We start from the raw sequence: 64,066 nt of genomic DNA, 5'->3' as shown, positions 1-64,066 counted from the left end.
ACACTATATTATTCTGCCTTTCACTATATTATCCCTCACTGTCACTACATTCTCTCTCACTATCACTATATTATCCCTCACTGTCACTATATTATCTCTCACTGTCATTTAATTCTCTCTCACTGCCACTATATTCTCCCTCACTGTCACTATTTTATCCTGCCTGTCACTACATTCTCCCTCACTGTCACTTAATTCTCCCTCACTGTCACTACATTCTCCTTCACTGTCACTATATTCTCCCTCACTGTCACGTCATTCTCCCTCACTGTCACTACATTCTCTCTCACTGTCACTACATTCTCTCTCACTGCCACTATATTATCCCTCCCTGTCACTATATTCTCCCTCACTGTCACTTAATTCTCCCTCACTGTCACTACATTCTCCTTCACTGTCACTATATTCTCCCTCACTGTCACTATATTCTCCCTCACTGTCACTATTTTATCCTGCCTGTCACTACATTCTCCCTCAGTGTCACTTAATTCTCCCTCACTGTCACTACATTCTCCTTCACGGTCACTATATTCTCCCTCACTGTCACTATATTCTCCCTCACTGTCACGTCATTCTCCCTCACTGTCACTACATTCTCTCTCACTGTCACTACATTCTCTCTCACTGCCACTATATTATCCCTCCCTGTCACTATATTCTCCCTCACTGTCACTACATTCTCTCTCACTGTCACTACATTCTCCCTCACTGTCACTACATTCTCTCTCACTGTCACTTCATTCTCCCTCACTGTCACTACATTCTCCGTCACTGTCACTATATTCTCCCTCACTGTCACTTTATTCTCCCTCACTGTCACTACATTCTCTCTCACTGTCACTAAATTCTCCCTCACTGTCACTACATTCTCCCTCCCTGTCACTATATTATCCTGCCTGTCACTACATTCTCCCTCACTGTCACTACATTCTCTGTCACTGTCACTACATTCTTCCTCACTGTCACTACATTCTCTCTCACTGTCACTTCATTCTCCCTCACTGTCACTATATTCTCCCTCACTGTCCCTATATTCTCCCTCACTGTCACTTCATTCTCCCTCACTGTCACTACATTCTCTCTCACTGTCACTACATTCTCCCTCACTGTCACTACATTCTCTCTCACTGTCACTACTATCCCTCACTGTCACTACATTCTCTCTCACTGTCACTATATTATCCCTCACTGTCACTACATTCTCTCTCAATGTCACTACATTCTCCCTCACTGTCACTATATTATCCATCACTGTCACTACATTCTCTCTCACTGTCACTACTATCCCTCACTGTCACTACATTCTCCCTCACTGTCACTACATTCTCTCTCACTGTCACTACATTCTCCCTCACTGTCACTACATTCTCTCTCACTGTCACTACATTCTCCCTCACTGTCACTACATTCTCTCTCACTGTCACTTCATTCTCACTCACTGTCACTACATCCTCCCTCACTGTCACTATATTCTCCCTCACTGTCACTTCATTCTCCCTCACTGTCACTACATTCTCCCTCACTGTCACTACATTCTCTCTCACTGTCACTACTATCCCTCACTGTCACTACATTCTCTCTCACTGTCACTATATTATCCCTCACTGTCACTACATTCTCTCTCAATGTCACTACATTCTCCCTCACTGTCACTATATTATCCCTCACTGTCACTATATTATCCTGAAGTACTAAACGTGGGTAGAAAACCCTCACTGACACTATATTATTCTGCCTTTCACTATATTATCCCTCACTGTCACTACATTCTCTCTCACTGTCACTACATTCTCTCTCACTATCACTATATTATCCCTCACTGTCACTATATTATCTCTCACTGTCATTTAATTCTCTCTCACTGCCACTATATTCTCCCTCACTGTCACTATTTTATCCTGCCTGTCACTACATTCTCACTCACTGTCACTACATTCTCTCTCACTGCCACTATATTATCCCTCACTGTCACTATATTCTCCCTCACTGTCACTTAATTCTCCCTCACTGTCACTACATTCTCCTTCACTGTCACTACATTATCTCTCACTGTCACTATATTATCCTGAAGTACTAAACGTGGGTAGAAAACTCTAGCCCTAGTGAGTGGAGAAAATGGTAAGGGTAAATATTGTAAAATAGACAGATAGAAGATCTCAACTAGTAAAATAAGCCCCCTATAAAGGCTTGAAAAAGTAAATACATGGATTTAGGTGCTAAGCCTTAAGCGTACCAGGAGATCTGCTAACAAATCTAAGGTGGAAAGCAGTAAAACAGCACAAAGAATAATGAGTGCAGAGAGAAAAAATATATAAATATAACAAAAGAGGAATATTAGAAGGTGGAGGAGTGAACAATCTATGTGAGGGAAATATAAAAATAAATCAATAGGTATAAAATGGTAAAAGAATGTAGAAATGTGACTATGGAATGCAGATGAAGTAAAAATATGTACTAAAAAACAAGTGAATCAAATGAGTCTAGTATTAAGGCAGAAAAAGAGTTAAAATTGATAAAACGACAAAGGGAGATAGAAAAAAAAAAGTGCAGCCATAAATAAATAAAGAGGGGATGTTATACTTAATGGTGAATAAATATGCACTAGCAGCAGTATCAGGAACATTGAAACAGATGTCCTGACCTTTAATATGCAGTAAAAGTCGGTAGAATACACAAGAAAAAAGTAACGTTCTTTGCAGTGGAACACTATAAATATTGATAGGTCCAATATGTAATTAGCATCAAAAATATAAAACAAAGTCCAGTTTAAAAATGATATATTCAAAGTTCAGAATAAAACAGCAGCAAATGTGGATCAGTCCAAATAGATAGGAATCCTTGTGTTCAGGAATAAGATAAGATCTATGCATACAATGTAACAGCTGATACAGATTGCTAGTAACAGAAAAAAAATTATGCACCAGCCACACAGTATCAATAGCTGTAAAAATGTAACCGTAATGGTAAATAGCAAGTACAGTCCTTCGTCATGCAGCAGAAGCTAGAAACCACTAACTAGATCACTGGCATAGAGCTAGAGTGTTTAAATTATCCCCTCAGGGATCTGTTAGATATAGAAAACAAGTAAAAACAGAAAGTTTAGGCGCTCACTAAAAAAACAAAAGGTGTATAAGGCAGCAGTGAACCAGCATGACTTCCCAATGCCTGCTATATGGTGAACAGAAATGTGAAAATAGGAAAAGTGGTAAACTGCGCCATCTCTATCTCTTTTGAGGTTTTTACATGCTGTACCACCCGAGATCTGTATGTATGTATGATATGATCATTTTAAGTTTTTTGGCGCGGTTTACCACTTTTCCTATTTTCAGATAACACCCATCGTGTAAATAAAAATTCAAAATGTATTACGTAACGACTAAAATACACTCACAAAATACGTGAAGTATGGACAAAAATACTGAGTCCTTAGGGATGAGCAGAATCAGGTTAAGCTGGTAGAGGATAGACATTCTTGTTACATTCTGTTCATTATTAGTAAGCTGTAGTGCTAGTAATGCTACCAGGATCCTTATCAATAACTTACTGTACTTGAGAAAAATGTTGTTTTTATACCACCATTTCAGACCAAGTCTGAAATATTGCAAAAATCTGCCTTATGTTAAAATATTCCTCTGTGACATGGACAGTAATAAAGCCATTTTGAAGGGCCTTGGAATCAATGAAGGCAGTATAGATGATGGACTGTATACAACTAACGTTTGCGCAAACCCCCTTTCCCCGCCACTAGCTCCTCCTAGCAATAAATTCCTTGTCTTATCTTTGTTTCTGTTCTTTAGGCCTCTGTCTTCAAACCCAGATAACAAAACATACAGAGAAACTTCATTTCTACCTTTTCCTGCAACTTAAAGGTACTGACTGAAGCTTGGAAGAAACTCCACCAGATGTATTCTACCTTTGTTACCATATTATACATTTTTGCTATAACAAACATACCATTTTTACCTGTAGTTTACCACTGTACGTTTCTGCACATGCAGTTTTTCATTGTTATTTTCATTGAATGTATTTCACCAATATTTAATGCAATATAGTCATTAATATGTTTGCTGGTTGGCAAGTACAATTAAGATGCTCCCATCCCTTGCCCCTCCTAGCAGGCAATGTGTTCTCTTAACTGTGTCTTATCTCCATTTACGTTCCTTAAAGGAATTTTATAGTTTTAGAAATCTAAACAATTCCCAACACTTTAGAGCCATATGCCCTCCCCAAACAGTATGGCGACCCCCTCTGGTATATAAAGAGTTAAACTCTGCTCTGGGAAGGAGCCCCACCTTCTCCATTGTAATCCGATGGGGGGAACCTCATGAGCTTGCGCAGCTAGCACCACATGCACATTAGGCACTACCCATAGGAAAGCATTGCCTCAAGCATTGCTGGATGTCCTGACAGTGTCAGTTAGGAGACATAGAGTCCGCTAAACTTCCAGAAGCACCTCCAGGGCTGTCTGATAGCCAACCACAAGAGGCTGTCTTAAAGGGACTCTATAGTCACCATATAAAAGCAAGAAAGACAGGTCCCCCAGCCTTCCTTCTTGCTTTTATATGAACTTTCATTCATTAAAAAAAAAAAAATCGGTGGTTTTATATTAAAAACTTACCTCCGTTCCAGCGCCGAGCTCCCCGCTAGGCCGCGCCCCCTTTTTCGTCAAAATGACGAAATCGCGGGGCCCAATGGGACGGCTTCGCGCTGGACCAATCGCGTTCTTCATAGAGCGGCATTGAATGCCGCCCTATGAAGAACCTGAGCGCTTTACCGCGCATGTGCGCGGAATGCGCGTTCGCGAGCTGAGCTGTCTGACTGACAGCTCAGCTCGCTTTCTAAAATTATCAATAATAATTTAGGGCCCCCACCCGCCCTGTGCGGCGGGTGGGGGCCCTAAAATTATCAATGAGGGGGGGACCTACTGTCCCCCCCCGGCCCCCACCCCTGTGCGGCGGGTGGGGGCCCTAAAATTATCAATGAGGGGGGGGACCTACTGTCCCCCCCCGGCCCCCACCCCTGTGCGGCGGGTGGGGGCCCTAAAATTATCAATGAGGGGGGGGACCTACTGCCCCCCCCCGGCCCCCACCCCTGAGCGGCGGGTGGGGGCCCTAAAATGATCAGTAAGGGGGGGGGACCTACTGTCCCCCCCCGGCCCCCACCCCTGTGCGGCGGGTGGGGGCCCTAAAATGATCAATAAGGGGGGGGACCTACTGTCCCCCCCCCCCGGCCCCCACCCCTGAGCGGCGGGTGGGGGCCCTAAAATGATCAATAAGGGGGGGACCTACTGTCCCCCCCCCCGGCCCCCACCCCTGAGCGGCGGGTGGGGGCCCTAAAATTATCAATAAGGGGGGGGACCTATTGTCCCCCCCCGCCCCCACCCCTGAGCGGTGGGTGGGGGCCCTAAATACAAAGGGGGGGGGGACCCTAGTTAACCCTCCCCCCCCCCAAAAAAAATATCTCCCTACCTACCCCCCTCACCCTAAAAATAATGAGGGGGGACCATTAACTAAAAACCTGTAAAAAAATGAGATAAAATCAACTTACCATTCGATGTTTTCTTTCTTCTAAAATCTTCTTTCTTCAGCCCCAAAAAAGGCCAAATAAAAATCCATAATAACCGACGCAATTAAAAAAAAAAAAAAAAAAAAACGAGCGCAAAAAAAAATAATCCATCTTCACCCATGGAGGGCTCCGCGCAGACTGAGCTCCGCAGGGCGGGGGAAGGCTTATAAAGCCTTGCCCCGCCCTGCAATTAGGCTAAGAACACTCTGATTGGTGGGTTTAAGCCAATCAGAGTGCTCTTTGTCATTTTACAAGCGTGGGAAAGTTCTTTGGAATTTTCCCACGCTTGTAAAATGACAAAGAGCACTGTGATTGGATGGATTTCAAGCCATCCAATCACAGTGCTCTTTGTCATTTTACAAGCGTGGGAAAGTTCTTTGGAATTTTCCCACGCTTGTAAAATGACACAGAGCAATGTGATTGGATGGCTTGAAATCCATCCAATCACAGTGCTCTGTGTCATTTTACAAGCGTGGGAAAATTCCAAAGAACTTTCCCACGCTTGTAAAATGACAAAGAGCACTGTGATTGGATGGATTTCAAGCCATCCAATCACATTGCTCTGTGTCATTTTACAAGCGTGGGAAAATTCCAAAGAACTTTCCCACGCTTGTAAAATGACAAAGAGCACTCTGATTGGCTTAAACCCACCAATCAGAGTGTTCTTAGCCTAATTGCAGGGCGGGGCAAGGCTTTATAAGCCTTCCCCCGCCCTGCGGAGCTCAGTCTGCGCGGAGCCCTCCATGGGTGAAGATGGATTATTTTTTTTGCGCTCGGGTTTTTTTTTTTTTTTTTTTATTGCGTCGGTTATTATGGATTTTTATTTGGCCTTTTTTGGGGCTGAAGAAAGAAGATTTTAGAAGAAAGAAAACATCGAATGGTAAGTTGTTTTTATCTTATTTTTTTTTTCTTTACAGGTTTTTAGTTAAAGGGTCCCCCCTCATTATTTTTAGGGTGAGGGGGGTAGGTAGGGAGATAAGTTTTTTTTTTTTGGGGGGGGGGGGGGGGAGAGGGTTAACTAGGGTCCCCACCCCCTTTGTATTTAGGGCCCCCACCCACCGCTCAGGGGTGGGGGCTGGGGGGGGACAATAGGTCCCCCCCTATTGATAATTTTAGGGCCCCCACCCACCGCTCAGGGGTGGGGGCCGGGGGGGGCAGTAGGTCCCCCCCCTTATTGTGAATTTTAGGGCCCCCACCCGCCGCACAGGGGTGGGGGCCGGGGGGGGACAGTAGGTCCCCCCCCTATTGTGAATTATAGGGCCCCCACCCACCGCTCAGGGGTGGGGGCCGGGGGGGGCAGTAGGTCCCCCCCCTATTGTGAATTTTAGGGCCCCCACCCACCGCTCAGGGGTGGGGGCCGGGGGGGGGGGGGCAGTAGGCCCCCCCCCCCTTATTGTGAATTTTAGGGCCCCCACCCGCCGCACAGGGGTGGGGGCCGGGTGGGGGGCAGTATGTCCCCCCCTTATTTTTTATTTTAAGGCCCCCACCCACCGCACAGGGGTGGGGGCCGGGGGGGGACAATAGGTCCCCCCTTATTGATAATTTTAGTGCCCCCACCCGCCGCACAGGGGTGGGGGCCGGGGGGGCAGTATGTGCCACCCTTATTTTTAGGGCCCCCACTCACCGCTCAGGGGTGGGGGCCGGGGGGGGGGGGGGGAGGAGAGTAGGTCCGTCCCCCCCCCCCCCCCTTCAACCACTATTGTGGCCGGACAGCATCCCTGTGGGTTCGGGCTTCAGCTGTCAGCTGAAGCCACGCCCACAGCAGTGCTGACAGGCTGTCAGCACACAAAGCGCGTTCACAGTGCTTTGTGTGCTGATAGCCCGTCTGATGCATTCACCCAGAATGCATCGGACGAGAGGCCTTTTTAGGGCCTCTGAACTCGGAAGTCCCTCTGGTGGCCGTCTGATTGACTGCAACAAGAGGTGTTCCAAGCTTCCAATGTAAACACTGCATTTTCTCAGAAAATACAGTGCTTACAAGAAAAAGGCTCCGGGTAGCTGTAGCACTCACCTAAACAACCTCATTAAGCTGAAGTTGTTCAGGTGACTATAGTGTCCCTTTAATACTGCCCATAGTTTCCCTTTAAGTCTCTTGCCACAAACTCAGCTAACAGAAAGTGCAGGACTACCCTCATGCCTACGCTGATTATTTCTACATTCTAGCATGCATTCCAGGTGCTTACTTTCTCATTCATTTTACTTGTTACCAGTAAGTGCAATTATCATTGACTGACTTATCTTACCATTAACTATAAATCCCTCTTATTATTATTATTATTATTATTGGTATTTATATAGCACCAGCTTATTCTGCAGCGCTTTACAATAAGTGGGGGATTTACCAAATGAGACAATAACAAAATGTAACAGGAACAACAGGTAGTTGAAGACCCTGCTCAAATGAGCTTACAGTCTGGCTACCTCTTGTCAAAAATCCCCTATTTTTGAAGCTGAAGGGTTAACTTTAAAGTAGCTAAGTACTTTGTATAAAAGAGCTTCCATGGCTATATCTCAGCTCATGGGCAACCTCCTCTTTACCTTTTTTACTTGTATATTACACTGACTTCTTCATTAAATGTGCAGCGCTGCAGAATATGTTGGCACCTTATAAAACATGCTAGTCATAATAATAATAATATTATTATTTTAAAATCAATTATGTATTTTACTTGTCTGCTCTGATTGATTATCTCGAAGTGGACTACTGGAAATGTCCAAGCCTGTGCTGGGGTGTGTGGAAGCAACAACATTCACATACCTCCCAAGTTTTCCTGTTTAGGATGGGCAGTCTCTATTTTGTGTCCAAATCCCTCTATCCCTCTTTTCTGTCCTAAAGTCCCTTTTCTGCTCTTCTCTGGTCCTTCCGCCCCACCACCTGTTCCCTTGATCCTATTCCCTTGTATTTCAATCTCTCCCTCTCTTACATGTTTCCTCTACCCTTCAAACATGCAATCATAACACAGATTCTAAAAAAGCCCAACCTTGACCTCGTCCAACTACCGCCCTGTCTTGCAACTATCATTTGCCTCCAAGATCCTTGAGAGTTGTGTATGTGAGATTGACAGACTTCTTAAAATCAAACTCTCTGCTTGACCCGCTTCAATCTGGATTCTGCTCTTTTGAAGCAGCTGTGACCAAAGTATCTAATGATCTTATCAATGCAAAATCCCATGGCCACGACTCTATCCTAATTCTCCTTGACCTTTCTGCTGCTTTTGACGCTGTTGATCATCAACAGCTTCCTCCCATCCTCCGTAATCTTGGTCTATGAGATACCATTCTCCTGGTGCTCTTTCAGCACTCTTTCAGTGCTCTTCCTACCTCTCACAGTTCTCTTTCAGTGTTTCTTTCAGACTCTGCTTCTTCTCACCAAGAGTCTGTCCTTGGTCCCCTATTGTTCTCAATCTATACTGCCTCCCTTCGTAAACTCATCATCTCCTTTGGCTTCCAGTATAATTTCTATGCAGATGACATGCAAATTTACCTGTTCTCCCATGATTGATGTTCTCTTTGACTCCGACCTCGCCTTCACCCCTTATGTTCAATCAATCGCCAAATCCTGCCGCTTCCATCTCAAAAACATAGCACACATCCGTGCCTGTCCATGCCGCTGTCATCTCTTGCCTTGATTACTGTAATCCGCTTCTCAGTGGTCTTACGTGTTTCCAACTTGCCCCGTTACAGTCTATATTAAATGCGGCGAGGCTCGTCTTCCTGTCCGCCCGCACCTCCCAAGCCCCCCTTTCCCCCTTTGTCAGTCACTACTTTGGCTTCCCTTAAAATATAGGGCTCAATTTAATATTCTGGTACTTGCTTACAAATCTCTACACAATGCTGCTCTGACCTACCTATCCTCAGTAATACACAAATATGTCCCGAAGACCTGCGTCTAACCTCTGTTACTGTGTACTCCTACCTCTGATGCTCACATTAAAGACTTCTCTAGGGCTGCACCATTTCTTTGGAACACCATTCCCCTCTCTATTAGACTTTCACCCAGTCTCCACTCCTTCAGAAAATCTTTGTATACTTACTTCTTCAGGAGAGCACATTAATTAAACTGTCACAAGCTTTCCCTCCCTGCATCCTGAGTCCACTCCTGCAACTGTCATCAAAATAAAACACGAAGCCCTCAGTGACTACTATTCTATCAAACTACTTTTATACCCTACCCTTACCTTTTGTTTCACTTTACCTCACTCCCTCTACTTTACTTTTACTATACAAGCAGTATATTTTCAGTGTTTGATCTGACCATTTACATCAAAACCATTTGTGTGCTTACTGTTTGTGTGCAACAGTACTTTATTGAAATGTGTAAGCATTCTTTCTGCTACTCATTACTGTTTGAAGAATAGGACTAGCTTCAACTCTTACTGGGTTATTCACTAAAGTGAGAATTCAAAGTGAATTTGAAGTGAATTTCACATTTAAGGCCAGAGAACCTGAATGGAAAGCATTGCTGGCTTGAGAGAATTTTTCCAATTTTGACCTTGAATTCACATATTTGACCTTGAATTCACATATTTTACTATTAATGTAAAGTCATTATTTCATTAATGGCATGGAGGCACATATTATGCTATTCTTTTTCTTTAAAAGTGAAGAATGAGAGAAAAACACATGAAAGTGTTAACTAAATCTGCTTAAAGGGACACTATAGTATTAGGAATATAACCTTATTGCAGCGCTGAGATCACTTGGCCCTGGCTCCGTCTCTGCTTACTCCGATGACATCTGGAGGGGTAACCTAAAGCATGTTAGGCTTTCTCCATAAGAAAGCATTGAATCAGTGCTTTTTCTATGGGGATTTAGAAACCGCTGGACGTCCTCATGCAAAGCGTGAGGACTTCCAGCCTTGTTTTGAAGAGTTAAACTCTGTGAAACAGCAGGAAATGCCAATGAGATGAAGTGGTTTTGGTGCCAATAATGCCCCTTTAAAAACACATCAACCAATCACAAACAAGCATGCTCTATACAAAGCACAACACAATCCTAGCAACCACTCTTTATTGCACAACCTGAAGACCATGCAAAGGCATCAAAAAAGTAACCAGCAGAGTTCAGCGAAGATACTGCTCCAACAATTACGAACAAAATCAGATAAAATATAAAAATATGGTAATAGTATAATAATTAATAGTTTTACAAGCAAATATAGTCTACCATCAAACAATGTTAGTCATGTGAGAATAAAGTTATGACACATTAATAGGAAAATTCAGTATTACATCAAAATTAAAATGCTGCAGAAAAACACATATAATGATCAAAAGTATGCCCAAACAGTTAAAGTGAAGTAAACTTACCAGCCCATGAATGCCACAAACCAAACAATTAACCCCTTTACTTCAGAACACTTTTTGATTGAAAAAAATATTAGCATATTATTTTTTAGAAACAATGGTTGCTTATACGTATTTGTAAGAACCTTGACAGTATTGCTAGCAGTACAACTTATTGAAAATGGCAGGAGAATACAAAAAAAAGTCTGCAGGAGGCAGTAATGCCAAAATCTTTAGCAAGCACCACCATTGTCCTTGATCTCATTCCTCCAGGTGATTTATATATCGAACTGCCAACACATTGTTAATTTTGAGTACGATGGAGCAGGAGGCATTTGTTTGGAGATACTGTGAATGGCAAACTCTGCCAATAATTCGAGGAAATTAATGTGGAGGAAAGACTTCTCATCTTACCATCTATCATCTGTAGAAATGGTCCAATTGTGTAAGCTGGCGCCGGCCTGTATTATCACATCTAATGTAGAATCACATATGGCTCTCCTGTTTCACACATCCATTCACACATCCATCATATCAACACTTCCTTGGCTTCTCATACAGTCACATTCAAATGTCAGGACCAGAGGTAAGAAGCTTTATAGCCCCAGGAAAAGCATTTGTATGGACGAGGTCAGATCATGCGAGTAAGATGCCTGAGTGACAGACAGTCTCATAGAAGGTGGCATCTTATTTCTTTCTTGATCGATTTGGCTTTGCAAGGTTTGTTGAAAGGCATCTACCAGAAATTCCAGAAACTCGATGGTCTGTGGTGGTTCCAGAATGGCTTTTTCCCAATGTATAAGGAAACCAAGATTCTGTAGAAGCCATTGCATCCAAGACAGGTTTCTACGTAGTAGGGGCATGGATTGTAAAAGGATCAGGATATCGTCAATATAAATAATAAAAGCGGACCCATGAACTCCTTAGGAACGCAACCACCGATTTCATGACCTTGGTGAATAAAGACCTAAAGGTAGCCAGTGAATCTTTACTTTGTATACTCTGGAGCAAATTTCTTCGATTGTGCACAATGGGAATCATCCAATAAGCATCCATGAGGTCCAGTCTGACCATCCAATCTGACTGTTAAAAAAAGATCCCCTAGGCCATGAATGCCCTCAATCTTGAACTGTTGTTAGTGAAAGAATGAAATCAAAGAGTTCAAATTGCTCTCAGGATGAACTAGGCTGCCTTTTTTCAGAACCATAAAAAGGTTGCTAATGAATTCTGGGTTGTCCCAAGGGATTTCCTGGATGGAAATCCATACCTCGGTAATTTCAGTGAAAATCTACTTCTGATCGTGCTGGGAAACCATGAACTCTTGAGGAGGAGAGACCAGCAATGGGCAGCAAGCTATATTCTCGAACCATCTGCAAAACCCACAGATCTGGTGGGTACTGGTTTCTAGTCTGTGTTTGGGGCACCTGTGGAGAAGGAGCCTCCATTCTGTCAATAGGAAATGCTGGAACCATGGCAGGACAGATGGCTTGTTACTCTTCCTGCCCCTACAAAAACCTTGTCTGTAAACTCCCATTTCATAAAACTGTGACCCTGGTCCAAAGCCGTAAAGGTTGTAACAAAGGCACCCAAATCTGCACAAAGGACTCACTTTGTTTAAGGCCATACTGAACAAATATGTTTCTATTTTAAGCAAAATTTCTTTTTTTTTTTTATGTGGCCAAGGCCGTATTACCATTGCATACATACGATACACTGCATCCAAAATGTGGTGATATTAAAATAACATTTTTGCGCCCCTAATTGAGTTGCCTCAATAAGCTTATACAGTTTAGTTACAGGACCCAGAGAAACCATGAGTTTATCCTGGTAATTCTTGAGGAAAAACTCATTTTCTGCCTGTTTTGCTGAAGAATTGGGTGATTTTGGGTTCCGCCTCTGGCGTCTTGCAAACTTGGTGTGGGACAATAGGCAAGGTACGCTCAGCTCTCAAATTATTTTTTTTTTTTTTGATAACTTGCGAAAATCTAGATAATGCACAGTATGCTCCCGAGGCTACATCCCCGCGGAACATGGATGGAGTAGGTCGTCAGAATTAAAATGGTGTAGCACCCTGTGGGTCCACCAAACCACCACCCACATCACCAGGAGAAACCACCAAAACAGGGTCAGACTTACCAAAAGGATGAGAGACATACTTAGTGGTCGTATCTGACTCCTCAGAATCTGCCACTCCATATGAGTCTAAATAAGACTCTCCAGGCACATTATCCTCACTGATGTCTGACAACTCTCCAAGGGCATGTACTCAATTCCAAGATCTGTTTCGTTTTGGTGGTAGTGCACTATCTTTGACATTATTAGACCTGTTCATCTACACAGAGGTCTGCCTTTCATTATTAGTGAGGCAGAAGTATGCTTAGGTTTAGCTTGCCCTGCAGTCTGAAGGTTCAGATTCAGACACAGTCACAACAAGAGAATGGTAGGGGGTGGAGCCACCTGATAGGCGTGCATGAACACCTGAGCAATTGAGTAGTAGATGGAAAAGGACATAGTCCCCATAAAAGAGACTAAGTCTTAATGATGGTCAATAAAACCTGGAACTCCTCAGATGCCAGAGGAGTAACTTCATCCTCAGACCCAGTTGTAGGGGAACCCACCAAAGCAAAAACAAGTCAGGTGGAAGAGGCCGCCGTCACCACCAGCCTTTATGCACGGATTCCAAATCTCGCAAGGCCCAGAAAATGCACCGAAATGCAGCCACCAAAATTATGACTGCAAGCATACATGTAGGGCAGAACAAAAATAGAAATGTCTGCCACATTCGCACCTGTGTGCTGGCTTGAGCTGACCTCCAGGCATCTGAGAATAGGAGGGAGAGCGGCAGATCCACAAGAGCCTCCACTTCAGCCAATCCGCTGCGGACCCAACTAAATGAAAGGGGAAAAAAGGGAGAAACAAGGCGCAGAGGTATGAAACCTGAAAACAAACACTGCCACAACTAGAATTGTAGAAACCAAGACAAGAGGAGAGAAAACTAAAACATAAGGATATCAATCCAACAATAAAGGTTAAAGAGGAAAAGGAATGATACTTAGCTGGTCTGAGGGAGCACCAGAAGATATAGGGGTTGCTGCAATTGTGTTATGCCTTTTATAGACCATGTTTGTTTGTGATTGGTTGATGTGTTTTTAAGCACATTTAGTTAACACTTGTATGTGTTTTGGTTTCTTTACTGCTGAAGGAAATAATGAAAGAAAATAGCATAATTGGAGCCCTCAGTGTTTTAATAAAATTTGAAATTCACTTTGAATTCACCTAGAATTCTTACTTTAGTGAATAACCCGGTTAGACACTCCTTTAATGTTGACATCTGCAAGGGATAACAGAATTTTCTGTTGTTTTATTTTTCTAATCTGTAAAGCTAACCAATGTCAAGAGAAGACCGGGAAGCACAGGAGGATGAATTGCTAGCTCTCGCTAATATTTTCCCCAAAGATGAATTTAGGAGAGCAGAAACTTCGAAGGGAGGGGAAATCCAAGTGTGCCTCGAGTTACCATCTAACTTTGAAATATCGATAAAAAGTGAGTGAGTGTTTGTCTTGGCGTTTTCTTACTAATGAGCAGAGCAGAGCCTCTTGTAGTTTAAGACATTTGTAGGTCATCCAATTCATATAGACTGGTTAAAGATGAAGATAGTTTAAAGTCACTTGATATACATAGCTTCATGGTAGTTAAAATATATGGTGTGTGTGGCTGGGTATGTGTATATATATATATGTGTGTATATATATATAATATTATTTACTTTACCTGTCAGTTTTAATGTTGTGGCTGATCAGTGTATGTGTGTGTGTATATATATATATATATATAGTATGTATATAGTATGTATTGGGCAGCAAGTGAACAGTCAGTTCTTGAATTATATAAAAAAAATGGGATGGGAGTGCAGGCAAAATGGGCATGCGAGATCTAGGCCAAATAGTGATGGCTAGACCACTAGATTAGAGCATCTCCAAAACGGCAATGTTGCGGGGTGTTCCTGGTATGAAGTGGTTAGTTCTTACCAATGTGCTGAAAGGAAGGAAAACCGGTGAACTGGTATCAGAGTCATGAGTGCTTAAGGCCAGTGCCGGATTAACATAGGGGCTGATGGAGCTGCAGCTCCAGGCCCAGGCCCATGGAATAGGCCCATAAAAAAAAATATTTTTTTTTTACACACTACTCTTAGGTTTAATAGAGAGTTGGCCCTATAATAATAGATAAGACATTAAAGGAACAGCACAGGGGGTAACCCTAAATAGATAAATGCAAAAGGAGAGAAAGGAGGCTGTCCCTAAATAATGTGTAAGAAACTAAATAAGTAAATGAAAAGTATTAGGTAAGACTAAAACCACACACAATTACTGACAAAGTTGCTAGTCACTACTGTCCCAATAATGGATACCTGGGGCAGACACGGTGGCTGCAACTAGACAAACTACATAAAAAATAAATACAAACGGGAAGACAGTAAACAAAACGTAAATAGACAATGACAGGGCAAGAACCACACAAAAGTTTAGTAGATAAGTCCCCACCCCAAGGATGGTACAGTGCACACGATACTATGGCCCCGGATTAGCTAACTGGCAAGATCGTAAGGTATAAGTGCAGTGTAACAAAAGTATCAAACGAAGTTCACAGAATGGCTACAAAGTGCCAAAAGTGCCCCTTCTGAATAAGGGATTTTTGTAATTGACTAGAGGATCGTTGAAAGGTGGAAGGTGGAAGCTTAGATGTGAGTAAGTGCCCTGAAAGACATAAAAGTAGTGACTAGTATCCCCCCAGGGAGAGTCCCGCTTTGAAATGTAAAGTACGCCGGGGTCCCAATTGTATTAGTGGAGGATATAGCCGTAAGTCAGCACCCTATTAGTGACGTTAAGAAATTGATTAAAGTTAAAATAATATCCAGCCTAGGTACTAGAAACCACAATCTAGTCTGTACTAATATCCTGATCTGTGCCTTCATGGGCACCTAGCTTATAATAGAGCTATGATAGTACTAGATATACTGTGCCTTCATGGGCACCTACGTGGTTAACAAAGTTATGCTATTGCTAACGGCTGTTCTAATCTGTGCCTTTGTGGGCACCTATCTATACCCGTAGTGGTTAGCAAACTAGGATGCTGAATCAGATCTAATAGTCTAAGTCCAGCGGTCCTCTGTGTAACAGAGATGGCTGTAAGGCTGTAAAGTTAGCGTGTAAAGTAGCACGAAAATTCAAATGAGGTAAGTAACACCGGACCAGATGTCGAGCCCCGACGCGCGTTTCACCAAGGCTGGTAAGTGAGGGATGGGGGGAAAGGCAGCAGGGACACATGGGGACACTGAGACACTAGGGGACACATGTGGACACTGAGACACTAGGGGACACTGAGAAACTAGGGGACATATGGGGACACTGAGACACTAGGGGACACAGACACTAGGGGATACTGAGACACTAGGACACATGGGGACACAGACACTGGGAGACCTGGAAACACTGAGACACTTTGGGACACTGGAACACATAGGGACACTGGAAAACATAGGGACACTGAGACACTAGGGGACACTGGGACACATGGGGATGCTGAGACACATAGCGACATTAGGAGACAGTTCTGCATGCAGAGATTACTCTGCAATACCAGCACCGGCCAGTAGGGGTCACTGTGTGTGTGGAGAGAGGCAGGGATAGTTACAGCATATCCCTGCCTCTCTCTACTACTCACTGATCAGTGATGGAGCAACAACACAGCACAGAATCCAGACAGCAGCTTTACAGCTGGAGACACTGAATGACAGTGCTGCACACTAGGCAGTACTGCCCCAGGAAGCACCTCTAGCAGCCATCTAAGGAGTGGCCAGTGGAGTTATTTTCTCTGAAAAGACAGTTTTTACTGCAATAGGCCTGAATGGAATGATTCTACTTACTAAAACAAATACAATAAGCTGTAGTTGTACTGGTGACTATAGTGTCCCTTTAAGTTTTGAAGCTTAAGAGGGATGTATGGGAACAAAACTTGTGTGGACTGGCTGACAATAAAATTAGTTTAGGTAATGCAGAAGTTGGTCTCTCTAACACTGTGGCATGTCTCCTTTCTTTTACACTTACTACATACACCTTTTCTCTTTCTCAGACTATATACCAGGAACTTCTGCCTGCTAGTAAGATGGTAAGGAGACAAGTGGACCAGCGAGTGCTAGGGGACAGTCCTTAGAAAGCATGGAGTGAGCGCATCATTAGATGCATTTATGTCAAGCTCAGGGTGCTGCCCTTAGTTGGACAGCCTGCAGGATTGGCGGGCAGCCTGACATGCATTCATGCCAGGCTGTCCTTCAAATTATTTGGACAGACATGCCCCCTTTTTGGGCATGTTCTCCCCTTTTGGCAGGTCTGGTCCCATGATTCGCACCAGTGGCCCACCCTTTTACCCCGCCCATTGACTTCCTGCTTCACTGGACACTGCTGTTAGGGGTTATGGATTTACTTGAAAGATGAAAGCATACAGTAGAGAGATATTAGCATAGAGTATGTGTTTTCTTATAGCTGCATCCTATAAGTTTCCCTCCAGCACCATCTCCATCAGATACATGACGCTTGGGAGGTATGACTGTTTTAGTGTTTTTGGTCGATAAGATTCCGTAATTAGGCCCATCATAATTGTCAGCACCAGGCCCAGTGTGCTCTTAATCCGGCCCTGCCTAAGGCTCATGGATGCCGTCTGGTCCGATTGCACAGAAGAGCTAATATAGCTCAAATTACTGGAAAGCATAATGATGGCCAAGACAGAAAGATGTCAGAACATACAGTGCATTGCAGTTTCCTGCATATGGGGCTGCAGACTAGTCAGAGTGCCCATGATGACCCCTGTCCACCTCTTAACGTGACTATAATGGGGACATGAGCATCAGAACTGGACTATCGACCAATGGAAGAAGGTTGTCTGGTCTGATAAATCACATTTTCTTTTAGTTCAGTTGGATAGATGGGTGTGTGCATTGTTTACTTTGGGAAGAGGTGGCAGCACATTATGCAGCACTAACCCAAGAAGCACCTCTAGTGGCCGCCCGAGTGACTCCCACAAGAGGTGTCCCTAGGCAGCAATGTCTGAAAAGACAGTGTTTACATTAAAATGCCCGGAGGACAGGCTATAGACACCAGAATAACTACATTAAGCTGCAGTTGTTCTGGTGACTATAGTGTCTCTTTAACACCATGAGGCCTTTTTGATGGTCAGACGTGTTTTGAACATATTAATGATCTTACACTGTGAAATCTGATCTATTCACAACTAGTTATATATACACATAGTCGCCATCACTGGGAACATAAGATGGGAACTTCCAGTAGATCCCCGGATTGTCTTTATCCAAGTTTATTTTCTGTCCTTTTTCCAGGTAACACCGCAGAAAATATTTTCATTGAGAACTTTGAGGACACACTTTCTTACCTACCACCAGTTGTGCTGAATTTTGAATTTCCTTCAGATTATCCATCAACCTCGCCTCCCAACTTCACACTTAGCTGCAAGTGGCTCACACCCAAGCAGGTTAGAGATTTACTTGCAATTTGCAGCAGTGTTATAGAATGTAATATTTATTTACTCTCCCCCATAAATTATTATTCAGTGGCACCACAAAAAATGTTTTAATCTGAAGAAGAATCTCAGTAGGTTGTCAGTGTAGATCCATGAAATAAAATTTCAATTCATAACCCTTTTAGAAACATATTTCCATATATGCATCAGAAATACTATTTTTAAGTTGTTTAATAAATCTATATGCTAGCTTGCATCAGACTCTCAGACATTTTCTGTTTGATTGTTTTTTCTTTGTTTCAGCTTGTAAGACTTTGTCAGCACTTAGATGAACTCTGGAAGGAGAATGCAGGATGTGTTGTTCTGTTTGCCTGGACACACTTTCTAAAGAAGGAGACTTTTAAGTACTTAAGTATCCAATCACCTTATGAGATTGAAGTGTGTCCCAATGTGTCACAGAACTGTAATAAAACTCCTGTGGAAACCGATCTCTGCAGCAATGCAGAATCACAAGAGGATGGGGTCTATGACAAGAGGGCCGTACAGGATGTGGTGTCTGTTTCTGCCCTGATAAATTGCATCTTGGAGTTCAATGAGTCTCAGCAAAAGAAATGCTTTGATAGCAAATTGTACATGTGCAATATCTGTTTCTCAGAAAAGCTGGGCAGCGAGTGCACAAATTTTAAACTCTGCAATCATATCTACTGCAACGTTTGCCTCAAGGATTACTTCGAAATTCAAATCAAAGATGGCCAAGTCCACTCTCTTAACTGTCCAGAACCAGAGTGCTCCTCCACAGCAACACCTGCTCAGGTAAACCCAAAGTTTTTTATTTTATTTACCATGCACCAGTTATTTTCCTTTGTGCTGTTTGTGAATTTGCTAGTTGACCTGTGTTATATCATTCTTAGAATGTATTGGATATGTAAACTTCTTCTGTGATAAAAAAAATTTGGGAGACAGAAACAGAATGTTGTTTTGGTATCATGATTATATAAGGCCTCATTTATCATCTCAAAACACAGGTAAATGTGTAACTGTGGATCTCTATGGAGACTCAGTCTTGGTTGAGAGGTCAACTTTAAAAGTAAGATCAGGGACTAATGAAAGTAGTTAGAAAATTGGGCAGACTAGATGGGACGAATGGTTCTTATCTGCCGTCACATTCTATGTTTCTATATTTCAGCATACAGTCTATTTTTACCAAGTAATTTATATTCCATGTGGATTATAATGTAATATAGTGTACTTACCATGCTCATTTTTCTCTGCCTGTAAATGTAGAATTGTAGTCCTAGGGTCTGTGAGCTACAGTTGAATCATGAAAATTAAGCTTTTATCATATTGGTGCCATTTTATACACAGATACTCACACTGGCACATACACACACACATAGATACCCACTGGCAGATAGGCACCATGACACACAGGTACACACACTGGCACATACACACACTGACACAGAGGTACACACACTTAGATACATACACTGTCACTCATATACACACACTGGCACATTCACACAGACACACACACACACTCAGTTACACTGACACATAGATACACACACAGATACACACAGTGGCACATACATACACACACAGATACACACATTGGCACATACAGATATACACATTGTCACAAAAATACGCACACTGACACAAATATACACACACATTTCTCAATGTTTATATTTGCAGCCACCCTCCTGTTAGGTTACCTTTTCTCTGCAGGATGGTGGCTTGCTTGGAGCGCTGCTATCTGGTGTGCTGCTGCTCAGACCTCGCTGCTGCCTCTCTCTGTCCCACAAGGAAACTTCCTCCCAGCATCTGATACCCCTGTTTAGCAATTCTGATTGGGTGGCCCTAAGTACTTGGACTATTCGATGGGCAAATTGAGGTGGAACCTCAATTTTGTTCTCGCAGAACCTTAGTGTTCTGTGGAACACCAATTGGGAAATGCTGGTTTAGACTGTTTGTTTTCTATTAGTGAAGGTTTAGAGTATTTGTTTTCTGTTAGAGTTGGTATTTGTATATCATTTTAGCATTTGAATGCAGAGGTGTGTTTGTATGTTATGCTTGCATTCACATGCAGTGATGTATTTGGATGCAGTTTGTGTTTGTGTCCTTTGTGTTGATAGAATAATGAAAATAATCACCATTGCCTCTTTGCGTGTAGGTTAAGGAACTGGTAGAAGAAGAGCTGTTCAGCCGTTATGATCGTCTCCTCCTGCAGTCCAGCTTGGATCTCATGCCAGATGTTGTGTACTGTCCTCGTACATGTTGTCGGACACCAGTCATGCAGGAGCTGGACGACACTATGGGTATTTGCTCCTGTTGCCATTATGCCTTCTGCACTGTCTGTAAATTGGCCTACCATGGAATTTCACCATGTAGACTAACAACAGGTAAGTTTTTTATGATTATGCATTTTTGCTCTTAGATTTGCACCCCATGTGCTGATGCTGATGGTTACCTGGGTCTCATATACACTCATTGAGGAATTCATCAACTAAACTTTTAAACCGTTTTTGAAATCCTAGACAATGTCAGAGTACCAGGCGAACTTGTAACGTATAATCTTGACTTCACTTATTAGTCAAGACAAATTATGAATCTCCTAAATTTTAACTGATGGCTCACAGCCAATGATTTGTGTTCAAACTTGGTATGATTTGCTGTGATAATGCAGTATTAACTTTCATTTTAGCATATCAGTGCAGACCAGAAGCATTATGGACACCTGTTAAAGCCATTTTAGTGTCAAACCATTTGTAAACAGTTATGACAATTTTCAGGGCCATCTTTAATACGGGGCAAAAGTGGCAGCTGCCCCAGGCCCAGTCAGTCTTCGGGGCCCAAAGCAGCTGCCCCTTTAGGCCTCTGGCCACCGTGGTGCGTGCGGCCCAGGTGGAACTACCACCATGGGCTGCGCGATGTGGAGGCTCATCGGGTGGCAATGCTCTAAGGGCCACCCAATGGCGATGGATTTTCAGGGGCCTGGCTGCTTTGATAGCGTGACTGGGCCCCCTGTGATGATGTCAGGATGCTGGGAGGAAGTGACGCCTGGTCACTTCCTCCTAGCATTCATCGAGCGCCACGTGGGAGTAGGAGAAGAAAAGGAGGGAGTCAGAGTGGGAGCTCTGACTCCCATCAGCCTGAACCAGCCTCATGCACTCCAAAGGTAGGAAACACATACAAAATGTGCATGTATGTATTACATAGTTTCATAGTTACATAGCTGAAAAGAGACTTGCGTCCATCAAGTTCAGCCTTCCTCACAAATGATTATATATATATATATTTTTGCTGTTGATCCTAAAGAAGGCAAAAAACCTAGTCTGAAGCGCTTCCAATTTTGCCACAAACTAGGAAAAAATTCCTTCTTGACCCCAAAATAGCAGTCAGATGTCTCCTTGGATCAAGCAGCTATTACCCCACTAATTATAAATTATATCCCTGTATGTTATGTTTTTGCAAGTATTTATCCAATTGCAGTTTAAACATCTGTATAGACTCTGACAAAATCACCTCTTCAGGCAGAGAATTACATATCCTTAATGCTCTTACTGTAAAAAAAAACTTTTCTTTGCCTTAGATGAAATCTCCTTTCTTCCAGCCTAAATGTGTGACCTTGTGTTCTATGTATAGCCCTGTTTATGAATAGATTTCCAGATAAAGGTTTGTACTGGCCCCGAATATATTTGTATAATGTTATTATATCCTCTCTCAGGCGCCTTTTTTCCAAACTAAACAGATTTACATTTTTTAACCTTTCTTCGTAACTAAAATGCTCCATTCCTTATATCAATTTTGTAGCTCGTCTCTGGACTTTTTTTAGTGCCATGATATCTTTCTTTAGAACAGGTTTGCACAGCATATTCAAGGTGTGGTCTCACCAGCGATTTTTTGTATCTGTTTGTATGTGTATGTCTGTATTTATGTGTCTGTCTGTATGTATCTGTATGTATGTATGTGTCTGTCTGTATGTATGTGTCTGTTTGTATGTATGTATGCGTCTGTATGTATGTATCTGTCTGTATGTATGTGTATGTATGTATGTATGTATGTATGTATCTGTATGTATGTATGTATGTGTCTGTCTGTATGTATGTATGTGTTTGTTTGCATGTATGTATGTGTGTATCTGTTTGTAAGTAAGTGTCTGTATGAATGTGTCTGTATGTATGCATGTGTGTATCTGTTTGTATGTGTGTGTGTGTTTCTGTATCTGCATGTGTCTCTATGTGACCCTGTGTATCAGTATGTGTTTCTGTGTGTCCGTATGTGTGTCTTTGTATATATGTGTATCTGTTTGTATATGTTTGTATGTGTATCTGTGTGTATGTTTCTATGTGTGTCTGCATGTCTTTGTGTCTGCATGTGTGTCAGTGTGCATCTGTATGTGTGTCTGTGTATCTACATGTGTGTCTGTGTTTGTATCTGTGTGAGTGTCATTCTGTGTATTTGAATGTGTATTATTCTGTGTGTATGTGTAGCTGTATGTGTGTCTGTATATGTGTCAGTGTCGGTATCTGTGTATCTGCATGTGGGTCCGTGTATGTATCTGTATGTTATTGTGTGTATGTCAGTGTGTTTGTTTGTGTGTTAGTGTTTCTGTTTCTGTTTATCTGCATGTCAGTGAGTGTATCTGTGCATCAGTGTATGTAGGTGTATCTGTGTGTATCTGAATGTGTGTCTGTGTATCTCTCTATGTATATCTGTACCTGTGTATGTGTGCATCTCTATGTATGTCAGTGTTTGCATCTGTATGTGTGTTAGTGTGTGTATTTTGTCTCAGTAAGAAATGGGAGGGCTAAGTGTGTGTTTTTTTTCCATTTTTGTGTGGGCGTTGTGTGGGCGTTGATGGCATTATTGCATGCTTGGAAGGGGAAGGGCTAGGTCAAGGGGCCCCAATTAAATACCTGCCCAGAGTCCAATCAGTATTAAAGACGGCCCTGACAATTTTCATTGAACAGGGGATTCCTGGCTCCATAACCAGTAGTATGCACTGTAGTAGTTGTGATACTTAGATTGTCTTGTGAATTATTAGACTGTCTAGTACATGTATCTTAAAGCACATTCTGATACATATTGGTACATATCTGCAGCAGTGGTGGCTGAGGACGTTTAACGATGGTGTGATGCTTAAGTCTATTCCTTGAATTTGACTCTGCCCCTGATCTGTTGGTTTCCTACCCACTAAACCACATGTACAGTACCCTTGACCAAGGCTTATGGTAGCACCGCTGAAAACAATATTAATAATTTAATTTATTAATTATATGAGTTTATTCACTATACTCAGAACATAGGCGTGCGCAACCTATTGTATAAGGGTGTGCACCCTAAAGCACAAACACACACGCCGTATATATATATATATTTATATATATATATATATATATATATATATACAGGGAGTGCAGAATTATTAGGCAAATGAGTATTTTGACCACATCATCCTCTTTATGCATGTTGTCTTACTCCAAGCTCTATAGGCTCGAAAGCCTACTACCAATTAAGCATATTAGGTGATGTGCATCTCTGTAATGAGAAGGGGTGTGGTCTAATGACATCAACACCCTATATCAGGTGTGCATAATTATTAGGCAACTTTCTTTCCTTTGGCAAAATGGGTCAAAAGAAGGACTTGACAGGCTCAGAAAAGTCAAAAATAGTGAGATATCTTGCAGAGGGATGCAGCACTCTTAAAATTGCAAAGCTTCTGAAGCGTGATCATCGAACAATCAAGCGTTTCATTCAAAATAGTCAACAGGGTCGCAAGAAGCGTGTGGAAAAACCAAGGCGCAAAATAACTGCCCATGAACTGAGAAAAGTCAAAGATGCCACTTGCCACCAGTTTGGCCATATTTCAGAGCTGCAACATCACTGGAGTGCCCAAAAGCACAAGGTGTGCAATACTCAGAGACATGGCCAAGGTAAGAAAGGCTGAAAGACGACCACCACTGAACAAGACACACAAGCTGAAACGTCAAGACTGGGCCAAGAAATATCTCAAGACTGATTTTTCTAAGGTTTTATGGACTGATGAAATGAGAGTGAGTCTTGATGGGCCAGATGGATGGGCCCGTGGCTGGATTGGTAAAGGGCAGAGAGCTCCAGTCCGACTCAGACGCCAGCAAGGTGGAGGTGGAGTACTGGTTTGGGCTGGTATCATCAAAGATGAGCTTGTGGGGCCTTTTCGGGTTGAGGATGGAGTCAAGCTCAACTCCCAGTCCTACTGCCAGTTTCTGGAAGACACCTTCTTCAAGCAGTGGTACAGGAAGAAGTCTGCATCCTTCAAGAAAAACATGATTTTCATGCAGGACAATGCTCCATCACACGCGTCCAAGTACTCCACAGCGTGGCTGGCAAGAAAGGGTATAAAAGAAGAAAATCTAATGGCCTCCTTGTTCACCTGATCTGAACCCCATTGAGAACCTGTGGTCCATCATCAAATGTGAGATTTACAAGGAGGGAAAACAGTACACCTCTCTGAACAGTGTCTGGGAGGCTGTGGTTGCTTCTGCACGCAATGTTGATGGTGAACAGATCAAAACACTGACAGAATCCATGGATGGCAGGCTTTTGAGTGTCCTTGCAAAGAAAGGTGGCTATATTGGTCACTGATTTGTTTTTGTTTTGTTTTTGAATGTCAGAAATGTATATTTGTGAATGTTGAGATGTTATATTGGTTTCACTGGTAAAAATAAATAATTGAAATGGGTATATATTTGTTTTTTGTTAAGTTGCCTAATAATTATGCACAGTAATAGTCACCTGCACACACAGATATCCCCCTAAAATAGGTAAAACTAAAAACAAACTAAAAACTACTTCCAAAAATATTCAGCTTTGATATTAATGAGTTTTTTGGGTTCATTGAGAACATGGTTGTTGTTCAATAATAAAATTAATCCTCAAAAATACAACTTGCCTAATAATTCTGCACTCCCTGTATATATATATATATATATACACACACACACACATATACCGCTGTGTGTGTGTAAGGGTGCTGTGTGTAGGTGCTGTGTGTGTGTGAGGGCGATGTGTGTGTGTGCGGGCGATGTGTGTGAGTGTGGGTGCTGTGTGTGTGTGAGGGCGCTGTGTGTGTGAGGGCGCTGTGTGTGAGGGCGCTGTTTGTGTAAGGGCGCTGTGTGTGAGGGTGCTGTGTATTTAAGAGTGCTGTGTATGTAAGAGTGCTGTATGTGTGTGTAAGGGTGATGTATGTGTGTATAAGGGTGATGTATGTGTGTGTGTGATGTTAGTGTGTGTGTGTGTATGTGTAAGGGTGCTGTGTGTAAGGGTGCTGTTAGTGTATGTGTAAGGGTGCTGTGTGTGAGGGTGCTGTTAGTGTGTGTGTGAGGGTGCTGTGTGTAAGGATTATGTATGTGTGTGTGTATGTGTGTGTGTGTGTCTGCTGTTAGTGTGTATGTATGTGTAAGGGTGCTGTTAGTGTGTGTGTGAGGGTGCTGTGTGTGTAAGGGTGCTGTTAGTGTGTGTGAGGGTGCGGTTAGTGTGTGTTTGTGAGGGTGCTGTGTGTGTGAGGGTGCTGTGTGTGTGAGGGTGCTGTGTGTGTGAGGGTGCTGTTAGTGTGTGTGAGGGTGCTGTTAGTGTGTGTGAGGGTGCTGTGTGTATGAGGGTGCTGTTAGGTTGTGTGTGTGAGGGTGCTGTTAGGGTGTGTGAGGGTGCTGTGTGTGTAAGGGTGCTGTTAGTGTGTGTGTGAGGGTGCTGTTTGTGTGTGTATGAGGGTGCTGTGTGTGTAGGGTGCTGTTAGTGTGTGTGTGAGGGTGCTGTTAGTGTGAGTGCGATGTATGTGTGTGTGTGAGGGTGATGTTTGTGTGAGGGTGATGTATGTGTGTGTGTGAGGGTGATGTATGTGTGTGTGTGAGGGTGCTGTGTGTGTAAGGGTGCTGTTAGTGTGTGTGTGAGGGTGCTGTTAGTGTGAGTGCTGTGTGTGTGAGGGTTATGTATGTGTGTGTGTGAGGGTGATGTTTGTGTGAGGGTGATGTATGTGTGTGTGTGAGGGTTCTGTGTGTGTAAGGGTGCTGTTAGTGTGTGTGTGAGGGTGATGTATGTGTGTGTGTGAGGGTGATGTATGTGCGTGTGTGAGGGTGCTGTTAGTGTGTGTGTAAGGGTGCTGTTAGTGTGTGTGTGAGGGTGATGTATGTGTGAGTGCTGTGTGTGTAAGGGTGATGTGTGTGTGCTGTATGTTTGTGTGTAATGTGTGGGGTGTGAGGGCCGTTTAGTTAATATCCCCCCTCTATTCTTACCTTATGTAGGTAGGGGGGACCGTGCTGCTGCCTTCCATGGTGGTCCAGTGGTGAGTGAACTCTAGCCCCGCATCCTGCTATAGTTCACTCTTGCGAGATCTGAGCGTTGCTGCGGTAACCGCGGCAACGCTTCGACCTCGCGAGAGGAACCCGGCGGAGCTGCTGGCAAGAGCTCCCCGGGTCCTCTCCTGCCTCCCTCACTTGCTGTGGGTCGGTGAGGGAGATCACAGGCCCATGGAGGGAGGCACATAGCGCGGGCCACGGGGATTAGGGTGTGCCCAGGCACACCTGGCACACCCCGTGCGCACGCCTATGACTCAGAATTGTATTTAATTTAAAGATGCTAAATTGAAACTAAAACTGGAAAGGTCAGTCTTAACTGAAGAATTGCCTCATTATCGGAGATGCCTAGTTGCAGATATCCTGCCCCCGAACCTCGCTAGTAAGCTATAATTTGATGGGACATATTGCCTTCTGAAGTCCCCCAGGGCTCTATCTACTGTCACTAGGGATATCATAGTCTGCTGTTCTCCTTTCCAGGATAAGGGACATATCATATCAGCAATAAAGGGCAAGACATCATATCCCTTTGAGGACTATCACTTTACTTTTACCAAGGCCTCACAAGGTCCACGCTTCAGTGGCACAGGTTGCTCCATTCTGTAACACATCAGCTGAGGGAATCCAGAGTGACCTATAGATTGGGGTGTACTAGATCTCTGGTGACCCAACACAGGACTGCCCACAAGTTCTCCTCTACTACAGAGGCCTCATCATTCCTACAGGCAATGAGACTTCCTTTACCCACCACTGGAATGTCTAGACACCATACTTCCTTTGCTTGGAAATCCAACCTTGTGGTTCCTTTAATTCCAAGATGAAGAGTGGAAACCAACCCTGGAGATGGGAATGGTGTTGTTCGGGGAATCGCATGGTGGTGTATTTGTTGTCTTCCTATTTTTCACACCTTTCTTTTTGCCAATATATACTTACATGACACAGGTTTGCTAGGTCTCAATGCACCATGGTGCAATGTTTCAGTCTGATATCCTTACTGTAACTGATGAGATTGTCTCTCCCGCATCCTGCAGCACTGTCAGTTAGGGGTGCTCCTCATGGTGACTTTTGGATGAGCTATAATAGATAATGTATTTTTTTTTATATACTAGCGATTAAGATCAACATATATTACTTTTATTACTGTTAGCCTCATAAATATTACAGTTAGTTACTCATGTTATGACATAATCTACAAAAGGGATATAAAACTCAGGGCATGTGTAGCCATGTCTAATTGGCGGGTACAACATAAGCCTATCAGTTACCATGTTTATTACATTTATCCTTGTGTCTTATTTCTTTTATTCCATTTATATTTTATTGGGCACGTCTCATAAGATTGTTTTATCTTACATGACTCAAAGTTCTGTATTTTAGTCATATCCATATCACTCAATTGCCTCTTTTCCTATTATAAAACCAAAAAAATAAATATGGTTTATCAGTATGCCAATCAGTTGTTTGCAACAGTTTTATGTCAATTCATGTACTATTCCATCTTCTTGTCATCCCTAAACCTCAATAAAAAAAAAATTATTGAAAAAAACAAATAATTCTGGAAAGGTTTCAGAAACAGCATGAACGTTAACCCTTAGATTTAAATTTCACATTTAGCAATACAGAAAAAACACAGTCAATACAGGTAGTCAAAGGGGAAAAAGAAAAGTACACTATGAATGACAGGCTCTACTCGGACCCCATACTTGCTGCTGTCTAAGGAGATCACAGCCCTCTGCAGCCTGGTCAAGTTGTCCTGGAACACAGTCTGGTCAAGCTGTCTGTGCATGAGACAAGCATGATCGATATATGGATTTGTAGTAATTCATTGTACCAATCCGTTCCAGAGCTAAGATGGATGCTGCTGCTGGGCACCAGGCGAAGTGGAGAACTGTATACAAAACCTCTTGGTGCAATCTGTCTATAGCAGCATGGGCAGACAAGCTAGTACTTGGACCCATTCTCTTTAATATTTTTATTAATGGTATTGCAGAAAGTCTTGATGGTAAGGTGTGTCTTTTTGCTGATGATACTAAGATATGTAACAGGGTTGACAGGGGCGGACTGAGAACCCTCAGGGCCCCCGGGCAAAATAAATCAAGGCCCCCCTTACAGGCCCCACCCATACTCCGCAGCAAGCACCACCCATGTCCCGCCTCCATGCACCGCCTCCAGCCACACCCTACACAATCTTTAGACACAAGGAACAAAAGTGCAATAATCCCTTCGAGGCCCCAGTAGAGACTACAATTGAGGGCTAATGGACCATGGAGGGGGGTCTTTCTAGCAGAGGCTACCTCAGTGTCCTTTAGAGAGTGTGTTAGAAAGAATCCCCTCCAGGCCCTATTAGAGACTACAATGGAGTCTAATAGGCTTGGAAGGGGGTCTTTCTAACAGAGGCCATCTCAGTGTCCCTGCTGGAAACAGTCGCCTCCAGGCCCCAGTAGAGACTACAATTGAGGGCTAATGGACCATGGAGGGGGGGAGCATTCTAGCAGAGGTTATCTTAGTGTCCTTTAGAGAGTGTGTTAGAAAGAATTTCCTCCAGGTCCCATTAGAGACTACAATGGAGTCTAATGGGGCCTGGATGGGGGTCTCTCCAACACTCTGGTTCCTATTCACAATATAGCAACACAACATAGCTCGCTGATACCTAGGCCAAGTTGGCTCCTCTTACCTTAATTACTGTTGCTGGCAGTCTGTGGGCTTGCTGGAAGGCTGTGGGCTTACTGGCTGCGGCTGGCAGGCTGTGGGCTTGCTGGCTACTGCCGGCAGGCTGTGGGCTTGCTGGCTGCGGCTGGCAGGCTGTTGGCTGGCAGGCTGTGGCTTGCTGGCTGCGGTTGGCAGGCTGTGGGCTTGCTGGCTGTAAGCCTAACTGGTGGCCTGTGGGCTGGCTGGCTACTGGCCAGCCTGTGGGCTGGCTGGCCGGCCTGTGGGCTGGCTGGCCGGCCTGTGGGCTGGCTGGCTGGCCGGCCTGTGGGCTGGCTGGCTACTGGGGCACTTGTAGATTATTTAAAGAAATTATCCATGCACAATAACCACTACTGCTCTGTGTAGTCGTTATGGTGCCAGGAGGGCCGCCCCCCCCCCTTTCAGAGTAATTAGTCAAACCGTTTAAGAACAGTTTGACAACTTACCTGGGGTCTGCTGGGATATGATTCTGTAGTAGGGTATAGGAGCAGTGGTGCAATGTGTAAGGGGTGCAGTGTGTGTGAAAGGTTCAGTGTGTGTGAGGGGGTGTAGTGTGTGAATGTGTAGGGTGTGTGGGGCAACGAGTGTATGAGGGGGCTGTGTATGTGTGTGGCAATGTTAGTATGGGGGGCTGTGTGTGTATGGGTGGGCAGTGTATGTGTGTGTGTGTGAGGCAATGTGTGTAAATGTGTATGGTGTGTGTGGGTGTATGGGGGGCAGTGTGTGAATGTGTATGGTGTGTGTGGGCAGTGTGTTTATGGGGCTACAGTTCACTCTCACCACTGCGACCACCAGGAATCCCTGGTGGTCACAGTGTTGAGAGTGAACTCTAGCCCGTAGCTCCAGGGCTAGAGTTTACTCTTGCAAGAGCCGTAACGTTGCCGTGGTAACCGCGGCAACGATCTGTGCTCGCGCAAGAAGGACCCAGAGGAGCTGAAGGCTAAGCTCCCGGGTCCTCTCTTCCTCCCTCCCCTGCCGGCTGCCCGCACGGTGCCTGCGGACAGGGAAGGGGGCAATTGCCCTCCTCTTACTCCCCCCTCCCCCTCTTCTTACCCCCCTTCTTACTCCCCCATCTTCTTACTCCCCCCTCACTCTCTTCTTACTCTCCCCCTCTTCTTACTCCCCCCTCCCCCTCTTCTTACTCCTCCCTCTTCTTACTCCTCCCTCTTCTTACTCCCCCCTCTTCTTACCCCCCTCCCCCTCTTCTTACCCCCCTTCTTACCCCCCCTCCCTCTTTCTTCTTACCCCCTCCCTCTTTCTTCTTACCCCCTCCCTCTTTCTTCTTACCCCCTCCCTCCTTCTTCTTACCCCCTTCCTCCCTCCCTCTTCTTACCCCCTCCCTCCCTCTTTCTTCTTACCCCCTCACTCCCTCTTTCTTCTTACCCCCTCCCTCCCTCTTTCTTCTTACCCCCTCCCTCTTTCTTCTTACCCCCCTCCCTCCTTCTTCTTACCCCCCTCCCTCCCTCCTTCTTACCCCCTTCCTCACTTCCTCTTTCTTCTTACCCCCTCCCTCCCTCTTTCTTCTTACCCCATCCCTCTTTCTTCTTACCCCCTCCCTCCCTCTTTCTTCTTACCCCCTCCCTCCCTCCCTCCCTCTTTCTTCTTACCCCCTCCCTCCCTCTTTCTTCTTACCCCCTCCCTCCCTCTTTCTTCTTACCCCCTCCCTCCCTCTTTCTTCTTACCCCCTCCCTCCCTCCCTCTTTCTTCTTACCCACTCCCTCCCTCCCTCCCTCTTTCTTCTTACCCACTCCCTCCCTCTTTCTTCTTACCCCCTCCCTCCCTCTCTCTTTCTTCTTACCCCCTCCCCTGTAGCGTGGCCGAGCTGCTGTGCGGTCCGCGCGCACGGCCGGAGTGATAGGAAGGTGCACACTGAGTGTGCACCTTCCTGTCAGTCCGGCCGGGTACAGGAAACAGAAACTCCTGTTCCGCGCGGAACAGGAGTTTCTGTTTCCTGTACCCGGTCGGACTGACAGGAAGGTGCACACTGAATGTGCACCTTCCTATCACTCCGGCCGGGCGTGCGGACCGCACAGCAGCTCGGCCACGCTACAGAGGAGGGGAGGTGAGAAGCTGCAGCCGCCTGAGCGCTCTTAAGAGAGCGCTCAGGCGGCTGCAGCATTTAAAGGGGCGGCCGGGCCCCCTGATGGCGGGCCCCCCTCCCGGCCGGGCCCTCGGACCATGTCCGAAGTGCCCGACCGGTCAGTCCGCCCCTGAGAATTGATGTTCCAGGAGGGATAAGCCAGATGGCAAATGGTTTAGGTAAACTAGAAAAATGGTCAGAGTTGTGGCAACTGGCATTTAATGTGGATAAGTGCAAGATAATGCATCTTGGACTTAAAAACCCAAGGGCAGAGTACAGAATATTTGATAGAGTCCATAGGCGTGCGCAGCCTATTGCATTAGGGTGTGCACCCTAAAGTACAAAAACACGCCGCATGTATATGTGTGTGTGTGTATATATATATATTTATACATATATATATATATATACACACACACACACACACATACATACACTGCTGTGTGTGTGCTGTTAGTGTACTGTGTGAGAGTGCTGTGTGTGTGTGCTGTTAGTGTGATGTGTGTGTGAGGGTGCTGTTAGTGTGATGTGTGGGTGAGGGTGTTTGTGTGTGTGTTTGTGAGGGTGCTGTTTGTGTGTGAGGGTGCTGGTAGTGTGCTGTGTGTGAGGGTGTTTGTGTGTGTGTGTTTGTTCTGTGAGGGTGCTGTGTGTGTGAGGGTGCTGTTTGTGTGAGTGTTGTGTATTTGTGAGGGTGCTGTTTGTGTGTGTGTGTTTGTGAGGGTGTTGTTAGTGTGCTGTGTGTGAGGGTTTTGTGGGTTTGTAAAGGTGCTGTGTGTGTTTGTGAGGGTGCGGTTAGTGTACTGTGTGTGTGAGGGTGCTGTATGTGTACTGTATGTGTGAGTGTGCTGTATGTGTGCTGTATGTGTGTAGGTGCTGTGTGTGTGTGGGTGCTGTATGTTTGTGTGTGCTGTATGTTTGGAGAGATTGTGGAGGTGAGGGGAAGATTAGTAAATATCCTTGCTGCCATGTGCCATCCCTGGTGGTCCAGTGGAGAGTGAACTCTAGCCTGCGGGGCTAGAGTTAACTCTCGCGAGATCTGAGCGTTGCGAGAGGAACATGGCGGAGCTGCTGTCTAGAGCTCCCTGGGTACTCTCCTGCCTCCCTCCATGCTGCTGTGGGCCGGTGAGGTAGATCTTTAATATCCCCGCCGGCCCATGGAGGCTTAGAGCAGAGCCGGCACTCAGATAGCGCCGGGTCTGCGTGAGACGACAGGGGAGATCTCCAGTGCCGGCAGGGTACAAGTCCTGTGGAATAATGTGTGGTAACTCTCCCAAGATTCTCACCCCCCAAAATAAATAATACACACTCGTGTGTGTATGTGTGTATATATATATGCGTACACAGACACATTCACAGACACACACTCATACATTCACAGACACACACTCATACATTCACAGACACACACACTGACACCATACACTCACAGACACACACTCATACATTCACAGACACACACTCATACATTCACAGACACACATACACTTACAGACACACACATTCACAGACACACACACACATTCACAGACACACATACAGACACACACACACACATTCACAGACACAAACAGACACACACACACTCACAGACACACACATTCACAGACACACACACACACTCACAGACACACACATACTCAGACACACATACACTCACAAATAATTTTTTTTTAAATAAAAAAATGTCCACCCAGCCTCCCTACCTGGAGTGCTGGCGTAGACTTGTTCCTGGGGTCCAGTGGGTCGGGCGCCTCTCTCCATCTCAGCCGCGGCGAGGTAGCTGTGTCCTCTCTGCTTCCTCTCGCCGCGCGGGCGGTCTACAGTAGCTGGGAGCCGGAATATGACGTATTAGGGTGTGCCCAGGCACACCTGGCACACCCCGTGCGCACGCCTATGATAGAGTCCTAACCTCAACATCTGAGGAAAGAGATTTAGGGGTTATTATTTCTGATGACTTAAAGGTAGGCAGACAATGTAATAGAGCAGCAGGAAATGCTAGCAGAATGCTTGGTTGTAGTTGGAGGTATTAGCAGTAGAAAGAGGGAAGTGCTTATGCCATTGTACAGAACGCTGGTGAGACCTCACTTGGAGTATTGTACGCAGTGCTGGAGACCGTATCTCCAGAAGGATGATGATACTTTAGAGAGAGTTCAGAGAAGGGCTACAAAACTGGTTCATGGATTGCAGGATAAAACTTACAAGGAAAGGTTAAATGAACTTAACATGTATAGCTTGGAGGAAAGACGAGGCAGGGAGTATATGATAGAAACATTTAAATACATAAAGTGAATCAACACAGTAAAGGAGGAGACTATATTTAAAAGATAAAAACTACCACAACAATAGGACATAGTCTTAAATTAGAGGGGCAAAGGTTTAAAAATAATATCAGGAAGTATTACATTACTGAGAGGGTAGTGGATGCATGGAATAGCCTTCCAGCTGAAGTAGTAGAGGTTAACACAGTAAAGGAGTTTAACCCCTTAAGGACCAAACTTCTGGAATAAAAGGGAATCATGACATGTCACACATGTCATGTGTCCTTAAGGGGTTAAGCATGCATGGGATAGGCATAAGGCTATCCTAACTGTAAGGTAAGGCCAGGGAGTAATGAAAGTATTTTAAAAATTGGGCAGCCTAGATGGGCCAAATGGTTCTCATCTGCCATCACATTCTATGTTTCTATGCAGGCCTGTCTTCCCCATGTTGAATAAGGAGCTGGACAATAGGTGGCTTCTGGGGGCTGGTAGGGCTAAGGCATGTTTATTTTAGCTCAGCCAAGCAGCTTGTCACACTGTGGAAGGTGTAATAAAACCAGACTTTCAAAACTCTGGGTGAGGGGCACTGTGCCAACACACCTACTGACGAGCCCCCACTGATCTACAGGCTTAAACATATTTAAATTATTATTTAATGATTTAATTTAGAATTGAATTATTTTTTTATAAGATAATTAACTTGTGTTTTTTTTTAATTCTCTTTACTTTTTTTCAGAAAAACTACTTGAGGTGTGTGAACAATATCGGAAAGCAGATGATGCCACAAAGAATTTTCTAGAAAAGCACTATGGGAAGAAATTGTTGCGGAAAACAGTGGCTGAGTTGGAGAGCAAGGATTGGGTGGTTAAAAATTCTAGGCCTTGTCCTCAGTGTGCATCTCCTATACAGGAAAGTTATACACCTGCTTTTGTCAAAGCACAAATTATTTTTAATTTTTTTATAATTTTTATTTGTTTTTTCAAAAAACATGCAATCGTAGTTATGTAACATTGAGTCCAGTAGTTCAATCTTTTTACATAGTTTTCTGATTAGTATTCAGCAATGTAACAGACAACAAGTTAACATTCAATAAAAGAGGTTGGTTGTGATCGTTGAAGCTGGGTGTAGGTGTTACGTCTTGTCATTGGTGTATTACTACATATTTACAGTAAGGACCGGCATTAGATATAAATAACAATGTTGATTGTGTTATCATAGTAGCGGTTACAGTTTTGCATCTTGTCATGGTAATGTCGTGTACAAAATCTTACAGAGTCAGAACATAAAATGTTAGTGATTACTCCAGTAGGGGGTAGTTAGGGTTACTGAGGTTTAGGTTTATTTATGTTTTTGGTTTCAGTGGATTTACTCTTTGTCCTTTCTCTTTTTTATGTTATTGGTAATTCTTTCATAAAGTTGTTTCAGCTATTCCAAGTGGTTCGAAAAAACTGGTTGTTTTTCAGGAGGGCATGGGAGATTTCCTCCATTTGTTTTATCTGTTCTACTCTATGGATCCATTCCATAATCGAGGGGGGGGGGGGGGGGGGGGGGGTTTGCTTGTTTCCAAGATTTAGGAATCAATTGGTTGGCTGCCGTGAGAAGATGGGTTAAAAGAGTCTGGGTATGTTTATTTGTGTTTGGTACAGGTAGTAGAAAGATTATATACTTTGGAGAGATTGGGACCGTTACCTTTGTGATAAGTTTCAATAGTGTAGTTATTCTATGCCAGAAAGATTGTATTTGTGGGCATTCCCACCATATGTGTGAGGAATGGGCGTTGCCTTGATGACAGGCGTGATGCGTGTTGGGAAAAAATGTGACAATTTTTTTTTTATGTGGCAGCTAGTATACATAAAACTTAGAACATGCATACAGATGTGCCAGCCACTGAGTTAGTATCTTCAAGCTACTCACACATTTAAAATGGATACCAGAAGCACCATATCAACTTATATTGTTTGCAAAAGCATTGATGCAAGAAGTTCACTGCTTATGCCTCCAATTATAATTGTTGCAGCTGTGCACATATTGCTGCTGCTATATACTCATCCTGCACTCTAGAACTGCGTAAGCAAGATTTTGGAAGTGCTGTGCCATAGTAATACTATAAAGTCCATTGGAGTGCCAGCACTTTTTTTTTGCCAAGTTGAAGTGCCAATGTCACTTTGAAGTGTCTTTGCATGTTTAACCAAGTCAGCAAGGTGATGTGTCCGTTTGTATGATGGTGGCCAGAGGTGAGAGTAATACTCACCTGATATTCTCCTTCCTCAGCACTGCTACATTTGTGTCATCATTGTTCTTCAGCTCCTAATGCTGCACCTGTCTGGAGCTATTGGCACTATTGTACTTTCATGCAAAATTGGGTCTACAGATGATCCTTCAAGACACAGGATCTTCCATAGTAATTTAATTTTAGGGGTATGACTGGGCATGTAGCCAGAGGCGGGGCTGTTAAGAGAGGTTTTACATAACTTACAAATCACAATGTATGCAACTAAAATGTAATTCAGTACAGTGTACTTAGATGATGACTGCACAATGATGGAGCCTGTGGTCTCCACCTCTGTGTCTGCTTTAGCTCTTCTCAGTGAGTCAAAGCATTGCCATGGTAACCGCTCAGAAGCATAAAATTGTGTGAAAATGGTCTGCATCAACTGGACGTCACGTGCTGACCACAAGCTCCCTTGCTCAAGCAAGTGGGGAGTTTTATGCCTGCTTGGGAGGTCATCTAATCTCCTCATTGGGCTTATTTGCAGGCCATAACTATATAGAACTTCATTGTATTTAGTTATGTTTGTAGTTTGACAGTTGGTGAGAACTGTTTTGATATTTAAGTGTTTACAATTTTATTACGTTGTTTTTTTTTTGCTTTTAAAGTATAATTTTGTTTTTTTGTTGGAGCTACTGAGTCAGTCCCTTCATACTGCTCACTAGGCATGTGCATGGGGAAAATTTTCGGTTCGGTTCGGCATTCCGAAATTCTAGATTTTCGCAATTCGGGACTTCAGCAGTTCGGCACTTCAACACTTCGGAACTTCGGCAACTTTGGCACTTCAGCACTTCGACACTTCGGAACTTCGGAATTTTGGCACTTCTATTGCAGCCGCTTAGTAGATAACTCCCTAATTCCCACGGTATTAGGGAGTTATCTACCAAAATGCTGAAAGACCTAAATTGGTCTTTCAGCCAAATTTACGAATACTAAGTAAAAATTACTTAGTATTAGTAAATTTTGCCCCTACTCGCTATACCGCGAGTAGGGGCATGTCTAGTAAACAGTGAGCAGTCTGTGGCTGCTCACTGTTAAAAGAAAAAAAAGAAATAGGGTCCCCCCTCTCGAGCCACCACCCGCGATGTGCGAGTGGGGGCTTTTAAACTAAAGGGACCTATTGCCCCCCCCCCCGGCCCCCACCCCGGAGCGGCGGGTGGGGGCTCTAAAGTAAAAAGATGGAGGGGGACCTATTGTCCTCCCCCCGGCCCCCACCCCTGAGCGGTGGGTGGGGGCCCTAAATACTAATAAGGGGGGACCTAATGTCCTCCCCCCTGGCCCCCACCCCTGAGTCGCGGCCCTAAATTGGAATAAGGGTAAAAAGATGGAGGGGGACCTAATGTCCTCCCCCCTGGCTGCCACCCCTGAGCGGCGGGTGGGGGCCCTAAATACTAATAAGGGGGAGGACCTAATTTCCTCCCCCCCAGCCCCTACCCCTGAGCGGCGGGTGGGGGCCCTAAATTGGAATAAAGGGGGGGAACCTAATGTCCTCCCCCCTGGCCCCCACCCCTGAGCGGTGGGTGGGGGCCCTAAATACTAATAAGGGGGGGACCTAATGCCCTAAAAAAAATGTCCCCACCCCAGGTTACTAGGGGTCCCCAAACCCCTAGTCACCCCCTCCCCCAAAATATTATCCCCCTACCTACCCCCCTCACCCTAAAAATAATGAGGGGGGACCTTTAACTAAGTACCTGTAAAAAATAATTAAACTTACCATTTGATGTTTTCTTTCTTCTAAAATCTTATTTGTTTCAGCCCCAAAAAAGGCCAAATGAAAAACCATAATAACCGACTCAATTAAAAAAAAAAAAAAAAAACGAGCGCAAAAAAAAAGAATCCATCTTCACTCGGCGAGGGCTCCACACAGACTGAGCTCTGCAGGGCGGGGGAAGGCTTATAAAGCCTTGCAATTAGGCTCAGAACACTCTGGTGGGTTTAAGTCATCCAATCAGAGTGCTCTGACAGGTAAATGAAGGGACTGACAGGTAAGTCTCTACATTTACCTGTCACAGCACTCTGGTTGGTTGGTTTGAAATCCACCAATCAGAGTGCTCTGTGTCATTTTCCCACAGAAATCTCACTTTAGCAGTGCTCTCACTACTACAAGAGATTCTGGGTAGGTGTATGCAAATTAACTCAACAAAGAACCACATTTTTTCATCCACACTTTTTTACCCACCACAACTCTTTTAGTATGTACTTTAAAAGTAATGCCAAGCATCCATAGCAAGCCAGTAACCAACCTCATGCTGATGAGTTGCATTAACAACGAAACAGCTATCCACGAGTGGTTCACTGGCTTTGCATCTTTTCCTAAGTTGTGTTTCAAAGCTGTTGTATACAGCAAACACCGACTCAAAGGAATCCATGTTTAAAATGGAATGAGGCAAAATGTGATGCTTTGTCAAAGTAATTTGCATATGCCCACCCAGAATTCTTTGCGGTAGTAACATCAATGCAGATTTGTGATTTCTATGGGTAAAGCAAGTCTTATGGCTTGACTGGTGTGCAGATTTTTGTTTAACATTGCATTAACTATCCACAGACTTCAGGTGGAAGGGGTTTTCAATCACAGATTTTCCCACTATATCCTTTTTGTTTTTTTATATATACAAAGTATATTTACCGCGAGGCTGGCAAGGCATTTGCCTTGGGCAGCACTTTCAGGGGGGCGGCAAAAAAAGCCACACCCCAAACGCCCTGGCAAATGCCTTGCCAGCCTCTTGTCGTGGGGGGCTCAGGAGCTGGCTGGGTGGCCACCTCTGCCCCCCCGCCGAGGCTGGAATGGGCTGATGTGGGAGGTGGGTGGCGAGGGAGCACTTTGAGCTCTTCCCTGCTCAGCTCCCTCGCGCGCACCGCAGTGATGTCGGAGCAGGAATATGCATTGACTCTGGCATCACTAAGAGTTGAACAGGAGGATCACTGCTCCCCCGCTGCCTCCACTATGAGCCTGCCTGCCTGTGTGCCTACCAGCCCAACCAGCAGCAGCCCCACTGGACCCCAGGGAAGAAGCCACGAAAATGTAAGCAAATAATAAAAATGAAATTGTGAGTGTGTTAGTGTGTGTGTTTGTTAGTGTGTCTGTTAGTGAGAGTGTTAGTGTGTGTCTAATAGTGAGAGTGTGTGTGTGTTAGTAAGAGTGTGTGTGTCTGTGTCTGTTAGTGAGTGTGTCCGTGAGAGTGTGTGTGTGTCTGTTGGTGAGTGTTAGTATGTCTGTTAGTGAGTTTGTGTCTGTTAGTAAGAGTGTGTGTATCTATCAAAGAGTATGTGTCAGTGAGAGTGTGTATCTGTCAGTCAATGTGTATGTCTGTTAGCAAATGTGTGTCTGTGACACTGAGTGTGTATGTGTGTGTCTGACACTGAGTGAGTGTGCGTCTGTCAGTGAGTGTGTATGTGTATCTGTCAGTTAATGCGTGTGTCAGTGTGTCTGTTGGTGAGTGTGCGTGTCTGTTTGTCAGTGAAAGTGTGTGTGACAATGTCAGTGTATGCATCAGTGAAGGCGTGTGTCTTTTAGTAGGCCCGGTGCAAGGATTTTTGCCGCCCTAGGCAAAAGAAAAATTTGCCGCGCCCCTCTATGTGACATCACAATGCCCCATCCATATGATCTGCCATATGAATTGTAACAGATCGACGGGCACCCCGACTGGGTACCTCCTTTGAAGGATGCTCCTAGCGCTTCCTGAGGACTCCAAGCACTGCAGCAGACACCACAACCACCGAACCGGAGAAGCATTTGAATGCTCTCAAGCATATGAATGCTGTAAACAGCTGAACAGGAAAAGCATACAATCAGCTTACACTCCTGGCGATCAGCATACAATCCAATTCGCCCAATAACGAGACAACACTTTGTTTTGAGGTCAAACAGAACTGACTGTACTGGCACATACAGCCTCTTTTATTCCCAATCCACAAACCTAGTACTGCCCACAGGGTTTTAAAATACAACCAATCAATCCGTACAATACACACAGACACTCCCACACAAAATCCTCCGACCAGGGGATCTAGGTGAACCACATATCCAAAATTCACCCAGATCTGTTCAGTAGTTTGGAAGATACGGTTTAATGCAGATTCCGCAGAACATATACAGGCTATGTAAAAAATAATTACTGTTAAATGTGTCCCCTGTTCTGTGGTTTAAAACTACTGAACGATGTCTTTGTGCAACAAATACCGACGAGATGGCACCGTGTAGAAAAGTCAAAACAGTGTTTGTGAGTTAAAATGGCCGCCATCCATTGTTCTCACCATGTGCTTCATCCATTGTTCTCATGTGCCTCTGATACATGAAATGGTGGCCACACAGTAACTCCACAGTATGTTCTTAAAGGGCCAGTAGCAGCATAATAAAATACAACATGCCCGAATCAGTTCCTAGAAGGGCAATACATCCCAGGGCCATAGTCGCAGGGCAAGAGGCTGGCAAGCAGTCCTCTCCAGGCACAAGTGGCGGGGCTGGTTCCGCCAAATGAACTAACGCCAGTGCTGCACACAGTGTTTGTTTACATTAAAAATCCTGCAGTGACAGGCTACAGACACCAGAACCACTACATTAGGCTGCAGTGGTTCTGGGGACTATAGCGTCCCTTTAATGTGAGGTAAATCAGAAATTAGTGCCTCGAATAATATACTAGATTGCCTACTTACAACCAGATAAGGATGATGATGGGCTCTGGTTGCAGTCTGGCTCCACTGGTCTGGTGTAGAACAGGATCTCTGGCGGCTGTTTGTAACTGTGGTCACAAAAGTCAGTGTTCTGGGGGAACATGAAGCAGCTCCATTTTTTTGGCTCCTTGCACAGCGCAAGGTCTGGGCCTCCAGCAGGGGTGGAGTGTGTAGGGGATGTGTTACATGTTAGTGTAGAGGATCTAAAGTGTGTGCTTATGGAATGTAGTGTATAGGGATACCAGTTTGTGTGTGCCTTTAGTGGTCTCTGCTCTCCTCTGCCCCCCCCTAGTGGTCTCTCCTCCCCCCTTTCCATTAGTGGTCTCCCCTCCACCCCCCACCCTTCCCTAGTGGTCTCTCCTCCACCCCCCCTCCCTCGCTTACTGGTCTCTCCTCACCCCCCCTCCCTCCTTTAGTGGTCTCTCCTGACCCCTTCTCCCTCCCTTAGTGGTCTCTCCTCACCCGCCCTCCCAACCCTCCCTTAGTGATCTTTCCTTACCCCCCTCCCTCCCTTAGTGGTCTCTCCTCACCCCCCCCCCCCCCATAGAGGTTTCTCCTCCTCCCTCCCCCTTCCCAATTTAATACACTGGCCCCCTGACTTCCCCAATTGAATACACTGCCCCCCTCCCTCCTATCAATACACTGTCACCCCTCCCCAATTTAATTCATAGGCCCCTCTCTCCCCCAAGTTAATACACTGTCCCTTCCCTCTCTTAAATTAATACACTGCTCACCCCCCGCTCACCCCAATTTAACACACTGCACCCCCCAACCACCACTCTAATACACTGGCCCCCTCCCTCCCTCAAATTAATATACTGCCCCCCTCCCCAAATTAATATACTGGCCCCTCCCTCAAATTAATATACTGCCCTCCCTCCCTCAAATGAATACAGTGCTCCTCTCGAATTAATGCACTGCCCCCCACCCCCAAACCCCTCTTCTCCTACCTTACAATTTGCTCATGCAGGCCAGACACTCCTCTGGCACTGCGATCAGGAGGGAAGAGGGAGTGGCTGCTCTGGTCTTCTCAGAAGACACACAGTCACACTGCCCTCTTGAGGCCGGGTGATCAAGAATCAGAAAATATTTTTCCTGTCTTGCGGCTGGTCGCAGTCACAGCTGGAAGCGGCCAGAGGGCAGGCAGGCCGCATGTTTGACATTCTTGCTTTAGAATGAAGTTTAGGCAAATTCCCTTTCCATGCCTGTCTTGGTATTGGTACTAAATCAACAACATGAAATATGTTGTCAGTTCATTTTGAGACCTATGGATTCTAATAGGGATTATATATTAATTATTTTGACACTTAATAATAACAATATCCTGTGCTGTCCTACCTGGCAGCCTGAGTAACCTAAAAACTCCCTTACCCGAGAGACAGCCAAAAACTGGGGGAATCGGAAGTTCTTTATAGTAGGAGGGGGAAGTTCAGAGGAGGGACAGAATCTTTAATACTTTTTTTTTTTTTTTTTATACTTTATTGTATGTAAAAAGGACCAGCTTGACCAACCCATGAGAATTTGTGTGGGCTGTCCAATACTTTCTAGTGAATACAACTTGTTTTTGTGCTACTTTTGCATGTATTCTTTTCCCCCTTATACTTCTTGTTTACTTTTACAGAAAATAGAGGGCTGCAATAAGATGGTATGCAGTAAGTGTAACCAAGCGTTCTGCTGGCTCTGTATGAGCAGATTGAATATGGATGACCCATACAAGCATTTCAAAGATCGAACATTACCCTGCTACAATCGGTATGTGTAGTGTTTATTTTTATCCAAAGTACAATAAACCCATGTAATACACCATGATACACCAAGGTTTTATGACAGGAGTTAGATATTTGTGACCTTGTTTGAAGATGTCAGCTGGTCGGCCATTAAATGTATATGTACAGGGCCGGACGGGCCCACTGGGATACCGGGAAATTTCCCAGTGGGCCGTAGGCACCTGGGGCCGGACAGACAGCTGGCTGTGCTGGCGGCCGCAGGGGGGAGCTGGCTGTGCTGAAGGCCGCAGGGGAGAGCTGGCTCTTCTGGCGGCCGCAGGGGGGAGCTGGCTGTGCTGACTCTGCTCCCCCGCCATTGGGCACTCCTTAATGAGACCGGGGCCGGAATATGACGTCATATTCGGGCCCCGATCTTATTAAGCTGCATGCTGGGGAGCAGAGCCAGCACAGCCAGCTCCCCCTGCGGCCGCCAGAACAGCCAGGAGCCAGCACAGCCAGCTCCCTCTCCAGCCGTCAGAACAGGCAGGAGCCAGCACAGCCAGTTCCCCCCTGCGGCCACCAGGCTGGTCGCCCACAGGTAAGCTATATTATCTGTCAGTGTGAGTGAGTGAGTGGGTGTCTGTCTGTCATGGTGTGTGTGTGTCTGTTATGGTGTGTGTCTGTGTCATGGTGTGTGTCTGTGTCATGGTGTGTGTCTGTCATGGTGTGTGTGTGTGTGTCTGTCTGTGTCATGGTGTGTGTGTGTGTCTGTCATGATGTGTGTGTGTGTCTGTGTCATGGTGTGTGTGTGTGTGTGTGTGTCTGTCTGTCTGTGTCATGGTGTGTGTCTGTGTCATGGTCTGTCTGTGTTATGGTGTGTGTCTGTCATGGTGTGTGTGTGTCTGGCATGGTGTGCGTGTGTCTGTCATCTGTCATGGTGTATGTGTGTGTCTGTGTGTGTTTAAAAATAGTGTTTTTACTCACCTCTTTTTCCCACGCTGTACTGCGGGGCTGGCATAGATTTTTTTTGTCCAGGGCTGCTTTGTATCCCCAGTCCAGCCCTGTATATGTATTGCATGCTATATCAGAAAAGCACAACGACAATGACACAAATATATTTAATTTGTCTCCCAATTTGGAAATAGTGTAGGACCCACTGCTATTGGGGTACTGTGAAGTAGTGGTAGACTTAAAACAATATAGCCATGTGGTGGGACTGAATCCCCATATTTGTTTGTGGAGATAGGTGATTTTAAGCAGCCTCATAAGATTTACAACTGTATTTTTATGTGTGTGCTGTAACTTAATCTGTACAATATAAAATAATAACACACAGTTACCACAGTATGTCATGGCTAGGTTTCGTGAGGATTTTTTATTTTTATTTGTATTTTTTGCAAAAGCAAAAACAACATAAAAGAGCTAGACTGCCGAACCCTTATCTAAAGCCACATTAATTTATGGACTATTGGAGCTGAAACTTCAGGCCCACACATTGCAATAGGTGAAAACGACTTGACTTTTTTTATTACTTGTTACTTTGATAATTGTTATCTGCTGTTTAGATACATAGTGCTATTTTCATGGTGTGTGACAGAGTCTCTCCCTGGCCTGGCAGAGTAACATGGGAAACTCATCAGAGTGCCAAAGCTGTGCTCCATTACAAATAGTCAGTGACCCCTTGTATCCATTGCTATTTTAGCAGATTATTCTCTGTGGCAAACCTAGCCACTTCAGATTATATGGCTGTGACTTTAAAGGTTGTCCAGAAAACTGCTGTAATACTATGTTTAAATGTATTCTGCTTACTATGTTGAAATGTATGCCGAAAGCCGCTAGCATTCACATGGTCGTTTCACGAACAGCAACTTTACCGGATGTTCGTGAAACGACCAAAGTACCGAAAAAGAGCCCACACACAGAGGGTCGTGTGGCTCCAATTAACGGATTGCAACATTGTTGCAATTGGTAGTTAAGTGCTTTCCTGGGTGGCCGTCGTTCGACTACCGACCACGTGGTGGGGGGCCATCTTGGATCCTTTGATAGCCCAGCGGTGTTTGGTCATCGAGCGCCTGGATCTAAAATCGGCTACTCGATGGCGCGAACAACGCTGGACTTCCAGGCCGTTCAGGAGCTCCGGTCCTTTAGTGTTGGGTTCCCCAATCGGTGTTCGGTACTTTTAGGTGAATGCAATATAAAATATGTTTTCGTGTGCCGTTTGGTTATTTAAGCTGGGATCTGAGCGGTACTCGCACAAAGTATGCGCTACGACCCCAGCTATATACCGAACGGTCATTCATATTAATCACACGAATATAACAAAAGTTACATATTTTTATGTTAAAAACCGGTTCTGCTGTACGGAGGAAAAACCCAATTAACAGGATATTCTAGTGGGAGTATCCCTCTCGTACAGCAGTGCATGGTGCGAGAAATGCTCTGTAATTTAAGTTTCCCATGTAGTCCACTCCTGTAATACCCCTGTGATGTGTCTCAGGACACCCCTTGCATGGGGAATTGCATAAATACTGGAGCATGTGAATAAAGACCTTGGTTGACTCCTGAAAAGCGTGGTTCGTGCAATTGAAACTGCCGAACAGGAAAGGGAATGGCAATTGGAATGCAACAAAAGAACCAAACACAGAAGTGAATGGAGACGGATTATACTACATTAAAACGGCAGATGTTAAAAGAACTGCTAGAAGCCAGGGGTAAGATAGCCAGCAACAAATCAAAAGCTGTGCTTATTCCCGGAGGGAGACCGAGCTCGCAACATTACAGCCCCACCAGCCATGGAAGAGACCCTCTACCAGACTGTACTGATGGCGGATGTGCAGGAGTATGTGATGGCACACAGACCGCAGAATTCACCCTCCAGAGCAGAATCTATTACTGCTTCGGTCAGCAACCAGGTAAAGCCTAAAATCCCATACCATGCTTTTAAAATGTTCTGTGAAGAGAAAGACGAGATTGATGGGTATCTACAAGACTTTGAGAGGCTATGTGACTTGCATGATTTGGAGCAGGCAGTGTGGGTACCTTTACTGGCAGGCAAACTGTCAGGTCGGGCAGCAGAAGCCTATCGGGCTGTACCCAGGGAGGACAGCAAATATTATGCCAGGGTAAAACAGGCGATACTGGAACGATACGCCATTACCCCGGAGGCATACCGGCGCAAGTTTCGCGGATTGCACAAACCCGAGAAAGACTCCCATGCTGAGTGGGCACACAAACTGGACCAAGTCTCCCAGGGGTGGATAGAGGCCAGTCAAGCGACCACTATGGAGGAGTTGCGACAATTGATGCTGCTTGAACAATTTTTTAATGGTCTGTCCCCAGAGGCACAAGAATGGGTGAGAGACCAAAAAACCCTCACCCTAACAAAAGGCACGACTAGCTGACCAACATTATGACGCCAGAAGGCATCACGGTAACCTGAACCGGGGATACCCTCGACCCACCGCTTCACCTCATACAACTACCCCTACTGCACACACAGCGACCCCATTCCGACCAAACCCGGTGGCTCACACGCCATCATCCAGATGTAATGGCAGGGCTAATATCCAGTGCCGTACGTGCAAGCAATGTTGAGAGAGTGCACCCAGAATCGGAGCCGACAAGCATGGAACCAAGTACGGCCGAACCCAGCACCCAGAGCAGCCGCCCACCACTATCAAGCGGAACCAGCCACCCAGGAGATGCTCTGTAATAAGACAGAAGAGCCCCTGGGAATACTACACGAGGTGATGTCAGTACAAGCCGCAGACAACAGGCAACATCACCATCAGCTGGTAACTCTGGAAGGGAAAGAGGGACACTCTGACTTTGGTAGCCCCTCATTTAGTTCCAGGCGCTCGATGACCAAACACCGCTGGGCTAACAAAGGATCCAAGATGGCCCCCCGCCACGTGGTCGGTAGTCGAACGACGGCCACCCAGGAAAGCACTTAACTACCGATTGCAACAATGTTGCAATCCGTTAATTAGAGCCACACGACCCTCTGTGTGTGGGCTCTTGTTTGGTACTTTGTTAGTTTCACGAACAGCCGGTAAAGTTGCTGTTCGTGAAACGACCATGTGAATGCTAGTGGCTTTCGTCATACATTTCAACATAGTAAGCAAAATACATTTAAACATAGTATTACAGCAGTTTTCTGGACAACCTTTAAAGTCACAGCCATATAATCTGAAGTGGCTAGGTTTGCCACAGAGAATAATCTGCTAAAATAGCAATGGATACAAGGGGTCACTGACTATTTGTAATGGAGCACAGCTTTGGCACTCTGATGAGTTTCCCATGTTACTCTGCCAGGCCAGGGAGAGACTCTGTCACACACCATGAAAACAATATTAATCCAATGAAACAAAACACCTTTAACACTTGCAAAAGTAGTAGTAAAATCATCTTTATTATATCATAGCAAAAAATTCAAAAGCCTAATGCACAATGGGTACAAAATCAAATTAAAAAAAAACACAAGCAGTACTTGCACTCAAACACAATAGGTGCAGGTATCAGGGTCACCTCCAAAGACCCTCAATAATATTATTCAAAAAAATATACCAAATGATACCGCACTCAATAGAATAGATATAACTGAATATAAATGTGTTAGCAAAAATGCACTAAGGACAAATTTAAGCGATCTAATATAAAGACAAGAGAACACCATATGTTTATAAATGAAAAATATCTTATCCACTATACTATAAAGTGCAAAAAAGTGCTAAAGTGCAAAATATCACATCCCCATGTTTCCTAAATGAACATATATAAAATACAAACATTAATGCCTGTTTCAAAATCCTCTGCACAGAATAAACCACATGGTCCAGCAAAACAACAGACTGTACAAAAGGGTATCGAGTTGTGTAAGAAAAATTCCTGGTAATGTACATCAAAGTAAAAAAATAGGGATCCCAGAACAAAACTCAATGTTGGGAAAAAAAAAAAAGGTCATGGACTGATCTCACCCATGGGTTTGGCTGGGAGTCCCAAATCCAGATGGATATAATCTTCTGTAATGTGTCCCAAGTGTTATCTTTAGAAACTCCCACTGGAGAACAGAGAGACTGGAGATTAATGTGTGCAAAGATGTGGATTCCTCCTAGTGACAGCAGGATGCAGGCTGGAGAATTCGGGGCAAAGTTATTGCAGCTTGATTTTTTCGATATAATGCAGCACATTAGGTAATTTAACATACACATGTTAAAATAATCCAAAACCTGGGGCGTGGCCGAACTGCAGAGGAAAGCAGTCGCAAGCACCTAGAGCTCCGAGCGCCAAACGTCGGAAAAGCCGATTAAATTAAACACAATAACATTCACAGACCTCCAAACACCTGCAGAGACCCACCTTGAGCATGGGGAAGAAAAATAAAAAAACGGGTCCGGACAAGACAGCCTCTGAGCGGACGATCGGCGAAATGTGGAGGCAAGCACGGGACACAATGGAGCCTAATATGACGGCCCTCCACGGCGGCTGTTCCGATTTCTCGGATGATCTCTCTGGAGACGCTGAGGACGACTACCTGACAGCCCCAGCCATAACACAGAAGGCCAAACCTAAAAAAAACGGGAGCCGACGGTGAGCTGGTAACCACGGGGGTTATGAAAGCTCTACTGGCAGAGCTTCAAAAGAATATATTGACGGATGTATCTGCCCTCAGGGGAGAACTGCAGGGCCTGACAGGCCGCATCAGCACACTAGAGACAACATCACAAGGACACCAGCAGGACCTATCGTCCCTGCAACGAGCGGTACAGGACTTACAGAGGCAGACCCAGATACACGAGCGCCGCTATGCAGCCCAAGAGGATAGCAGAAGAAGACAAAATCTAAAGGTCAGAGGGCTCCCAGATGAGATACCTGAGGCCGACCTGCCGCACGTTATACGGCGCATGATAGCGGCCATATTACCACACGGACAGACCAAAGCCATCACCCCTGTGGACCAATTTCGAATCCTTAAACCCCCTAGAGCGCCACCTTCAGCTACAAGGGACACTATAATCACTTTCCAAAATGGGAAAGAGAAAGCAACGATTCTCACGGCCCTCTGAGGCAAAACCCCCATGCAGTTCGAAAACAGGGGACTGACCTTCTTTGCTGACCTGTTGGGTAGCACCCTAGCCTGGCGCAGATCGCTCCAACCGCTCACCTCTTTGCTCCAACGGCATGACATCAGCTACCGCTGGCGGAACCCCAGAACCCTCAGTGTTCAGCAAGGAACAGTCTCTCACCTGATTAACGACATCCAGGAAGCCCCTGACCTCCTGCGGACTCTGGGCATTCCGCAGACCTCGCTCACCCAGGAAAGACTCCTTCACCCGACCACCGCAGCGCAGACTTGGGACCCGGCAAAAATCAACCCGTTTATCCCAAGAGGCTCGACCCCTGAATCCTACACTGTGGTCACCTCATAATACACACAACACCCCAGAGACTATATCATCTTTGGACGCTGAATGAAACCCACCCCAGCAGACATCTCTGAGATACTTGGACGCCTCACAAAGCCACCCATCACCGAAAGGGACTGTACTCAAGCCTGCACATTTTCCGCACCATAGTCCACACGACCTGAGAATACCCCTTGGAATGACGCCATGGACTGTGATACAACCTGGGGATGGCGGAACTCCGCTGAACGGGACTTGGGCCATTGCTACTACAGGGGCAGTGCCCACCGTATGAGAGGAATTGGCTGACGGTTAAGCTTTGTTTTGTTGCCTTGGTGGTCGCTGTCCCCCACCTACTCACCAGCAATACCTTTCCAAGTTTTCCTACATTATCCCTCAGATGATATTGATGCCCAGCGACACCACCTGTTATTTCGCCAGAGCTGATCTGGCATAAGGCAGCGCATGTCTATCACTAACGCATCTTCCGCGCCTACGTCCCACATCACTTGAGTGACTTCAGAAACCATAAAATGTTATGAGCTGTGGGTCTTGCCCACCATGTTTGAATTAATAGTATTATGCTACTAACCTAAATGCCTAGAAAACCCTGTAACATTGTTATAATAAGCTGCACCTACTCGCCCTAGACGTAGGTCCCCAATTCTATTTGCATGCACACCTTGACCCTGCCGTTAAAGCTATTACTCTGCTTGGCTTACACAGGGTATAATGTAGGCATGTTAAACACCCATGAGGAATATATGCCAACTACATAAACCCTGAGGTTGGCGATATCGTCTTGTTTAATCATCATAGCGAAGCCCCATTAGATATGTTCTGCTTGTTATAATTGAATGTGTTTATATCTGAAAAATAATGTGAGCACGCCTTCTCGTTAAGGTTAAACCTGTCTGACATTTACATACGCTGCTGTGGCGTTTGACAACGTAACGTAACTACCTTCTTGACCTAACTGCACGCTATGGTGGACATTCCTGCTGAAAGTGTTACCTTCCTGCTGCCCCTACAGCATTTGTCCCCAATACTTAAAACACTAGCACCTGCCACTACAGCCACCAAGGGTGGCATGCTTCACTTGTATATTATATTATATTGTATGTTTGCATAACCCATTTTATTCACCTATTACTAGTTACCTTAGTCTGATGCACTTATAAAAAGTGATACTGGCTTATGTCTACACTACCTTGTTTTGACTAACTCTTGTATGGATGTCCCGTAGACTTCTATGGTAAGCTAGTTTGAGATCAAGCGACCACACATTAAGCACACATTAAGCACACGTTAAGCATGAATGTGTATAGATCAACTTAAACCCACGCAGGTCTCCTCGATTAAAACACAACTGTTTGCATTCGCATTTGAAATGTGTAGTGACGCCACCTTATGGTATAGGAAAGTCCTAGTATTGTTATTGTTACGTGTTTTCTTTTAAAAAAAAAAATGCTTATTTCCTACAGTACAGCATATATAAGAGTAGTGCAACCTGCAAAAGCTTTTACGACACTACAACTACACTAGCAAAATTGAACTAGCTCTGTTAAACGTGGATCACCCTACCTTATGCTGACGTTTCCGCTGTTTAGCCTAACTTGTTCTAATTATATAAAAATGTGCATTCTCTCATGCCACTGTCAAACCTCAATACATCTCCATACACGCTGTTGTGGCGTATGTTGATAACATGTAATAACCTGCACAATAAAAATAAAGAATTAAAAAAAAAATAATAATAATCCAAAACCTAGGCTTTTATATCAAAAAATAGAATACAAATGAAAATATGGTGGACAGAAAATGTTTACACTCAATTACTACTGCAGATCAGTTTGGGTAAATTATACAAAAGCTATGGCAGACTGGGTAAACAAATCTTAGAACATGAAAACAAGGATCTTTATTTAAAAAATGAATGAATGTACTGCAAAAAATAAAAATGACATAATGAAATCAAAAGAGAATACTTAATGCTTACCCACCACGAAATTGAAATGCACCCTAATTCCAATATGGGAAGACCTTGAAGAATCTTCAAGTAGCGGACCAGAAATTGGTCATATCCGTCGCATGTCCCTGAACTGAACAAGTGGAGCGGACCAGAAGTGGTCGGTGGCATACAAACTGTAGAAGGGATAGTATAAAAGACAAAGTGACCAAAAGTATTGACCAAAAGCAATTAGTCACAAATTATAGGACAAAATAACATAAGTCTAACTCAGAGAACCCCTACTTTTATAAAAAAGTGGTTTAAGTCATAATCTTCGTTAAGACCCATTGGGTGTAGGGTCTCAAGAGTGCAAATCCATTTGGATTCTCTTTGCATTAGGAGTCTCTGCCTATTGCCTCCCCTTCTAAGTGGGGGGACCCCATCGATCACCTGGTACCTTAGTTGATTCACGTTATGCCCACATTGTTTGAAATGCCGGGGTACTGGTGCCGTACAATTCCCTGTTTGTAGTGCCACCCTAATGCTCCTCTTGTGTTCGGCTATGCAGACTTTCACCAGTCTGGTAGTCTCTCCCACATATATGAGCCCGCATGAGCATTTAAGTATTTACACTACATGATCTGAGTTACATGTGTAATAGTTATTAATCTGATATTTTTTACCTGTGTGTGGGTGCAGAAAGCATTCCCCCTTGATGACACAATTACAGCTTGAACAGCCCAGGTATGGGAATGTGCCCTTTTTGGGTTCAGAAAAAAATCTAACTTGTTTCCTAGAGCTTCCTATATCCGATTTAACTAAAACATCTCTTAAATTATTTGCTCTTTGATAAGAGAAGAGAGGAGGATTACTGAACTCTATGGGTAGATTCACATCCCTTTGGAAAATGCTCCAGTGTCTACGTACTATTTTCTGTACATCTGTACTAAGGGGAGTGTATGGGAGAATAAACGGTATACGATCCATCTCCTTCTGTTGTCTAGTATTATATAAGATTTGTTCTCTCGTGAGGCCCTGTATCCTCCCTTTATGATCTTCTAATAATGAGGATGGATATCCTCTCTCCAAGAATTTTCTGCTCATATAGTCCAAACCAGCATTTATGTATATCTCCTGGGAGACTATCCTCTTTACACAAAGGAATTGACTATATGGCAGACCTTTTTTAAGGTGGTCGGGATGAAAACTCTCGTAATGAAGTAAGTTGTTCCTATCTGTCGGCTTAGAGTAAATATTACTACCGAGTCTGTTACCAACCCTAGTGACCTGAATGTCCAAAAAGGGGATTATGTCCCTATCTTGTTGTGAATGTGAATTTGATGTTTGAATCCAAGGTATTCAATTGATCAAAAAACTGTCTAGTTGGGCCCTTGTGCCAACCCAACACACGAAAACATCATCAATGAACCGCTTCCACAATAAGCACTTAGAGAATAATTCCAATGTATATATGCTGGTAACTTCCAAGCGGTTCATGTAGATGTTTGCGTATGTTGGGGCTACATTCAAGCCCATCGCTGTACCCTTAACCTGTTTGTAAAATTGGTCTGCAAATAAAAAATTATTTTCAGTCAAAATAAATCTTCTAAAGTTCTAAAACATAATCTCTGGTCTTGTCTGCATATTCTAATGTCATGTCTCTTAATAATGTCCACTTGATGGCTTCTATACCAGCCTCATGGTCTATTGAAGTATATAGAGATTAAACATCTAGGGCAGTGATGGCGAACCTTTTTGAACCCGAGTGCCCAAACCGCAATACATGCCAACTTTTGTTTCCTCAAAGTGCCAACATGGCAATTAAACCTGAATACTGATGTTTAAATTTAGAAAACAAAAAAACCTCTTACAGTTGTCCGAACTAATTAACAACTTTTGTTTTAAAAGACGAACACAACAGAGAGTTCAATTATACAAATTTTAAATAAGGATATTAATAGATAAATTTAAGATTTTAGACAAATTCCTAATTAAATATGTTCCTAATTAAATATGTATATTTTGTATTATTTTAATTTATTTATATATACATATGTATAATTTCATTCTAAGCGTATTTTAATATAAATATATATATTAATATCAAAACAGTTAGAAAAACATTATATATATATATATTTATTTTTTATTATATTTACATTATTTTATTTAATTTTAATGAATTATTTATTTTTATAATATATATATATATATATATAATAAACAATACACAAGATATATATATATATATATACACGTGTGGAATTTTACTCTAAGTGTCTTTTTATATTAATATATGTACAGCAAAAAGAGAAAGTAGGGCTGGGCCAAGCTAAAAAATATAGTCCAGTAAAATCTCACTAGGATACCAGTGGATAATCAGGAATACTTGATAGGGTATGGTTTCTTGGTAGAGGTAGGTACGTCTGATGTTGACCAATCAGTATATGAAAACAGAAGAGAGGTAGAGACAACCAATGGTGCAGTATGTCTAAAATTCAAGGTGCAGTAGATAATATAAGTAGAGAACTCACATTTGGGAGAGCTATGGCCAGCTCTGGTGTGAATAGCGTACAGCGGTATAATCCCCGCTTATGGGATATGTAGGGAAGGGGTCTCCGTCAGCACCATCTGGTAATCCAAAACTCGGAAAAAGGATAAAAAGCAACAATAGTGCTCTCAATTGTGATAGGGTTCAATATGCAATAGGTAGAGAAAGGTAGAGAACTCACATTTAAGAGAGCTATGGCCAGCTCTGGTGTGGATAGCGTACAGCGGTATAATCCCCGCTTATAGGATATTCAGCGGAAGTGCGTCCGTCAACATTGTTTGGTAGTCCAAAGCTCCAAGAGAAGAAAGTAAAAAGCAACAATAGTGCTCTCAATTGTGATGGAGTAAGAAAGTAAAATAGGAGATAAAATAATACTCACAAAGATAGAGCAGAGATACTGCTCAATGGATAAGCGTTGGTGGTATGATCCCCACCTAGGGTTTCTTGGAGTACTGGAACAGTAAAAATGCCAGTGGAAGTAAAAGTAACCAGGAACGATAAAATGCCAGGAATTAGTAAAAAAAAAGTTTAAAGTGCATAGAGAGTGCAATAAAAAGAGGATTGGTACACTAAAAACTTGTATTGTTCTAAGATATGGGATAAGCTTATCCCATTCTGAAGAAGCCACTTATGGTGAAACGCGTTTATGGTTATTTATTCTTGTATTTTGTGTGTATCTTAGAACAATAAAAGTTTTTGGGCTACTTTATTAACTGGAGTCTCGCCGTCTTCCTTCCACCCTGGATCAGCTTCTGTCCTCCAGGACCGTGTGGGAAAGACCTCTTCCTTCCACCCTGTATGAACTTCTAGCATCCAGAACTGTGTGGGGAAGACCTCTCCTCCAAGGAGAGCGTAACAGGAACAGCTCTTAAAAGAGCTAAGTAAGTAAGGCTCAAGGGAGTATGCAGAGCATAGCACTCCCCAGTATGAGTATAGCTGTCCCCTCCAATCACAAGACAAGACTACGTGTTGAGGGTTAAGAAGAACTGTCTAAAACTTTAATTTCCTTGGGACTAGCTCATATGGTCATTACATTACCATTGCTGTGAAAACTCAATAAAATGACAAACAGTCAAATCATAGCAGGCAACATACAGTGACTTATTATAACACAATGGCATATTTTTAAAGAGGTGGGGTAGGCAACAATTAACAGAAAATATCTCACGTGCCTGCAGAATTAGCAATATGCAAATCTACCCGAATATGCAAATGAACCAGTCTTGCTATTCAGGTAGTGCATATAGCTGTTGCTACTAACAGAGGGCACTAGACAAGCTCCATAGCCAAATCCACCTAGTTCGTAGTAAACCTCAGCAGTACAGGAGAGCAGGCAATACATCCCAGGGGCCATAGTCACATGGCAGGAGGCTGGCAATCAGTCTTCTCCAATGCCCAGTGGTGAGGCTGGTTCCGCCACATATATAATATACATATAATATATGTTCTCCAAAGTCCGTGAGTGCTAGTCACCTTTCTGCTATGGATATAATATATATATATATATATATATATATATATATATATGTACAAACAGAAAAGGTAGCACTCACGGTCTTCGGTTAAAACATCTTCTTTATTGTGCAAGAGTTAAAACATAGTTCCAGGATCAACGTTTCAGTCCTCTCTCAGGACTTTCATCAGGATCAATGAATTACACATAAAAAGTGCCCCAATATATAAAACAATTATTAATAATTAAGGATATAAGCATCAAAACATAAGGAAATAAACTCACCCCAGGTGATGTGTCTAGCTGACGGCATCTAGCCGGTCTTAGTGCGCATGTGCAGAGTGTGAACATTTTTTTTCGCCTACTATACAGAAGCCGTGTGTGTCCAAATCTCATTGTATGCCCGAGCGCAATGTGCGCATGTGCGGGCATTTGTAAACATCATGGGAAGCCGGCTAAAACTCTTTGCTGCGTGCCGGGAACTAAAGTTGTTTGCACACAGTATTGGTTGTCATGGCGATCTCGCCATGGTAACCCGTCATATAAAAGTCGAGAGTGCCGAGCCTGTATTTAAATAAAGTGCTTAGTGATAAGGACTATTGTACATACATAATGTTATATAAATAAATATTGATAAAGATAGACATTAATCGAAAGGGTGAAAAAGATTGAATTCAAGAAGAATATGAATGTAATAGTGCAACCTATTAAATTAGGTGATTATGTCAGAAATCTCAGTGCAGACTAATAATAAATATACAATATAAAAAAGTGACCAGTGCAGTAAATAAGTGCTAATGACAAATAAAGTGCTAAATAAAGTGCTAGTAGTGCTTCTTAAAGTGCCAACATGACAAGGTGACAATATATATTGTATTAGTCTATAATTTATAGTACACTATATGTGTACTAAACACTGAAACTGGACTAAGAAACAGGTATAAAAATATTACCGTCGGGGCGGGGCCTGACCTTGAAGCAGAGCAGTCGCACGATACCAAAGCTCCTGCTCCTGGCGGCGACATTTATCGATTTAAAACTCACACCAAGCGACTACTGACTCGATGCCAGCTGCTGGAGGCAGAGGGAAAGCAAGCCCTACTTACTGATACCATACATGCAGTCCCTCGAGCCGAAATCACCCAAGCGACCTCTGCGGCCTACAAGCATGGCCGGGGTGGGGGAGACGGGCGCTCTCCTGCCGCGGCATAGAGAGAAGCTTTCCAGCAGGGATACCCGCCCCCCCCCCCCCCCCCCCCGTGGACCGGCGGGGGTTATCCCGGTCCCCACCGACAAGCAACAAGTTCTCGTCTACACTTTCACTTTGTGTGAAGAATCGGGCTCGACGCAAGACGGGCCTCGTACACAGGCCACAACACAAATGGCGCCTACACACGCAGACCCCGGCGAAGACATGATTGAGCGCTCCCTCCAACGTATAGATGAGGCCTTCCAGCACTTCTGGGAGAGACTGGAGCAGCGCATTGGACTACAGTCGCCAGGGTATGTGTGGGAGGCCAAGGAGAAAGGGCCGAGCGCGCCCCGCTCGGGCAGATTCCGACCTGGAGCACACGCCACCCAGGCTCCCTGCCTACCTGGGCCGAAGGCCAAATGGGGTATATCCCCGCAGCATCGCCCACGACGCCGGAGGACCACCCGCCGCTGGCGGCGCTTAACTATCGGGGGCCCTCCGCAGCGCCCATAAAAGGGAAGACCCGGCTGCACTGGATACCCGAGTCTGTGGCACACAGATGCGGACCTTCCAAAAGGCCTGGGGCTGGAGCGGGGTCCACCACGGCCCACGCAACACCGCCACCATCAGCAGAGCCGCAGGGGCCTCTGGGCTCCTCTCTGACTGGAGCACACAGCTACAACTTTCCTCAAGCCTGAGCGGACTACAGGATTACCAAGCGACTGCATCACAGCTGCCAACCATGGGAATCGGATGATACCGAAACTACTCCTGTGCCCTGGGGTCAGCTCAGGAGGCGACAGCGGACACACACCCGCACCCCATCGAACATTCAATTAAGAACTTGCCTCAAGTTCCTGTTGGACTATAACCCCCGGTTTCCGAGCATCGGAGTGGAGTGACAGGTTTACGCTGAATCCGAGACTGCTCAATCTGCCAGCCGTAAATATAAAACTGCCGCTGCAACCCTTATATTCTATATTTTTCTTAGCAACCGACCTTTCCTGCTGTGTTTGCTGAAGGGGGAGCAGGACTTAACAAGACTATGCAGCGTAACGAGGGTTCTGCCAGTGGGCATCAATGTGGTAGACCAATGTCCTCGTTATATTTATGCTTAGATAACCAGCTAGGTTTATTAACCATTGCTCTCATGTATGTTTTCTAGCTTTACTTTTGTTTTGCGCCCTAATCCTACCACAGCGCACACAGTATTTCTTGGCTCAGCCTGTGGTCAACTTGGCATGTTTCTGCCGTGTGAGAGTATCGCATGTGTTAGACAGAGGCTTGTGTACCGTATTTACTCTCTAATACTACAGATCCTAACCACATTAGCCTGTTTAACTACCTAGCATAGTATACCCTCGGTACCTGTAGTGCTACCAGACCAGCTTAGGTCATAATGCGACAATTGTACCTAACAGCTATGAATGTGTTAAAAATGTACTTAATCTACTGTATAAGCGAGCCCTCAGACCCGTTCATGAGCAGCAGACCCGATTGAGCCTTGATTTTTCTATGTTATAAAAATAAAGTTCCAGCAGACAACACAAAACCGTTTAGACATACTTACCCAGGTTACCACTCTTGCTAGCAACCGCATGTTTAGACCACACACCCATAAGCAGCAACGGTGTTCTCCATATCAGGAAGCCTGGTAAACGACTACCCACAATGCAGGCTCGGTTTCACCACCCATTTGTATGTTTAACCTGGGGTAATCTACTTTTGATGTAATAGCTTGATCCCAACTGGGTCTGAGGACCCAATGCTTGTAATCTCACTATTCACCATTGTATAGGTATACATACTTACCGACAGTCTACTCTGGGTGCAATAGATGGTTAATTGTTTAAATGTTCAATATAGATCTTGCCTACCCTAGATTTCACATCTTTACATTGCCTTAATACAGACAGGGGGCTGGCAGAGAGTTTACTTACCTCTCCTGCAGCTCCTGTCAGCTCTCTCCTCCTCCGCGCCGGTCCGTTCACCACCTCGGTCAGCTCCCAGTGTAAGTCTTGCGAGAGCCGCGAGGTCATAGTTTGGCTCTCGTGAGACTTACAGTGTGAGCTGGCAGAAGAGCTGCACGGACCGGCGCGGAGGAGAAGGGAGCTGACAGGAGCTGCAGGAGAGGTAAGTAAACTCTCTGCCAGCCCCCCTCCTCCCTCCACTGAACTACCAATGCCACTGGACCACCAGGGAAGGAGAGCCCCCCTACCTGCCATGTATCAAGCAGGGAGGGGGGACGAAAAAAAATAATAATAATAAAATAAAATAAAAATAATAATAAAATAAAATAAAAATAATAATAATAAAAAAAATTATAAAAAAATTAAAATAATATTAAAAAATAATAAAAATGCCCACCCCCCACCAAGACTCTGCAACACAAACACACACTGCATCACACACACTGCATTCATACACACACACTGCATTCATACACACACTGCACTCATATACACACACTGCACTCATACACACACACTGCATTCATACACACACACTGCACTCATACACACACTGCGCACTCATACACACACTGCATTCATACACACACACTGCACTCATACACACTGCACACTCATACACACACTGCACACTCATACACACACTACATTTATACACACACACTGCACTAATACACACACTGCACTCATACACACACTGCATTCATACACACACTGCATTCATACACACACACTGCACTCATACACACACTGCACTCATACACACACTGCACTCATACACACACTGCACACTCATACACACACTGCGCACTCATACACACACTGCACTCATACACACACACTGCACTCATACACACACACTGCATTCATATACACACACACTGCATTCATTATATACACACACTGTAAATAAATATTCAATTAATATAATTATTTGGGGATCTAATTTTATTTAGAAATTTACCAGTAGCTGCTGCATTTCCCACCCTGCATTAGGGGCCTCGGCTTATATTCGGGTCGGCTTATACTCGAGTATATACGGTAAATATAGTAATTAAACATTATAATTAATATTACCATTTAGTTGCATACTAATTTAAAATAGCAAAGATTCATAGCATAATGTAATAATGTAATATAGCAAGGTTATAGAAAAGAGTGCAAGGGTAATGTCTCGTTAAGACCTTTAGGGGAAACTGTTTCCAATTCATATATCCAAAAGGCTTCCCTTTGTAGCAACAATTTGCCACGGTCACCTCCTCTCCTAGATACAGGGACTTGATCAATCCCTACGAATTTCAAAGCCATCAATGGGTGCTGGTATTCCAAGAAGTGTTTAGCCACAGGCTTGTCAGATGTCAAGTCTCTATATGCTAATCGTATACTGGACCGATGTCCTCTGATACGTTCGCACAATGCCGTCTCCGTCTTCCCTATGTATGCTAAACCACATGGACATGACAATTTATACACTACGAATGTGGTTTTACATGTAATAGTGTATTTGATCTGGTATTTCTTATTAGTATGGGGATGATTGAATGATCGGGCTGGCATCATATGGCCACACGTCACACACCCCAAGCATCGGACCGATCCTTGGTTCTGGATTGTCGTTGTTGTTGTATAACTCTTGATAGGGTCCGTATGTACCAATAAGTCCTTCAGGTTTCGGTTTCTTTTATAGCATATTAGGGGGGATTCCTTAAAGACTTTTTCCCACCACATTATCCCACCACAACCAGTAACCTGTGTGTATTATACATTATCCCCCCACAACCAGTAACCTGTGTTTATTATACATTATCCCCCCATAGCCAGTAACCTGTGTTTATTATACATTATCCCCCCATAGCCAGTAACCTGTGTTTATTATACATTATCCTCCCCATAGCCAGTAACCTGTGTTTATTATACATTATCCCCCCCATAGCCAGTAACCTGTGTTTATTATACATTATCCCTCCCATAGCCGGTAACCTGTGTTTATTATACATTATCCTCCCATAGCCAGTAACCTGTGCTTATTATACATTATCCCCCCCATAGGCAGTAATCTGTGTTTATTATACATTAATCCCCCATAGCCTGTAACCTGTGTTTATTATACATTATCCTCCCATAGCCAGTAACCTGTGATTATTATACATTATCCCCCCCATAGCCAGTAACCTGTGTTTATTATACATTATCCCTCCATAGCCAGTAACCTGTGTTTATTATACATTATCCCCCCATAGCCAGTAACCTGTGTTTATTATACATTATCCCCCCCATAGCCAGTAACCTGTGTTTATTATACATTATCCTCCCCATAGCCAGTAACCTGTGTTTATTATACATTATCCTCCCATAGACAGTAACCTGTGTTTATTATACATTATCCTCCCATAGCCAGTAACCTGTGTTTAATATACATTACCCCCCCCCCATAGCCAGTAACCTGTGCTTATTATACATTATCTCCCCCATAGCCAGTAACCTGTGTTTATTATACATTATCACCCCACAACCAGTAACCTGTGTTTATTATACATTATCCTCCCATAGCCAGTAACCTGTGTTTATTATACATTATCCTCCCATAGCCAGTAACCTGTGTTTATTATACATTATCCTCCCATAGCCAGTAACCTGTGTTTATTATGCATTACCCCCCCCCCCTCCCCCCTCCCCCATAGCCAGTAACCTGTGCTTATTATACATTATCTGGTGTAACAGTAGTGTACATTTAAAAAAAAAAATACAGGGGGCTTGTTGTCACCTTTCGGGGACCCTTGGTGTTGTACGTGGCTGGGTGGAGGAAGAGACCTTCAATGACATCAGTGAGGACAAGGAACGGGACATGGCTAGCTTGGTATCCAACCTTGTGCAAATGGGGAGTTTGCAGTTGTGCAAATGGACTGTTTGCGTTTGTTTGCGGTGCGTTAAACGGGGAGTTTGGTCTGTCACTGTGAAGCGGGTGTAACCCTTACACTACCTGATCGATACAACATCATACCTGATGTTTTAAAGCACGTTATTCCAAACAATTTAGGAATGTTAGGTGATTTATGCCCTTTATGGATTAAAACCAGACTCTGCATCAACTATGTAATTTTCCATGGGAGTTTTGCCATGGATCCCCCTCCGGCATGCCACAGTCCAGGTGTTAGTCCCCTTGAAACAACTTTTCCATCACGATTGTGGCCAGAAAGAGTCCCTGTGGGTTTTAAAATTCACCTGCCTATTGAAGTCTATGGCGGTTCGCCAGGTTCGCCCAGTCGCGAACATTTGCGGAAGTTCGCGTTTGCCGTTTGCGAACGGAAAATTTCGTGTTCGCGACATTACTACTCACATACTACACTTATATGTTTTCTTATGTGTTTGTGGGAACATGTTAATTTTCAAGTGATAACTTTTCTCTCCAAGTTTGTGTTTTAAGTTTTTGTTTGAAAACCAAACTATGTTAAGATTTACTTAATACAATGTATTTCTTGATAAGTAATACATTTGGATGTTAGTTACTTTACAGATATGAATATACTTCACCTTATTTGTAACAATTTTGAGTGATTAGTGGGATCATATATGGAGTAAATTGTTTGAAATTAATATTTTTAAAGGGACACCTACATAAATTGGTTTTGATGCATTGATCTTGCCCCCTTTTTTGGCAATGTAAAGCATTGCAGTTTTCAGAGAAACAGCAATGTTTCCCTATCCCATAGTATGACAGCCACTGACAGCATCAAATACAAGACTCAGAGAACAACACTGACGCTGCTCTTGGTGGACAAAGTGCCAGGAGCTAAAGAAAGGAACTAATGGCATGTGCAGGGAGACAGCTTCAGATAAACATACTGACCTTCTGCTACATACCAAAGTCACTGCACCCCAAGCAAACATTTCCCTTTGTGTGAGGCCTAGGATAATATCCACAGTCAACTGGAGGTGACAGAGCTGCTTTACAATAGATGCAAGAATGGTATGCCTTAATACTTTTGTTACTTTTTTTGCAGGCTTCATGTTCGCGTAGTTATGGACAATTGAGATGGGGAAAACTGAGCGCTACTCTTTACACTGCTTGTTTTCTTCTTGCACAAGGACTTAATCCTCAGAATACACAGTGGATCACTGTGCAACCTCTTGGATCGAAAATTCAAATGTTCTGACCTATAATATGTTCTTATGCATCAGCTGTTATTTTATCTGAAAATGACAATTTCTTTTTGCATGTTTTTTGTTAATTTGATATAGTAAAAATATGAGTGTATTAAGTTTTTTTTAATTTTCATTTATCTGTTTATTCACAATTTTTTTTATTTATACATTAACAAGAAAATACATTAACACACAATAACAACAATTGTATTTATTAATTAATATATCCTTAATTGTACTTATAAATTAATATATCTTAATACAATATATATTCCAACATTTAAGACATAACCATACGATAAGGGCATAAACAAAGTATGTACTACAGTTTAGAGAGCTAGAATCCTTCCACGGGGGCATCGTTTCTTTAAATACTTCCTTGTGTCAATTAGGGTATTTTACTTTTGTTTTATAATCTATCCAAGGTTTCCATAAAGCCTGTTGTGTGATATATTTCCCCGGAGGTGATCTCAAATTCCATTCCATTTTGTATTGATAATCAAATTGATTTATTAACTCCACGATGTTGATTGAGTCGTTTTCCACTTTAGCGCTATCTTAAGTGCATATAGTATATGAGTAATTAGGTATTTGGATTTCTATTCCAATTAAGGAAAATCAAGATTGAATAAAAAAAAGATTGGAAGTAATAGATTTAATATCCAAAAAGTCAGAGAGAATGTCTGCTCCTTAATTTCCTTTAGGATGTCAAAAGTATACCAGATATAGAGCGTTACATTTGTAATTAAACAGGCTTCATTTAGCTATACCCGGGAATGCAATGCCACCTTTATTATATTTATGCTAAAGAATCTCATGTGATATTCTGGGAAATAAAATTTGAAAAAAGTTTTTGAAATTGGAAAATCGTATCTTTACCTAGTCTAAAAGGTAGTGAGCGGAATAAATATTGAAGCCTAGGAATAGGATATGCGTTAACTATATTCAAGCAGCCCAACCGGGATATTTAAATTTTACTCTATATATTCAGTTGTTTTTGTAGTAAAGTATATAACGCATCTTAATTATGCTGAATCATTTCTGTTATTTTAAAAGAAAGTTTGATACCCAAATAATCAATATATTCTTGGTTCCATTCAAAGTGGTAATGTGTTTTAAGGGAATGTAATTTATTACCAGGTACATTAGATGTTAAGATTTTAGTTTTTCTAAAGTTCATTTTATAATTAGAATATTTTTCCTATAATTCCACAGTTTTCAAAACTTCTCACACTGAGGTCATGGGTTTTATCAAGGTCAGAAGCAGTTCATATGCAAATAAAGATATTTAAAATTCTTGACCAGCTCATTGTATTCCTTGTATTAATTTATTTTTTCTAATCATAATAGCTAGCAGTTCAATGGTAAGAATGTAAAGTAAGGGTGACACAGGACACCCTTGTCTGGTACCATTTTCTGAGTATAATTTCATAACCCTAACTTTAACCCCTTAAGGACACATGACATGTGTGACATGTCATGATTCCCTTTTATTCCAGAAGTTTGGTCCTTAAAGGGTTAAAGGATCCTAATAGTCCAAATTTACTTAGTACTAGTAAAAAAAAAAGAGAGTGTTACCTTCGCTCTGGCCTAAATCCCCATGTACATTTAAACAAAATGGAGGCTCTTTAGTTTTATTCCAATGGCCATTTGAATATATAAGCTCACCTGCCACGTCAAGGCAAGTCTCAATAGGTGAGTTCCTACACTAGCCATTAGATATGCTGATATCAGCCAAGAATCTCCAGTGAGACAGGAAGGGGTATTTTATAAACCCTTTCAAATTTAACCCTTTATAGGGCTTCTACACATACAATAAATGTTACTGGTATCAGACAAAGTGTAAACATCTCTAATGAGACAGGAAGGGGTATTTTATAAACCCTTTCACATTTAACCCTTTATAGGGCTTCTACACATACAATAAACTTTGCTGGTATCAGACAAAGTGTAAACATCTCAAATGAGACATGAAGGGGTGTTTTATAAACCTCTACATACTTAACCCTGA

The 64,066-nt window shown here is 43.7% G+C and overlaps 1 protein-coding gene across 3 annotated transcripts; it reads left to right on the top strand.

The window, feature by feature from the left end:
• The first annotated feature begins 3,785 nt into the window (after positions 1–3,785).
• Positions 3,786–63,491, top strand: LOC134602480 (E3 ubiquitin-protein ligase RNF14-like). Of its 3 annotated transcripts, none has more exons than XM_063447403.1 (8): positions 3,786–3,869; positions 14,233–14,393; positions 18,241–18,392; positions 18,684–19,193; positions 20,560–20,788; positions 34,482–34,675; positions 42,307–42,437; positions 61,914–63,491. In XM_063447403.1, the coding sequence occupies exons 2-8, from the start codon at positions 14,240–14,242 to the stop codon at positions 61,942–61,944; spliced, it is 1,401 nt and encodes a 466-aa protein (XP_063303473.1). In that variant the 5' UTR covers positions 3,786–3,869; positions 14,233–14,239; the 3' UTR covers positions 61,945–63,491. The 3 variants fall into 3 exon arrangements, with proteins under 3 accessions (XP_063303473.1, XP_063303472.1, XP_063303471.1); XM_063447402.1 differs by having other exon boundaries at positions 34,482–34,646; positions 42,299–42,437; positions 61,914–63,490; XM_063447401.1 differs by having other exon boundaries at positions 3,816–3,869; positions 14,198–14,393; positions 34,482–34,646; positions 42,299–42,437.
• Positions 63,492–64,066: the final 575 nt, after the last annotated feature.

This window comes from Pelobates fuscus, chromosome 3 (assembly GCF_036172605.1).
Source record: "Pelobates fuscus isolate aPelFus1 chromosome 3, aPelFus1.pri, whole genome shotgun sequence".
Taxonomy (NCBI): Eukaryota; Metazoa; Chordata; class Amphibia; order Anura; family Pelobatidae; genus Pelobates; species Pelobates fuscus.
This window is presented reverse-complemented; position numbering and strand designations above follow the sequence as displayed.

Coding starts and splice junctions, on each gene's coding strand:
- LOC134602480 (XM_063447403.1), top strand. CDS start 14,240: ATGTCAAGAGAAGACCGGGAAGCACAGGAGGATGAATTGCTAGCTCTC. Junction 14,394..18,240: donor CTTTGAAATATCGATAAAAA/GTGAGTGAGTGT, acceptor TCCTTTTTCCAG/GTAACACCGCAGAAAATATT. Junction 34,676..42,306: donor AAAGTTATACACCTGCTTTT/GTCAAAGCACAA, acceptor TTACTTTTACAG/AAAATAGAGGGCTGCAATAA.